The sequence below is a fragment of the Microtus pennsylvanicus genome, chromosome 10, assembly GCF_037038515.1.
Source record: "Microtus pennsylvanicus isolate mMicPen1 chromosome 10, mMicPen1.hap1, whole genome shotgun sequence".
Taxonomy (NCBI): domain Eukaryota; kingdom Metazoa; phylum Chordata; class Mammalia; order Rodentia; family Cricetidae; genus Microtus; species Microtus pennsylvanicus.
In genome coordinates, this window is record NC_134588.1 from 16,645,355 (window position 1) to 16,717,232 (window position 71,878).

The 71,878-nt window shown below is 45.4% G+C and overlaps 2 protein-coding genes across 2 annotated transcripts in view; both read right to left on the reverse strand.

Moving 5' to 3' along the window:
• Positions 1-3,103: 3,103 nt before the first annotated feature.
• LOC142858481 (5-hydroxytryptamine receptor 5B) lies at positions 3,104-30,718 on the reverse strand. The gene is made up of 2 exons (XM_075987758.1): positions 29,723-30,718; positions 3,104-4,213 (listed from the first exon to the last, which is right to left on the reverse strand). Exons 1-2 carry the CDS (start codon positions 30,497-30,499, stop codon positions 3,878-3,880), a joined length of 1,113 nt encoding a protein of 370 aa, XP_075843873.1. The 5' UTR covers positions 30,500-30,718; the 3' UTR covers positions 3,104-3,877.
• A 30,629-nt stretch (positions 30,719-61,347) lies between these two features.
• Positions 61,348-71,878, reverse strand: part of Ddx18 (DEAD-box helicase 18) — a 14,760-nt gene continuing 4,229 nt past the window's right edge. The window contains exons 4-13 of the mRNA XM_075987759.1: positions 70,402-70,537; positions 70,046-70,146; positions 69,640-69,954; positions 68,548-68,687; positions 67,537-67,698; positions 66,097-66,249; positions 65,084-65,197; positions 63,594-63,650; positions 63,225-63,402; positions 61,348-62,265 (exon numbers count right to left, since the gene is read on the reverse strand). Of these exons, the coding sequence (XP_075843874.1) occupies positions 62,123-62,265; positions 63,225-63,402; positions 63,594-63,650; positions 65,084-65,197; positions 66,097-66,249; positions 67,537-67,698; positions 68,548-68,687; positions 69,640-69,954; positions 70,046-70,146; positions 70,402-70,537 (1,499 nt within the window). The 3' untranslated portion in view covers positions 61,348-62,122. The remainder of the gene's footprint in view (positions 62,266-63,224; positions 63,403-63,593; positions 63,651-65,083; positions 65,198-66,096; positions 66,250-67,536; positions 67,699-68,547; positions 68,688-69,639; positions 69,955-70,045; positions 70,147-70,401; positions 70,538-71,878) is intronic.

Genomic DNA, 71,878 nt, shown 5'->3' on the forward strand with positions numbered 1-71,878 from the left:
TGTGTGTGTGTGTGTGCGTGCGCGCATAGAGTCATGCTGTAAGTTCTGTTACCCTAGAGAACCCTGGCCAATACAGACAGCTAGACTCATTTGCTTGGGTCTTAGGCACTGGACCACATGAAGGACTGGCTGTGTCTGCTGGAAGAGCTTTGGGGACTGGGGAAGCTGGTTCTGCTCTTGTGTGTATGTTTACCAGGGATGGGAATGAGCTGAAACTGCTCTCGGGTTGCTGTGTCTCGTGAGAATCACATTATAACCTGCCTGTTGACACTTGTAGTACAAAAGATAGGGACAGTACCTCTGAACAGTTCCAGCAGCCAGGCCTAGATCACCTGGAACCTTCTGTGGGTGCTCTGCTTGTTGGTTTTTATTGTCCAACTAGGCACAAACCTAGAGTCATCTGGGAAGAGGGAACCTCAAATGAAGAATTGTCTCAAACTGGCTTGTGCCCATATCAATAAGAGATGGTATCAATGAATCTGGAAGGTCCCCGCCAACTGTGGGCAGCACCATCCCTAGGCAAGTGGCCCTCATCCATATATAAAACTAGCTGAACACATGCCAGAGAGGAACCAGTAGGCAATGTTCCTCCTCTGTGGTTTCTGCTTCAGTTCCTGCTCTGCCTCCCCTCACTAAAATTAAGTGTGTTACCTGGAAGTATAAGTAGAAATAAACTCTTTGTTCCCCAAGTTACCTTTGTTCTGTGTCTTTGTCACAGCAATAGAAGGCAAACTAGAAGAGCAGCTGACTGTCCAACTCTGGGGCATTAGTTCTTCCTCTTGTAGCTGTGATTGGATAGCCGACAAAAGCAGCTTCAGGAAGGAAAGGTTTGTTTTGGCCCACAGTTCCAAGGGACACAGTCCATCGTGGTGGGGATGCATGGTGATAGGAACTTCAGAAGTGTCTCGTCACATTGTACCCACCGTCAGGAAGCACAGGAATAATGCTTGTGATCAGCTGGCACATTCGGTCTGAGATCCCAGTCCGTGATGCTATCAATTCTCATGGATGCCCGCCTCTGATGACCTAGTCTAGAAACTGCCTCACATAAAATTCCTAGAGTTTTATTCCATGGAGATTCTAAATCCCGTCAAGCTGACAATCAACATCTCACTGGGTGTCACTTGAGCATATAAAAGATCTCAAAGCCTGCTTCCACAGTGACACACTTCCTCCAGCAAGGCCACACCTCTTAATAGTGCCACTCCCTTAGGGGGCCATTTTCTTTCAAACCACCACAAACTTCCCATATAGTTGAGGATGACTTGAACTTCTGATCTGCCTGCCTCCATCTAAGTGGGATCAGCAGGCATGTTCCACTAAACTTGTTTTATGTGGTGGTGAATATCAAACCCAGGACCTCATGTTGATAGAAAAGCACTCTCCCAACTGAGCTACATTCCCAGTCCCCACTCTTTATTATTCTTGGACTTACTTCCGTGTTTACATTAACATCTTCTGTTCATCTTGGTGTGTGTGATGTGTGTGGAAGAGCAGGTGAGCATTTGTCATAGAGTAGGTAGAGGTCAGAGGTCATCCTTGGGTGCTAATCTTCACCTTTAGTCTTGTTGGGGGCAAAGACTCTTGCTCACTGCCCCATAACCCAGGCTAGTTGACCTGAAAGCTTCCCCGTCTCTGCCCCCAGTCGCCACAGGAACCCTGGGATTACAGAGGCATACTTTCAGGAATCCCCATCTCTGCCCCAGTCATCATATGAACCCTGGGATTACAGATGCACACTTCCAGGGATTCCCATCCCTGCCCTCCAGTAACCATAGGAAGTCTAGTATAACAGATGCACACTTCTGTGTTCAGCTTCATCTGGGTTCTGGCAAGTCGGACTCATATCCTTGGATTTCACAGTAAGCACTTTGCCTCATGAGCCATTTTCCCAGCTCTGTTTTTCTTACCTCCTAGTGTGCACTTTTCTGTCCCCACTTTGGGCTCCTGCCCATGGGGCATCAGCAGACTTAATGTGAGTTTTGGGGGCTTCGGCTTGTTCACTCTCTTGCCCTCTCTTGAGAACTCACCCTGCTCATTCCAGGGAGCCTAAGAAGACAACCAAAGCTGGAAAGGCCCACACAGACCACAGGTGTGTGGCATCTCAGCAAGGTGATAAAGGTTTGTTCTATGGGCCACTCAGGTTTTTGTAGCTGCACAGCTCACTATGACCCTTAGTGTCTTTCAGCCAAAAGGATTTGTATGATATAGAGGCTTTGTGGTGTGGATTGTAAGTACACAGTGAGCCTCGCACTCTCAATCTTGGAGTAGGCACCATAAATCAATTGATAATGGGCCAAGAAAGAAACACCTTAGAAGTATTTTTATTGCTTATACACACAGACACACACAAACCACAAACATGCACACATGCACACCCATGCATGCACAGGAACACACACAGACACACACATCCTCACTCATGCACACACGGGCACACAGGCACACACATACACACACACATGTATGTGTGTCTGCAAGCATACATGCATCAGTAGCTTCTAACAGCTGTCCTTCCCTGTGATAGAGGAGACGTCACAGCAGGCCATGTGAGGAGCTACAAGAAGACCTGCTGTGTGGATCATACCCAGAAATGCCCATTTAACTAGTCTAAAGAGTTTCTAAAAAATAAGCTGGAGAGATGACTCAGCAGTTAAAAGCACTTGTTGCTCTTGAAGAGGAAGAGTTTGCTTTCCAGTATCCCTGTGGGGCAACTTAGAACTGCCTATAACTCCAGCTCCAGGGATTCCGACACCCTCTTCTGGTCACTGCAGACACCAACATGTACACACACACACACACACACACACACACACATACACATCAGTAAAAATAAAAATAAATCTTAAAAAAATCAAAACTTTGAAGAGTTATGTGGGTACCCAGCAGTATCTCATATGGACTAATTAAAAAACCAATAATAGCTGGGCATGATAAGATGCACACCTTTAATCTCAGCCCTCAGGAAGCAGAGGCAGGTGAATCTCTGTTAGTTAGAGGCCAGCCTGGCATACATAGTGAGTTCTAGCCCAGTCAGGACTATATAGGAGACCCTGTCTGAAATTAATAACAACAGACACAAAACAGAAAAACCACTGAGACACCGCAATACTAGACCAGTCTGAATCGGTCTGTGTGAATTAAAGAACACTTTTTCTATCTTTAAATTATAGGTATTATTTATTTTGTGTGCACGGGGGGAGAGGGCTGCTGGCACATATGTGCAGGTCGGGGACAACTTGCAGTAGTTGGCTTTCTCTCTTCCCTGAGACTATGTGGGTCTCAAGGCTCAAAAGCAGGTCCCCAGGCTTGGTGGCAGGAGCCTTTATCCACTGAGCTATCTTGAAGACACCTGCATGGAACACTTTTTAACAAGGCTTCAGGTGAGGTTCATATGTTCCCAAGCTAAGAATCATCGCCTTGCGGAGGTGTGCATGAAGCTGATAAGGGCAAACTCCTCTGGTGGAAAGAGGAAAGCAGAAGCTATGTCAAGGAGACAATCTCAGGAAAGCCCTGAGAGGCCCTCACAGAAGAGCAAAAAATTAAATAAAACAAAAGCATATCAACTTTGTCACATGTCAAATCTATTGAATTTCCAGTACTACCTAAAGTATAACCTGTAAGGGTTTGGTGGGGTTTCTGCCTAGTGCCGATGTGTACCACAATCCACTAGTAATGTCTGTCGTGTCTTTCTGTAGAAGGCATGGGTGTGTTGCCAAACAGTTGCGTCCTTCCTGAGAACCATTCCATATTCCAGGCCCAATGGTATGACTTTTGAAGTGTCGTTAGTGTGCAGTGGAGAGAATGCCTGCGGTGAAACAGGAATCACAAACCCCCTTGCTCTTCCCTGGCCTTCCCTTATGTCCCCCAGCCATTCCTATCTCTGCTTAGTGAAGAGGCTCTTGAAGGCATTGTTGTAGTTCTTATTAAAGGCTGTGTAAATCAAGGGGTTGAAGAAGGAATTGGAGTATCCAAGCCACAGGAATATGCTTTTCCAGATGGGTGGCAGGCTACAGGCACAGAGTGGGCTAATGAGCTCCGTCAGGAAGAAAGGAATCCAACACAGCACAAACACGCCAATCAAGATCCCCACCATCATGGCTGCCCGCTTCTCCTTCTGCTCCCGCCACGAGTCTCCGCTCATCTGGAAGGTCACTGTGGCTCTGCAGCGTGCTGTGAACACCATCTCAGCCTCCTGAGGTGCCTCCTTCGCCTTGGAACAAAGGAAATATGGAATCAAAACAACAGAACAAGGGGAAACAATGAACAGAAGAAAAGCCAGCTATTCTCAGTTCTGTCAGAGAAGTGAGGTCACGAGGCTCAGGTTTTATTTGTTTAAATTGTTAAACCTTTTAAAGGGCAATTTTTGTTTTTTATCAAAATGGGTGAGAACCTCCACACATGGTTTATTTTATTATCTCTGCCCCTTAGAGCAGCCGACTGTATGCCCTAATTTCATTTCTACTGCTTTGATAAAATACCCTGATGAAAACAACTTAGAGGACGAAGGACTTATTTCAGTCTTATTTCTGGGTTCCAGTCCATCATAGTGGGGAAATCAAGACAACAAAAACTCAGAGCTGGTCACATCATATCCACACTCAAGAGCAGAGAGAAATGAATGAATACCTGACTGCTACTGTTTAGCCACCATCTCTTACCCAGCCCAGGACTCAAACTTAGTGGATGGTGCTGTCTAAAGTGGGCTGGGTCTTCCAATGTCATTTAATGGAATAAAGACAATCACCCACAGAAATGCCCAATGGTCATCCCTCATTGAAATTCCCTTCCCAAGTGGTTGCAAATTGACATTTTAACTCTCTCTCTCTCTCCTTCTCTCTCACACACACAGACACACATACACATATATATGTGTGTGTATATATACATATATAGGTACATTTATATTACATTATATTTATTACGTATGTAGGTTTATTATTGGGCTCTCCATGTTTTTCCATGTTCCACTGATCTACTGTGTTTATATGCTCTTTTGCTAACAGAACATACTCTTGATTACTAAAACTTTACAGTGCTTTTCTGTTGTTGTTTTTGTTTCTTTTGTTTTGTTTTGGTTTGGTTTGTTTTTGTGAGACAGGGTTTCCTCTGTGTAACCTTGGCTGTCCTGGAACTTGCTCTGTAGATCATGACAGCTTCAAACTCATGCCTGCCTCTATTTCCTAAGTAGTGGGATTAAAGGCGTGTGCCACCACTGCCTGACTGTAGTACTTTTTTTTTAAAAAAATTGTTTTTATTTATATATATAATGTGTCTTGTGTGACTATGTATGTGTCAGACCCGTGGTTGGGACTGGGCAAGCTCATCTGCCCCTCCAAGCCCACTTGCCTCCCTGTGAAGCAGGCTGCTGAGACTGCTCTGCACTGAGGATCCAAGGAAGATGAGCACTGGATACAACATCCGTGCCCAGAATACCCCCCGCTACAGGCATTCACCCATCCATATTCATGCTGGAGACTGGGACTGGAATTGGAGCCACCAGTGAAGCAGACACAACCCTGGTCCTTACAGAGTCTGCTCTGGAGAGACAGTCTGTCCACATTAGCATTGTAATGTATTGTATAATTACGATGGGAAGTTGATTCTTATAAGTCATGTAATAATTCTGCTTTGCCTAGATTAAAAAACAAACTCTAAATGGCTCTGTATCGTAAATTAGTTATTAGACTGGGGAGATGACTCAGCGAGTACTCACTTTGCCACACAAGTGTAAGGACCAGATTTCAGATTCCCAGCACCCATGTAAATGCTGGCCAGGCATGACAGATCACCTGTAATTGCAGCAAAGGAAATGGAGACAGCAAATCCCTTGAGCAAGCTGGCTAGCGAGACTGGCTCAACCTGGCATGGTGAGAGATCCTGCCTTACTAACCCTAAGATAAAGTAGAGAGCAATCAAGCAAGACACCCAGCACCCATCTCTGGCTTCCAAATTCACAAGCACACATATGCCTGTGCACTCACACTTGAAAACTAGCATTACACACCCACATACAGACATCATAATAATTAGCTACCTTTTCTGCACATTCTCTCTCTCTCTCTCTCTCTCTCTCTCTCTCTCTCTCTCTTTCTCTCTCTCTCACACACGTGCGCGCACACACACACACACGAGAGAGAGAGAGAGAGAGAGAGAGAGAGAGAGAGAGAGAGAGAGAGAGAGAGACGGAGGGAGGGAAGGAGGGAGGGAGGGAGGGAGGGAGGGGGCTTCTTCTGTTTACCCTTAGGTTACTAGTCCTAAAAGAATGTGCCTATGATCCTCTGAACTCACTCACTCATGGCTCCTTTTATTGCAATTTGGATGGCATCTGAATCTGAGAGGAAGGACCTACCTCTTCTTAGTGCAGAAACTACCTATCATCAGCACCTGCTCCCTGGAACTAGCCACTTAACCAATGACTTAGTGTTACAATGAAATGGTTTGCATCTGCCTCTCTTTTGCTTCTTGGAAGATGCCAAGCAATAACTGTTTCTAGCTCTTGTCCAGGATCCAGCTGGAAGCAAGCATCAGGACCACGGCAGGAATAAGTGTACTGGACTCCATTCTCAGCACATCTGCTTGCCCACCCCTTCTCACTTGGAGTACTCTGCTAAAAATACGCACTAGGAAGGGTTCCTGGTGGCCTAGCTTTACAGTCAAAATTCTATTCACATCTACATTCAGATTCTGTCTCCTGCTTCATCCGCCTAAGGTCCCTACCTGTTTTTCTGGGAAAATCACTATATCAGTCTAGACACAGATGCATGGAAATCTGGACAAAAAAAAAAGCTTTTTCCTCTGGCATTGTACATCCGAGCACCCAGCATCTTCTCCACCTGTCACCTGAGGAGAGACTATGAAGGGTAAATAATTGAGCAGTAAAACAGTCTGGGGGGTTAGTGGGATAATTCACTTAGTACGGTTCTTGTCTTGTGAGTGAGAGAAGCTGATTTCAAGCCCCCAAATCCATGTCTTAAAGAAAGAGGAAGGAAGGAAGGAAGGAAGGAAGGAAGGAAGGAAGGAAGGAAGGAAGGAAGGAAGGAAGGAAGGAAGGACCAAGAATGATGGATTGTACTTAGAACTTCAGTGACATGGAGGAGACAGGCGTATCCAAAGAAACCTTGTTTCAAAAAAGTGGGAAGGTCCCTGAAAAACACCCTACAACACTCCCACACATGAGTGTCTCTCCCATGAGGTTGCTGCAAGTGTATTCTAAAAAGGTAGCAGAGAACCACCCCATCTATAAATGAGCGATTCCAACTTTTCCATTGTCCAGATCAGAGGACAGGGGACAAAATTACAAACAAGACCAAAACAAAAATCAAGGCACTGGAGGAGACAACTAGGGCATTGTGTTGCACCAAGCAGCATCAGGTACCACAGAAGGTCTAAGGAATAAACAGTTATGTCAGGAAGTCATTCCAGTAATTCATAGTCATCTTACGGAGAGGGAAACAGGATCCACAGAGTCCAAGCAGAAGAAAGAGAACGTTCTTTCCCCTTCCCCTCCCACTCAGGAAGTGCTCATTAGTGGGCACTGTCCCAGCCATCTTCCTACCCATCTAAAGAACCTCCCAGTCACTCGAGTCTTTCCACTGAAGAATAGAAAGTGTAAGAAATGAATGGAGTACTACATAGCAGAAAAAAATGACATCTTGAAATTCGCAGGCAAATGGATGGAGCTAGAAAACATCATATTGAGTGAGGTAACTCAGACCCGAAAGACAATTACCATATTACTCACTTATAAGTGGTTTTTAAACATAAAGTAAAGAAAACCAGCCTGCAAATCACAATCATAGAGAGCCTAGACAACAATGAGGACCCTAAGAGAGACATACATGGATCTAATCTACATGGGAAGTAGAAAAAGACAAGATCTCCTGAGTAAATTCGGAGCATGGGAACAATGAGAGAGGGCTGAAGAAGAGGAGAGAAGCAGGGAGGGGAGCAGAGAAAAATGTAGAGCTCAATAAAATCAATTTTTTTAAAAAAAGAAATGAATGGACAAGTTGATTTGAAGAGATCCTGAGGGAATCAAAGTAGAAAAGGCGATCTACTGATTAAATCATTCATTTGAAATAGACTAGCTCCACCAAGGAAGCAGTAAGCTGAGTCCACCCATGCACTATCAAAATGTGTGCTCAGAAGCTCTGTGTTTACGGCTGTCCGGCCTAAGAATGACACCACACACAAAGAGGGACACTGAAAGGGAAAAAACTGCCAGCAGCAACCTCTAAGGAAATAAAAAACTTTGGTTTGTATCTCAGTGGTAAAGTCTGGATAGCATACAGGAGGCGCTGCCTTCAGTGGTCAATACTGAAAGAAGAGAGGAAAGGGAGGGAGGGAGGGAGGGAGGGAGGGAGGGAGGGAGGGAGGAAGGGAGGGAGGGAGGGGAGGGACTATGAGTCAATTATACATAATAACTCATTTTCCCGTTTCATATGATGTCCGTTAGGAAATAGAAAGACAAAGCAGGCCATGGTGGTGGAAACAGGTGGATCCCTAGAGTACTCCGTGTACACCAAGGCAGTGAGAGACCCTGTCTGAAAAAAGTGGACCCCAAGATAAACAACTGAGGCTACCTTCTGACTTTCATCCACAAGCACACCCACACATGCTCATCATGTATACTGGGAAGTGGAAAGATGCTGGGGAGAGCACTAGCCTCTTGAACCAACTGCCACTAACTCATCCTCACATCAATCTTGTCTGGTCTTTACAGGACCAGAAGCTCTGCTGCAAAAACCAGAAATCCAATATGTCTGCAAATCTAAAGCTTCTTAAACATTAGCATGAAACCACCAGCAGGAAGTTTCATTCCTGACCTCCAGGAGGGGTCATCACCGACGTGCAGGCAGGCTGAAAATGAATCGTGAAATGACCTTCCAGCTACATCTTGCATTTTGAATGGGTTTCAGCCTGGAGCTAGCCAAATAGGCTAGACTGGCCAGTCAGTAGGTTCCAGGGATTCACCCATCTACTCCTCCCTATCTCTGGGATTATATGAGTGTGCACAGCTACTCTTAGCCATTTGTCATGATTCTGGGGGTCCAACACAGGTCCTATACTCCAAATGACTGGGTCATCTCTCTAACCTCTGGAGTAACTATTTCTAGCCGAAGATGCCAGGCCAAGACTTGAAACACCCAAGGGCTTAGTCTGCTCTGCAACAGTCAAATGCCAAGTTTGAAAAACTGCATCTCCAACCCACAGCAGCCTCCACACACCCACTACCATCCTCCACCACATCTGTGACCATCCGAGCCTTGTCCCTGCGAGGGAAGTGTCTGAGTTTCCAGTTGGAGAGCTCAGTTCCCTAGGCCCTTGCCCTGGGAGGAACATCCCCACCCAACAAGCCCGGGAGACCCCAAACAGCTTCCACACACCAACTACCATCCTCCACCACATCTGTGACCACAGGAGCCTTGGCTCAAATTGCCCCTGGACAAAGCCTTGGCCCAGACTGCCCCTGCAGAGGAGCCTTGGTCCAGACTGCCCCTGCAGAGGAGCCTTGGTCCAAACTGCCCCTGGAGAGGAGCCTTTGTCCAGACTGCCCCTGGAGAGAGCCTTGGTCCAGACTGCCCCTGCAGAGGAGCCTTGGTCCAGACTGCCCCTGGAGAGGAGCCTTGGTCCAGACTGCCCCTGGAGAGGAGCCTTGGTCCAGACTGCCCCTGGAGAGAGCCTTGGTCCAGACTGCCCCTGGAGAGGAGCCCCAGACCTTTATCAGCATCCAATAGAGGCACAGACCCCACCTGCACCCACTGGGGAAAAGATGGGCAGGCAGCTGTGTAATAGCACAGTCAACAACAAAAAGACCAATATGGCACCACCAGAACCTAGTAATCCTACAGCAGGAAGACCTGAACATCATAACCCAGAAGAGGCAGAAAAAAAAAATCCTTCAATGTAACTTTATGGAGCTGAAAGAGAGAAAAAGACCCTTAAAGAGAAAATAAAAAATTCCTTTAAAGAAATGGAGGAAAAGATAAAAAATTGTAAGAAATCAATAAATCTCTTAAAGAAAACCAAGAAAAACAATCAATCAGGTGAAGCAAACAGCTCAAACAGTTCAAGATTTGAAAATTGAAATAGAGGCAATAAAGAAAACACAAACCAAGGGAATTCTGGAAATGGAAAATCTGAGTAAACAAACAGGAACTACAGATGCAAGCATAGCCAACAGGTTGCAAGAAGTGGAAGAGAGAATCACAGGAGCTGAAGATTCGATAGAAGAATTAGATTTACTGGTCAAAGAAAACATTAAATCCAACAACTCCTTAACACAAAACTTCCAAGAAATCTGGGATAGCGTGAAAAGACCAAACCTAAGAATAATAGGAATAGAAAGAGAAGAACTCCAGCTCAAAGGCACAGAAAATCTATGCAACAAAATCATAGAAGAAAACTCCCAACCTAAAGATGGATGTGCCTGTGAAGGTACAAGAAATTTACAGAACACCAAATAGACTGGACCGGAAAAGAAAGTCCCCTTGACATATAACAATCAAAACACTAAACATGCAGAATGAAGAAAGAATATTAAGAGCTGCTAAGGAAAAAGACCAAGTAATATATAAAGGTAGACCCATCAGAATTACATCTAACTTCTCAATGGAAACTCTGAAAACAAGAAGTCCTGGACAGGTATGGTGCTGACACTAAGAAATCACAGACACAAACCCAGACTACTATACCCAGAAAACCTTTCAATCATCATAAATGGAGAAAACAAGATATTCCAAGACAAAACCAAAACCAAATTTAAACACTACCTATATACAAATTCAGTCTTACAGAAAGTAATAGAAGGAAAACTCCAACCCAAGGAAGTTAGCTGCACCAACGAAAACACAGGCAACAAGTAACCTCACACCTCATACTAGCAAACCCCAAAGAAGGGAAACTCACAAACACTACCACTGAAAACTAACAGGAGTAAAAAATTAGTGGTTGGCACGCGGCGGAGACCTGTTAGTCGCGAAGAATTAGAAACTGTTATCAAAAATCTCCCTTCCAAAAAAAGCCCAGGACCAGATGGTTTCAATACAGAATTCTACCAGAACTTCCAAGAAGAGCTAATACCTATACTCCTCAATGTATTCCACAATATAGAAACAGAAGGGTCATTACCAAATTCCTTTTATGAAGCTACAGTTACCCTGATACCAAAACCACACAAAGGCCCAACCAAAACAGAGAATTACAGGCCAATCTCACTCATGAACATCGACGCAAAAATTCTCAATAAAATACTCCAAGTCCAAATGGATTAAAGACCTCAATATCAGTCTGAACACACTGAACCTGATAGAAGAGAAAGTGGGAAGTACTCTACAACACATGGGCACAGGAGACCACTTCCTACGTATAACCCCAGCAGCATAGACATTAAGGGCCTCATTGAATAAATGGGACCTCCTGAGACTGAGAAGCTTCTGTAAAGCAAAGGACACTGTCACTAAGACAAAAAGGCAACCCACTGACTGGGAGAAGATCTTCACCAACCCCGCAACTGACAAAGGTCTGATCTCCAAAATATATAAAGAAGTCAAGAACTAGACCGTAAAAGGCTGATCAACCCAATTTTAAAATATGGCACTAAGCTGAACAGAGAATTCTTAACAGAAGAAGTTCAAATGGCCAAAAGACACTTAAGGTCATGCTCAACCTCCTTAGCGATCAGGGAAATGCAAATCAAGACAACTTTAAGATACCATCTTACACCTGTCAGAATGGCTAAAATAAAAAACACCAAGGATAGCCTTTGCTGGAGAGGTTGTGGAGAAAGGGGTACACTCATCCATTGCTAGTGGGAATGCAACCACTTTGGAAAGCAGTGTGGCGGTTTCTCAGGAAATTCAGGATCAACCTACCCCTGGACCCAGCAATACCACTCTTGGGAATATACCCAAGAGATGCCCTAACATACAACAAAAGTATATGCTCAACTATGTTCATAGCAGCATTGTTTGTAATAGCCAGAACCTGGAAACAACCTAGATGCTCTTCAATGGAAGAATGGATGAAGAAAGTATTGAATATATACATATTAGAGTACTACTCAGCAGTAAAAAACAATGACTTCTTGAATTTTGCATACAAATGGACGGAAATAGAAAACACTATCCTGAGTGAGGTAACCCAGACCCAAAAAGATGAACATGGGATGTACTCACTCATTATTGGTTTCTAGCCATAAATAAGAGTCACGGAGTCTACAATTGGTGAACCTAAAGAAGCTAAATAGGAAGGTGAACCCAAGGAAAAACATATAGGCATCCTCCTGAATATTAACCTTCATCAGGCGATGAAAGGAGACAGAGACAGAGACCCACATTGGAGCACCGGACTGAAATCAATCTCAAGGTCCAAATCAGGAGCAGAAGGAGAGAGAGCACGAGCAAGGAACTCAGGACTGCAAAGGGTGCACCCACACACTGAGACAATGGGGATGTTCTATCGGAAGCTCACCAAGGCCAGCTGGCCTGGGTCTGAAAAAGCATGGGATAAAACCGGACTCGCTGAACATAGAGAACAAAGAGGACTACTGAGAACTCAAGAACAATGGCAATGGTTTTTGATCCTACTGCACTTACTGGCTTTGTGGGAGCCTAGGCAGTTTGGATGTTCACCTTACTAGACCTGGATGGAGGTGGGTGGTCCTTGGACTTCTCACAGGGCAGGGAACCCTGATTGCTCTTCAGACTGACGAGGGAGAGGGACTTGATTGGGGGAGGGGGAGGGAAATGGGAGGCGGTGGCAGGGAGGAGGCAGAAATCTTTAATAAATAAATAAAATAAAAAATTAGTGGTTATTATTATCTCTTAATATCAAAGGACTCAATTCACCTATAAAAAGATACAGGTTAACAAGATGAATAAAAAAATCCAGGATCCATCCTTCTGCTGCAAACAAGAAACACACCTCAATCTCAAAAACAAGCATTATCTCAGAGTAAAGGGTTGGGAAAAGATTTTTCCATTCAAATGGACCTAAGAAACAAGTAAGTGTTGCTAACCTAATATCTAACAAAATAGATTTCAAACTAAAGTCAATCAAAAAAATGGAGAAGGATACTTCATACTCATCACAGGAAAAATCCATCAAGACGAAGTCTCAATTCTGAACATATATGCCCCAAGTACAAGAGCACCCACATATGTAAGAGAAACATAAAGCTTAAATCACACATCACATCCCACACACTAATAGTGGGAGAATTCAACACCTCAATCTCACCAATGAACAGGTCTGCCAGACAGAAACTTAACAGAGAAATAAGAGAACTAACAGATGCCATGACTCAAATGAACTTAATAGACATCTACAAGACATTTCACCCAAACACAAAAGAATATGCCTTCCTCTCAGCACCTCATGGAACTTTCTTTAAAACTGACCACATACTCAGTCACAAAGCAAACCTCAGCAGATAAAAAAAAAATGGAATAACTCCCTGTATCTTATCGGATCGCCATAGCTTAAAGTTAGAATTCAACAAAAACACTAATTGCAGAAAGCCTGCAAACTAGTGGAAATTGAACAATGCTCAACTGAATCACCCCTGAGTCAAGGAAGAAATAAAGAAATTAAAAACTTCCTAGAATTTAATGAAAATGAATACACAACATACCCAAACTTATGGGACACATTGAAAGCATGCTAAGAGGAAAGTTGATAGCAGTAAGAGCCTACATAAAGAACATGAAGAAATCTCACACTAGCCACTTAACAGCACACTTGAAAGCTCAAGAACAAAAAGAAGCAAACTCACCGAGAAGGAATAGACTCCAGGAAATAATCAAAGTGAGGACTGAAAGCAATAAAATGGAAACAAAGAAAGCAATTAAAGAATCAGTAAGACAAAGAGTTGGTTCTTTGAGGAAAAAATCAACAAAATAGACAAACTCTTATCCAAGCTAACCAAAAAGCAGAGAGGAAATATGCAAATTAACAAAATTAGAATGAAAAAGAGGACATAAAAACAGACAAAGGAAATCCAGAGAATCATCAGGTCATACTTCAAAAACCTGTACTCCACAAAGCTGGAAAATTTAAGGGAAATGGACAATTTTCTGGATAGGTACTGAAAGACCCTACAGACCCCCTCCTCAAAACCCGCAGCTAGCATGCTCCCGGGGGAACGTCCTGTTTGTTTTAAACAAATCTCCGGATCAGCAGCCAGCCTGCTCCCGTAAGAACATCCCAGGTGCCTGAGAGAGCAGGAGATAGAGATAGGAAGACTGCAAGGCAAGATGTCAATAAGATAGGATGTCAACAAAGCAGGTTAGTTATAAGATAGGAACAGGATGACTGTTGCCAGGCATCCATGCTGAGAGAGGAAACCTTTCGTGCCCCCCGCCGCATTCCGATAACCACGCTTTTGCTTCTGTAAACTTGCTTTTTGCTCTTCCCTATAAAAAGCCCATCCTCCAGTTGGCAGGTGCGCAAGTCCTCCGAAAGACTTGCTGCCCGCAGGTACCTGTGTTTACTCAATAAACCTCTTGCTAATTGCATCCTGTGGCCTGGTCTCGGAGTGTCCTGGTTCTGGGGTCTTCATCAGAGAGGAAAGGTCCTCTCTGAGGGTCTTTCATTTGGTGCGTTGGCCGGGAATTGAAGACTTCCACCCAGGAGCTACCGACCCACCACCGGGAGGTAAGCTGCCCAGCACCGATTCGTTAGTCTGTGTCTGTGTCATTTGTGTTCTTTGTTAAACTCTGTACGCTCAGATCTGAGTGCTCTGAATCTGGCGAGGTAGAAAGGAACTGACGAGTTCGGACTTTCCCTCGCAGCCTTTTGGAAGACGTTCCAGGGGCGTCTGGAGCCTTCGGGGCTCAACCCGTGTCGGAAAGATACGTGGATCTGGTTGGAGAAGGGAGGTCTGGACTCCCATTGTCTCCGTCTGAAATTCGGCATTACGCCGAATCCGTGCCGGCGCATCTGTATTGTCTGTGTATTTTTGTGCTTAATATGTTCTTTGTTTTGTATATCTGTTTGTACTCGAGTCTAAATCTGGTACCATGGGGCAGTAAATAACCACTTCTTTGACCCCAACTCTATGAAAATCCAAAAGGAATGCTGACAGTCTGCCCCTCCTTTACTTCTCTAGGCTGTGCCTTGCTGAGGCTGTGCTGCTGAACTGCCCTGCTTGCTATTGCAAGGGAGGAGGGAGCAGGGCTGTGATCTCCTGCGGCACAGCCTGGAGCCAGGCCTAGGTGGGCAACCAGCCTCTGAGCAAACTTCTCAGCAGGACGCAGGGCAGGGCATGGCAGCAACCCTGGCCCAAGTCAGAGAAGGGGGCAGCTGTGGGCACCCCCTGAAATCCCTGTGCTGAGAGTGACGTCCTCTCTTGCTGACCTGAAGTCCACCAGCACCGCAGGGGAGGACTGGGGGAGGAGGGCTGCCTTAGACAGTCCAAGGTGTTCCCTCCCCCTACAGCCAGTGCAAAGGTCTTCACAGCTGCTACTGGCAGTGTGAGGGCTAAAGAGGAACTGAGTTGAGGCTTCCAGACGGTGGACCAATCCTGACCTCACAAGTTCCCTGGAGGGAATTCCTCCTGGGGCCTCTGGAATCCCATTCAGAGAAAAGCTGCTAGATTGCCGTGAGTACTGAGGTGGGGTATGGGAAGCTTGTGCTATACAACTAGGAGCTCACTATGGACAGAGCTGAGACTGAAGCCAGGTCCTGGGAGGATCCCCAGTGGGGTTCCCTGTGGAGAAGGCTTGTTTTCCCTGGAAAATAAGGTGCTAGAGATTGAATGGCAGCCCCCATCTGCAAATGCCATGTAAAACCTTGTGCCAAAGATCTGTGGCCCTTGCCCAGGGGAAGTAGCTGGTGCTAACGCCAGGGTCACAGAACTAAGGCCTCTTGTGGAGACACATGCCAGCCAGTTGGGTCCAAGCTGGTGCTAATTCCTCCCCACAGGACCCAGTAAGCCTGGGAACCTACAGTAGACTATTTCTCTGGGGTCGGATACCCTATTAAAAAGCAAAGGTCCCCTAAAGAACCTGGACCTTTCCATTTTGGCAGTAGGGCAAGAGATTGCAAGAAAATATCCCTGTGGCTGTTGGTAAATGGTGAATGTGGATTCAGGAGTGGCAGGTAATGGAGTAAGCTGACATTAAAAGGGCCTACCAGCCCTGATAACATCTGTCTTCTGGGGATGCTCTATACCAGTCATCATGTGCTGCATCCAGGTAAAAGCCTCTGGTTTAAAAATTGGGAAAATTAAATTAAGTCACTTTAAAATAATATGCTTATAAAAAAAAACTACAGATTGTTGGTTTCTATATTTCTTACTATGCAGTGTGTCCAGAGGAAAGTAAATTCCCAGCTCTGTTTAGATGGATGCAGGACTATACTGTCTTCAAGAACTATTGCTGTAAAAGGCCTGGCACAGGGCCAGGGCCATATGAACAGCCCAGCTGAGCTTCTAAGCCAGCCCATGTTTAGATCTGAATTTAACACTTGTCTGCTCACAATGCTTGTGATAAGGTGGGGGCCCCGAGTTGCCCCACAAGGCAAAGATCTGCTAAAGCCTCTCACCCCACTACGATGGCAAAGGGGGTGTTACTGAATGATGAGGTTGAGTTAAAATGGCCCTTTTGACTCTTTATAATGTTTATGGCTATTTAAAAAAAAACATGGCAAAGATTCTCATTTATTATTAATATAAAAAAGGTGCATTTTGGGTTGTTTTCAGATTCTGTCAATGATAATATAAAGGATGTCGCTAAGTTTTTAAGGTAATATGTTATCTAATTCTGAAAATCCACCATGCTAATGTTCAAAGTAGCTGTAAGCATAAATTGTCAAATGATATTTTTAATCTTGGTCAGTTTTACAGGAATAAGATAAAATCTCAGAATTGTTTAATTTGCATTTCCCTGATGATTAAGGATGTTATATATAAGCAAATTTTAAATATCTTTCAGTCATTTCAAGTTCATTTGTTGAGAATTTACAATTTTGGTCTGTGACATAATTGTACTGAAATATTTGTTTTTATGAGGATTAAGTTCCTAAGTTCCTTATATGTCTCATGATACCCCCCCATTCTACAGGTTGATATTACATTCCGTTGATTATATCCTTTGCTATACAAAAAGCGTCTCAGTTTTAAAAATCTTATTTATTGATTGTTTCTCTCAATGTCTATGCCACTGAGGCTGTGTTTGAAAATGAATTTTAAACTTTTTTTCCTTCTATAAAAAGTTCAATATTGTTGGTTTTATGTTAAGGTCTTTAATTTGTTTGGATTTCAGTTTTGTGCATAGAGATAAATATGGATCTATCTTCATTCTTCTACATGATAATGTCTAATTAATTCTTAAAGGGAGAAACTGACAGTCAAAATGCTGGGCTCATGGCAAATCTCAGGGGGGGGCTGCAAGGCACCCCACTAATTCGGCCAAGGTAAGAGAGGTTCTCCAGGGGCCAGTTAAAATCTATGCTCCTTAAATGATTAATAAAAGTTTACAGGCATTTTACCCAACCTCTGAAGGTCAGCAGACAGCAGTAGCCATGGCCTACATAGGACAGGCAACATCAGATATAAGAAAAAGTTACAGCAAGTAGATAGGTCACAAGATTATACCTAGTAAAATTTGGAGAGACCAAAAAAAAAAATGTTAAACGAGGGACAGAGAAAGGGAAGCGAAAGAGAGAGAGGCGGGAAGCAAAAGAAAGATAGGACTCAGACAGATTAGGAGCCTGGGCAACAGAAGATCAAAGACAAATGAAGAGGAACACTGGAACTGAGTAAAGAATACAAACTGGACACCTTACGAACTAGAAATTTGGGAAAAAGACAAATAAATGACTCGTTCCTCCCTGGTCACTTCTGAATGTATGACCAAAGCCTTTTGTTGACCAAACGAGGGACTTTTGCTTTCGCTGCTGTTTTCAGTTCTGCAGGAGACGCAGGCTGCTTGTCTGCCTCTGCCTCTACCACGCCCTCCTCACCAGGATGACCACCTCTCCCTGCCATCACCGCTGAAGAAATCCTCACCTCCTAGCAACTGCCTTGGTGCTGTGCTTGCTCTAAAGCCTGCATGAGCCCTGACTGCTCACTTTACAGTCTTGCTCCCCTCACCCATGTCAGACTGTGATACGGCAGTCACCATGCTACCACAGGTGCCCTCCTGTGCCAGACTACTGCTCCTGTGCTGGGCTGACGTCAATGGACTAAGGATCCTACCAGCATCTGCATAAAGGACAGGCGAATGGCAAAATGGCAGGCTAAGCTGTGCCAGGCAGAGCCGAAAATGAGGGCGAAGCTTGCCAGGGGCACAAGGCTGGCGGTCCGAGCTAAGCAGGTACACAAGACTGAAGGTAAGCGGAAGGCGGGGGCAACATTGGTGGACAGGAAGCAAATGATCTGGGCCAGTAACCTCCCTTCAGGGATGGCGGCCTGACCAGAACGCTGAACTTGTGGCTTTGATACAAGCTCTACAAATAGAAGAGGGAACGTCTATACTAACAGCAGGTATGCTTTTGCCCTCACCTATATACACAAAGCAATATACAGACAAAAAGGACTGTTGACATCTGCTGAAATTTTGAGCCTCCAGGAGGCCACACATTTGCCAAAGAAGACAGCCATCATACATTGACCAAGATTGAGATATCCAATGTAATGGCTAAGAAGATCATAAAAAAAATCATCCTAAGGTTTGGGATGCCCAAGATAATCATGTCCCATAATAGACCTGCCTTTGTTGCCCAGGTAAGTTAGGGTGTGGCCAAGACATTGGGTATCTACTGGAACTTAAGCTTACCAACCCCAAAGCTCATGGTCAGATAGATAGGATAAATAAGATTCTAAAAGAACAAATTGACATAATTGGCCCTGGAGACCAGCAAAAATGACTGGACAGACCTCCCTCCCTTCTGTCCTGTCCTGGGTTCAAAACACCCCGGCAATCGCTGCCACTAGTTCTGTTGCCTGGCTAGTTAGCTGCTGCTCATGTATCCGTTGACAGTGGCTGACCCTGGTGATGAAATCCTGAGCTCAAGCCTTGCACAGGGCAGGCACATCCGCTATAAGGTGGGCTTACATCACCTTTAAGGCTCTTCTTTCCTAGAGTCAGAAACCCACAGGGCTCTGCTCATTTTTTTTAGGGTCTTTTGAAGCACAATATCAGACAGCAGAAACAAAAGGCAATTCTGTTCTGTTCCTCCACTGTGTGTCTGGGACCTATTGACAGGAATTATTTTTACAGTTTGAGATTTTTCCGGATCAGACCGTTTTGTGCAGATAACTTCAGAGAAAAAGCAAACACACCTAAAGCTTCCTTACCTCTTGATAGGTTTTGTTTTTCTACAGGAAAATCTTGTTTTAATCTGTGGGGTTATGAAATGATATGGCTTTCAAAAGATAAACAGATATGGTTTAATATATGATAAAATAGATATCAATGGGATGTTAAAACTTTTTTTTAATGCTGTACTTACAAATGTAAAGCCTGAGTAAGTCAGTCTCAAAAAGATATTTATGTCCTCATTCGCTGTCCTCTGGCTTTAGGGCTTTTTGTTTTGTTTTAAACATTTGTCATTCTGTATTGCATTTTCTCTCATTGTTTGTTAAAGTTCTCACAATGGACACAACCCTGTACATTTGGATAAAGCTGATGCTACAGGATGCAATGGAAACCTGTAGATGCCATGTGGTGCCAGCTGGACCGAAACTGACTTCTCCGGCACATTCTCTGGAGTTGAGGAACAACACTCCCGGTGTCTACAGCAAAAGAGATTTGTATTCATAATACTGAACTTGCCTCTTATGAGAAGGCATCCATGTGTTTCTTAGGGCTGAGTTAAGCTCTTTGTAGTCAATAGACTATTATTGCCACAGTGTTGGGTGCTATTCTCGGGTCTACAGTGGTTCACAATGTCTACCATGTAGTTACTTTCAAGCCTCATTCAGATAATTTTGTTAAGAGCTATGCACACCGTAGAGATGTTCTACTATCTTCTCCCAATACTGCTCTGTAAAGTATAAGTTATTTTGTCCCATCAGTTGTACTAGTTTTCATATGGCTATTGTCTGAGCAAATCTTTCAGAGGTGGTGCTCCATAACAGGAGGGGCCTGGACCTGTTGCTTTTAAAGAAAGGGAGTCTTTGTGCTACACTCAGGGGAAAATGTTACTTTTATGCTGACCGTACTGGATTGGTTAGAAGATCCATGACCAAGCTTAGAGAGAGGTTAAGACAGAGACAAAGCTGTTCGAATCACAACAAGGATGGTTCGACGGATGGGTTAATAAGTCTCCCTGGTTTACAACTCTATTGTCTTCTTTGATGGGTCCCTTGATTATCCTCCTTCTGCTACTCCTGTTTGGGCCTTGCATCTTAAACCGCCTGGTCCAGTTTATAAAAGATAGGCTGTCAGTCATTCAGGCCCTAGTACTGACCCATCAGTATCACATGTTACCACAACAAGATACCGAGGTTCTGTAATTGCTTTGAGTAAAAGATTTAACTCATTAACAAAAGAAAAAGGGGGAAATGAAAGACCCTACAGACCCCCTCCTCAAAACCCGCAGCTAGCATGCTCCCGGGGGAACGTCCTGTTTGTTTTAAACAAATCTCCGGATCAGCAGCCAGCCTGCTCCCGTAAGAACATCCCAGGTGCCTGAGAGAGCAGGAGATAGAGATAGGAAGACTGCAAGGCAAGATGTCAATAAGATAGGATGTCAACAAAGCAGGTTAGTTATAAGATAGGAACAGGATGACTGTTGCCAGGCATCCATGCTGAGAGAGGAAACCTTTCGTGCCCCCCGCCGCATTCCGATAACCACGCTTTTGCTTCTGTAAACTTGCTTTTTGCTCTTCCCTATAAAAAGCCCATCCTCCAGTTGGCAGGTGCGCAAGTCCTCCGAAAGACTTGCTGCCCGCAGGTACCTGTGTTTACTCAATAAACCTCTTGCTAATTGCATCCTGTGGCCTGGTCTCGGAGTGTCCTGGTTCTGGGGTCTTCATCAGAGAGGAAAGGTCCTCTCTGAGGGTCTTTCAGGTACCACATACAAAAATTAAATCAAGAACAGAAACAACTCAAGTAGAAGTATAACACCTAAGGAAATAGAAGTGTCATCAAAAGTCTCCCAACCAAAATATTTCCCGGATAAGATGGTTTCAATGAAGCCTTCTCCTGCAATTTCAAAGAAGTGCTAATACCAATACTTCTCAAATCATTTCACACAATAGAAACAGAAGGGACATTGGCAAACTCTTTTAATGAGGCAACAGTACCCAAACCACACAAAGACATAACTAAGAAAGACCAATCTCCCTCATGAACATCGATGCAAAACTACTCGATACAATACTGGCAAACCAAATCCAAGAACACATCAAATAAATAAATAAATAAATCATCTGCCATGATCAAGGTGGCTTCATCCCAGAGATGCAGGGATGATTCAACATAGGAAAATCCATCAATGTAATCTACCATATAAATAAACTGAAAGAAAAAACCATATGACCATCTAATTAGATGCTGAAAAAGCATTCAACACCCCTTCGTGATAAAGGTCTTGGAGAGATCAGGGATGCAAGGAACATATCTAAACCTAATATAAGCAATATACAGCAAGCTTGCAGTCAACATCAAGTTGAATGGAGAGAAACTCAAAGTGATACCACTAAAATCAGGAACAAGACAAGGCTGTCCACTCTCTTCCTATTTATTCAACATAGTACTCCAAGTTCTAGCTAGAACAATAAGACAACAAAAGGAGATCAAGGGGATACAAATTGGAAAGGAAAAAGTCAAATTCTTGCTATTTGCAGATGATATGATAGTATACATAAGGAACACCAAAAAATTGACAAGGGAACTATGTGGTGCACTAAATAGAAGACTGCAAATAGATCCATATCTATCCCTATGCACAAAACATAATAAGTCCAATTGGAACAAAGACCTCAACATAAATCACACTGAACCTCACTGAATAGAAAGTGGGAAGTAGCTTTGAATGCATGGGCCCAGAAGACTAGTCCAAGAGAGGGAGGACCAACAATATGAGTAAAGGGATCAAGACTATGATGGTGATACCCACAGAAACAGCTGACCTGACCTAGTGAGAGCTCACTGACTCTGGACTGATCGTGGCGAAACCTGCATAGGACCAAACTAGGCCCACTGAATGTGGGGGACAGTTGTGAGGCTTGGGAAGTCTGTGGGGCCACTGGCAGTGTGGCTAGGATTTATCTGGTGTCTTGGAGCCCACTCTCCTTGGAGGGATACCTTGCTCAGCCTAGATAAAGGGGGAAGTGCCTTGGTCTTGCCTCGAAGTGAAGTGTCAGACTTTATTGACTCCCTATGGGAAGCCTTACCCTTTCTGAGGAGTGGATGGGGGTGGGGTGGGAGGAAGGGGGGAGTGGGTACAGGGATAGCTATACAAAATGATAAAAGGTTGTATTAAAAAGCTTAATAAAAATGCATCTCCAAACATCACCCAACCATAAACAGAGGATGCTTATCATGTCTGACAACTCAGAACAGGAAATTTTCTCTGCTGCCTCTCATGTGTAGAAAAAAAGCTGTGCAAATCAGGACATTCTCTTGTGAAAATAAAAGCACTTTTCTCTCCCTATTTCCCCTTATCCCCATCCCACCCCACCCCCAAGTTCCCAATTTTTGCCCAGCAATCTTGTCTACTTCCAATATCCAGGAGGATAACTATATGTTTTTCCATCCATTTGCATGCAAAATTCAAGATGCCATTGTTTTTTACCGCTGAGTAGTACTCTAATATGTATATATTCCACACTTTCTTCATCCATTCTTCCATTGAGGGGCATCTAGGTTGTTTCCAGGTTCTGGCTATTACAAATAATGCTGCTATGAACATAGTTGAACAAGTGCTTTTGTAATATGATAGGGCATCTCTTGGGTATATTCCCAAGAGTGGTATTGCTGGGTCCAGGGGTAGGAAAGAAGTGAGAAAGGAAGGATGGGAAGAGTGTGGGGAAAATGGGACAGTTGAGATGGAGGAAGGGTGGATATGGGAGCAGGGAAGTATATCTTTTAATTAAGGGAGCCATTTTAGGGTTGGCAAGAGACTTGACTCTAGAGAGGCTCCCAGGTATCCAGGGAGATGTCCCCAGCTAGTTCCTTGGGCAGCTGAGGAGAGGGAACCTGAAATGGCCCTATCCTATAACCATACTGATGAATATCTTGCATATCACCATAGAACCTTCATCTGGCGATGGATGGAGATAGAGACAGAGACCCACATTGAAGCACCGGACTTAGCTCTCAAGGTCCAAATGAGGAGCAGAAGGAGGGAGAACATGAGCAAGGAAGTCAGGACCGCGAGGGGTACACCCACCCACTGAGACAGAGGGGCTGATCTATTGGGAGCTCACCAAGGCCAGCTGGACTGGGAATGAAAAAGCATGGGATAAAACCGGACTCTCTGAACATGGCGGACAATGAGGGCTGATGAGAAGCCAAGAACAATGGCACTGCTCTTCGGACTGGAGAGGGAGGGGGAGAAGAAAGGGGGGAGGAGAGGAGGAAGGGAGGGGGAGGGAAATGGGAGGCGGGAAGGAGGCGGAATTTTTTTCAATAAATAAATATATATATATATATATATATATATATATATATATATATAATAAAAAATAAGGTAACTGGAAAAAAAAGAAAATAAAAGCAGAACACAGTTGGTTTGATACAAATAAGCCATCCCGTCATGCAGCAAAGTTCCCAAGAAATATACAGGTTGGCCAAATCCTCTTTTGGTTGTTTGTTTTTTTAATTATTTAAAGATTTATTTATTTATTGTGTATATAGTGTTCTGCCTGCGTGCCAGAAGAGGACACCAGATCTCATTATAGACACTTATGAGCCACCACGTGGTTGCTGGGTTTGAACTCTGGACACCTGAAAGAACAGCCAGTGCTTTTAACCTCTGAGCCATCTCTCCAGCCCTCTAACTCTTGGGTAAGGTACACTTGTCATGATTCTTATGTTTAGGTGGATTTTGTTTTGTTGCTGAGAATTTGGCTGCTCTGTAAGGGCTGAGGATGCACTGGGATTAACGCTCAGAAAGGGAAAATGTAAGCAAGTATATTAATTGAGGGTTGGTTGCGTTTATGTTTTCAGCTTTAATTTCATCTGGTTCTGTACTAGGGAAGGTAGTTTGGTCAGAAAGGTACTGGGATACTGTGGATCCTGGTTTAGTTTCTGTTGTTGTGAGAAAAACACCCTGAAACCACCCCCTCCAAAATGACCTCAGAGAGAAAGCCAGGTATGTGTCTTCTCATTTGAGATTCCAGTCCATCACGGTGCATAAGTGACGGTGACAGGAGTCTGAGGTAATCAGTCACATCATACCCAGAGTCCTGAGCAGAGAGAGAAATGCATGCTTGCTTGCTTGCTCTCCTCCTTACATGGTACAGGACTCCCTATCTAGGGAATGGAGCCAGCAAATGTGGGTGGGTCTTTCCACATCAACTGACTTAAGATAATCCCTCAGAGACATGGTCACTGGCCAACCTGATCTAGACCATTTCTCAATTAAGACTTTCTTGCTCATTCATCATGACCAAGTTGGCTTCATCCCAGAGATGCAGGGATGGTTCAACATATGAAAATCTGTCAATGTAATCCACCATATAAACAAACTGAAAAATAAAAACCACATGATCATCGTATTAGATGCCGAAAAAGCTTTTGACAAAATACAACATCCCTTCATGATAAAGGTTTTGGGAGAGCAGGGGTCCAAGGGAAAGACCTAAACATATTAAAGGCAATATACAGCAAGCCAACAGCCAATATCAAACTAAATGAAGAGAAACTCCCAGCGATTCCACTGAAATCAGGAACAAAACAAGGTTGTCCACTCTCTCCATATCTATTCAATATAGTTCTTGAGGTCTTAGCTAGAGAAATAAGACAACAAAAGAAGATCAAGAGGATTCAAATCAGAAAAGAAGAATTCAAATTCTCGCTGTTTGCTGATATGATAGTTTACATAAGCGATCCCAAAAATTCTACCAAGGAACTTCTACAACTCATAAACACTTTAAGGAATGTAGCAGGATACAAGATTAACTCTAAAAAAAAAGTAGCCCTTGTGTAAACAGATGATAAAAAGAGCTGGAGAAGAAATCAGAGAATCAACACCCTTCACAATAGCCACAAATAGCATAAAATATCTTGGAGTAACTCTAACCAAACAAATGGAAGACTTGTATAACAAGAACTTTAAATGTTTGAAGAAAGAAATTGAAGAAGACACCAGAAAGTGGAAAGATCTCTCATGCTCTTGGGTCGGCAGAATTAACATAGTAAAAATGGCAATCTTACCAAAAGCAATCTACAGATTCAATGCAATGCCCATCAAAATCCCAGTAAAATTCTTCACAGACCTCGAAAGAATGGTACTCAACTTCATATGGAAAAGCAAAAAACCCAGGATAGCCAAAACAATCCTGTACAATAAAAGAACTTCTGGAGGCATCACAATTCCTGACTTCAAACTCTACTACAGAGCTACAGTACTGAAAACAGCCTGGTATTGCCATAAGAACAGACAAGAGGACCAATGGAACCGAATAGAAGACCCAGATATTAATGCACACACCTTCAAACACCTGTCTTTTGACAAAAAAAGCAAAAAATATCAAATGGAAAAAAGAAAGCATATTTAACAAGTGGTGCTGGCATAACTGGATATCAACATGTAGAAGAATGAAAATAGACCCGAGTCTATCACCATGCATAAAACTCAAGTCCAATGGATTAAAGATCCTAACATAAAGCCAGCCACACTGAACCTTAGAGAAGAGAAAGTGGGAAGTACACTTGATCACATTGACACAGGAGACCACTTCCTAAATATCCCCAGCAGCACAGGCACTGAGAGAAACAATTAATAAATGGGACCTCCTAAAGCTGAAAAGCTTCTATAAAGCAAAGGACATGGTCAACAAGACAAAACGACAGCCTACAGAATGGGAAAAGATCTTCTGATCTCCAAAATATACAAAGAACGCAAGAAATTGGTCACCAACTGGCCAGAGAGATGGCTCAGCAGTTAAGAGCACTGTTCATTGCCCGATTGTCCTGAAATCCAAAGGTCTGGCCTTCGATTCCTGCTAAACACAAGGTGGCTTGCCACCATCCATCCTGAGCTCTGGCGCCCTCTTGTGGAAAAAATAAAATAAAAAGAAATTGGTCACCAAAAGAACACACAATCCAACAACAACAACAACAAAAAACAACAGATGAGCCACCATGTGGTTGCTGGGAATTGAACTCAGGACCTCTGGAAGAGCAGTCAGTGCTCTTAACCTCTGAGCCATCAAAAAAAAAAAAAACAACAGATGAATCTAAAATGGCTGAAAGACCCTTAAGAAAATGCTCAACATCCTTAGTTATCAGAGAAATGCAAATCAAAACAACTCTGAGATTCCATCTTACACCTGTAAGAATGGCCAAGATCAAAAACATTGATGACAACTTATGCTGGTTGTGGGGAAAAGGGAACACTCCTGCATTGCTGGTGGGAATGCAAGCTGGTACAGCCCCATTGGATGTCAGTGTGGTGATTTCTCAGAAAATTAGGAAACTACCTTCCTCATGACCCAGCAATACCACTTTTGAGTATATATCCAAGGAATCCTCAAACGTGCCACAAGGACATGTGCTCAACTATGTTCATAGCAGCATTGTTTGTCATAGCCAGAACCTGGAAACAACCTAAATGCCCCTCGACCGAAGAATGGGTAAGGAAAATGTGGTACATTTACACAATGGAGTACTACACAGCAGAAAAAAATAATGACAGTTTAAATTTTGCAGGAGAATGGGTGGATCTAGAAAACATTATTTTGAGTGAGGTAACCCAGACACAGAAAGACAATTTTCACATGTACTCACTCATAGGTGGTTTTTAAACATAAAACAAAGAAAGCCAGCCTACAGACCACAATCCCAGTGAACTTAGACAGCAATGAGGACACTAAGAGAGACTTACATAGATCTAACCTACACAGGAAGTAGAAAAACACAAGATCTCCTGAGTAAATTGGGATCATGGGGACCTTGGGGGAGGGTTGAAGGGGGAAGGGAGAGGCAAGGAGTGGAGCAGAGGGAGCTCAATATAAATCAATTAAAAAAATGGCTAAGAAATAAAAAACTACTTTCTTGCCATGTTATTCTAGGTTATATCAAAGTTGACAGTTAAAAATTAACCATCAGCGCACACCTTTAATCACAGCTCTTGGGAGGCAGAGTCAGGCAGCTCTCTGTGAGTTCAAGGCCATCCTGGTCTGCAGAGAGAGTTCCAGGACAGTCATGGCTGGATAGAGAGAACCTGTCTCAAAATGAATGAAAAAGAAAAGAAGGAGGTTGGGGGAGGAAGGTAAGAAGGACAAGTTAATCATTTTGCGGCATTAAATATTTTTCTAGTTTTTCTGACCAGATATCTCACAAGAAACAACTTAAGGAGGAAAGGTTTTATTTTTGCATACAGTTCTCAGACACAGTCTGTCACGGTGGGGAAGCCGTGGTATCAAGAGTAGGAGGTATCTGGTCACACTGCATTCTCAATCAGGAAGCAGAACATAGGAGGGAAGTAGGGCTGGGCTATCAGTGCTCATTTTAGGTGAGCCATTTCTTCTAGGGAGGCTGTGCCTCTTAAAGAACTCACACCCTTCCCCAGCTGGAAGCAGGCACGCAAACACATGAGCCTGTGGGGGACACATCACATTCTCACCATGACAGAGATGTGCTGTGTATTGTAGCAGTCAAGACCCAGAGCAGAGGGCGCTTTCCCCGGGCCCTCCCACTACAGAGTCACTCAGCACAATTCTGGCCCTGTCCCCTGGAGCTCTTTCTCCTCATCAGAGGCTGCCTCTGATTGGCCAGTCAGCTGTCCTGTCACCTCTTCACATCACCTGCCTAAATGGGCTGCCTCTGAGTGGACAGCAAGGGCTGGGGATGGTGCCCAGTGGTAGTGTCCTTGCCTGTCTTGTATAAGCGCCCGTGTTTGATTGCCGACAATGCAACCAAACCAAACCAAAATAAATCGAGCAATAAAAACTGTTTCTTCTGCCAAAACAAAGAGCAAAATCAGGCTTGGCGGGCTTTTCAGGCATCCAGTCCACTGTGATTTTCCCAGGTGAATAACTAGATTGCTGCAGCTATTAAAAGTCAGCCCTCGCCCTGCAATCAGACGGAGAAACTATAATCACCCCAGGCGTTTCCGAGGTACCTTTCAAAGAACATCATTAATTCTGAATAAAGCTCTCCCAACATTTTCCAATTATAGACTTGACCTTCCTGTTTTGTGTTTAAAAAAAAATTTCTCTGCCATTTAATTAAAACAAAAAAGAATCTGCTTTTAAAAATGCATGCACTTGTCTGGTAGCTTAATATCTGGGCTGACTTTGTAAAAGTAAAACCAACTACAGCAGCCTTTCCTATCTCGGGCTCTCTTTAATTTTGACACCTTTTCTGGTTCACACATTGTATTTGTGTGTATGTATATATGGGGATGTGTGTGTGTGTGTGTGTGTGTGTGTGTGTGTGTGTGTGTGTATAATCCAGAGTTCTGTGACATTAGGTGTTTTCTCAATTTTTCTCCATAATATTTTTTTTGAGACAGGGTCTCTCTTTGAACCTGCAGCTCCACTGTTGCAGTTAAACTGTCAGATGGTGGAGACGCCCTTTCTTCTGCAAGTTCTGCCACCCTCCATGAGTCAGGGCTATGTAGATTTTTTTCATTCTTCAGTCAATGGGATCCTCACTAGGGGCTTTATACAGTAGGACCTAAGGCTGGGGATGTGGCTCAGTAGGTAGAATGCTTGCCCAAAATGGACAAGCTGCGGGCTTCATTCCCAGAACTATATAAACCAAGCATGGTGATGCTTGCCTCTAATTCTGGCTTTTGGAAAGTGAGGGGAGAAAGATCAGAAGTTCAAGGCAAGCCTCAGCTACTCAGAAAGTTCCAGATCATCTTGCAATACCTGAGCCCTGCCTTCAAAAATTAAACTATATCAAAAGTAATTACTGGGGCTGGAGAGATGGCTCAGCGGTTAAGAGCATTGCCTGCTCTTCCAAAGGTCCTGAGTTCAATTCCCAGCAACCGCATGGTGGCTCACAAGCATCTGTAATAAGGTCTGGTGCCCTCTTCGGGCCTGCAGGCATACACACAGATAGACTATTGTATACATAACAAATAAATAAATATTTTTTAAAAAGTAATAACTAACTTATTTAAAGATGAAAAAAAGGGAGGCACGAGGGTATTAAGCAATGAATGTGTGGAACTGAAACTGCAACCCAGTTTCTCTCTCCCAAATCTCCAGTGGACACACTGGGGTTGGTATAACAAGGGAGAGTGGCAATGGACCTTTTCTTTTAAACACACACACACACACACACACACACACACACACACACACACACACACACTACTTCTGAGGTTTGGAGGTTCCAGCACTAGTCCTGAAGTGCAAAGAAACCATTTTCACAGGTGCATACCCCGCAGGTGGTTCGCTAGAAGCGGAAGCGATAAGTCACCCCATGTGCTCTTGGAAAGAGCAGATGGCCATCTCCTCCCGCGTTCCAGATGCGACAGTTTTTCCTCTTATTCTCCGATATCCAAGCTCTGTCCCACTCTTCCCTTTCTCTAAATTCCATTCTTCCCAGGGTCCCCTACCCCCAAATCCGCAGTCAGCCCCTCTCACCTGCTTGGTGGCAGGCAAAGGCACCACAGCCCTCCGTCTACGTCCAAAGCGAAACTTGGCGGCTTTGTAAATCTTCCAGTAGACGAAGAGCACCACCGCCAGAGGCAGGTAGAAGGCTCCACAGGTGGAGAAGACAGCATAGGAGGGCTCCTGGCTCACCTGGCAACGCTGTAGCCGAGCATCATAGGCTTCTCCCCAGCCAAAGAGCAGCGGTGCGAGCGCGATGAGCGCAGACAGTGCCCAGGTGATCCCGATCATGAGGGCTGAAGCGCGGCGCCGGGTGCGCAGCGTGTACTGTAGGTGACGCGTGATGGTCCAGTAGCGGTCCAGGGCGATGGCCGCCACGTTCCAGATGCTGGCTGTGCAGCATAACACGTCGAAGGAGATCCACACGTGGCACAGACTCCTGCCCAGCTGCCAGCGTCGCCCAGCTGACAACTCGCTTACTAGGCTCAGTGGCATCACCAGGGCTGCCACAAGCACGTCCGAGACCGCTGTCGAGGCCACCAAGTTATGTGGCACGCGGTGGAAGGTGCGGACACGCAGGATGGTCACCAGAACTAGCAGGTTCCATAAGAAAGTGGCAGCGATAAGCAACACCAATAGAGTCACCACGAGCACGGTGAAGATGGAAAAGGGTGGCTCACGGCCTGGCAAGATGAGTCCACCTGGGGTGTACCCCACGTCCCTGTCGGAATTTGGGCTCTCACTGCAGCTCTCCAGTCCCTGGGTAAAGGCGATGCCAGAGGTGGCACCTGAGAGGTTAGAGACTTCCATTGTTCAGGGACTTGGTTCTTGGGCAGATGTGCGCGTGATTGCATGGACCGTGGATAGGTAGTGAAATAGGAGGGGCACTTCGTGCTTCGCAATGCAGAGAAGTCTGAATCGCGCCACCCTAGTCCTTTTTCCAAACTGCACCCTCCCTTTGGCGCTTCTTTTGGTGGCTTCCGTGGACCCTCTTGTCCAGTTGAGAAAAAAAAAAATGAGTCTGATCCTTTAGGTCTGCTTTGCCAAGCGTAGCAATCTCTCCGGTTCCATTTGTGATCTTCAGGGTAGTTGGCTGCTGAGGGCTGGAGACGGATGTCTGAGAGCAGGGATGGCTTAGAGAGACCTCCCCTGCTTAAGGGTTGGAACCCAGGGGCCCCCAGTGTGCGCTGAAGTGGGCGGAGCAGGTTTGGAGCCGCCACCAATAGGAGCTGAAGCTGTAGCCTGTCCCAGCTGTCTCCTGCTGTGGCGTGTGGAGAGAATCCTAGCAGCAGTCCCCTCCACCTCCGGGAAGGTTTCTAACAATCCTATCCTGATTCTGTAGCCACCACTTCCGCACATCCCTCCTGCGGGCTTGGTGGCTCGGTTAGACACTAAGACATTGGAGTCCCAGCCAAAGGCATTGTGGTTTTCTGGAGCCTCGATTCTACCCGTATGCGGAGCAAAGGTCCCAAATATTGGAGTGTGTGAAAATCCTGAGCTCAACTCCATCCAGACCACGGCTTGGCGCCTAGCTCATACTTGAGCACTGGAGTTCATCGCCGGTCCCCCCCCCGCCCCCCCCCCCACAAGCTTTGAGCAGAAAGCGCCAGACTGAAGCTGTTTGGCAGAGATCTGGAAGAGGGACAGTTTCCAGCCCACTTGCCAAACCCCTAACTTCCGGTGTTTCACTGCCTTCGGTTCCTAATAGTTCTCCTACCCTCTTCCAAGTTCAAGGTTTTGTTGCTGAAACTCTAATTTTGTCTTGTGGTGCTGGAAATGAACTCAGGGAGATTGCTCACGACAGGCAAGCACCCGGCAGCTACTCTACTCTTGGGGGAAGCAAAAACAAAAACAAAAACAAAAACCAGACAAGCAAACAAGCAAACAAAAATCACATAGGTGAAATTCTCTTCACTCTCCACCAACATCTACTTCCCATTTCCATACTTTAAATTATTTTTACATTTTAAAATTTGTGTGTGAGGTGTGTGTGTCTGTGTGTGTGTGTGTGTGTGTGTGTGTGTGAGAGAGAGAGAGAGAGAGAGAGAGAGAGAGAGAGAGAGAGAGAGAGAGAGAGAGAATCATGAGATCAGAGAACAACTAAAGGAAGTCAGTTATCCCAGGGATGGAACTCATATTTGTGGAATTCAGATATTCAGACTTGGTGCCAAGAGTTTTTATCCAATGAGTTGTCTTTCCAGATCCAATCTCGAATTTTAAAAAGTGTATCAAGGGTGTTGGTGGTGCAGGCCTTTTGTCCCAGCACTTGGACGGCAGAGGCAAGCAGATGGATCTCTATGAGTTTGAGGCCAGCCAGGTCTACACACCCCGCTCCAAAACAGCCAGAATTACAGAAAAACACTGCCTCAGAATAAATTAATAGTGTGTTACTGAGCTGTTAGGGACAGAGGCGGCCAAGCTGGATGTTGGGAAGAATCAGTTGGCTTTGCAAGTTGTTAATGAATTCCCAGAAAGGCCTCCCAAGGCTAAAACAGGTAAATGGGTCTGCCTCCAGCTACTTTTTGTAATATGAGTTAAGGCAGCTCTCTTTCTGTCTCTGTCTGTCTGTCTCTCTGTTTGTGTGTGTGTGTGTGTGTGTGTGTCTATGTGCTAATGGTCCCAGGCTAGTGTCAGCAAGTTCTCCACTCACTCTTCCACCTTATTCACTGAGGCAGATCTTTTATAATATGGCTACTTGCTGTTGCCAGCTTTCTCGGGGAATCACCAGCTCTGCTCTGCCGTCTAAGGCTGGATTATAGGTCACCACACCCTACCTGCCTTTATATGAGCTCTGGGGAACCCAAATTCCAGTCCTCACACATGTGTGGCAAATGCTTTAATTGCTGAGGCATCTCCCCAGCCCCAGTAAAAAAATGGGCTTTCTTCTGTAATTCTTCCAGCAACGTCATCCTGGCCGCAGGGCAATCTTGTCCTGCAGGTACATGATCCAAAGATTTCGTGTCAGGGCACATAACAGTTATCCTGGGTCCCAAACATCCTATGGCTTCAGGGTGGACACTGGGTGATTCTGAGGAAACTAGTGGAATGAAAATAATCCTTTAAGAGAAGTGTTATTGCAATGATATCCCGCAGCTTACTGAGCAGAGAACGAGCGTGTTAAAAAGGTAGAAAGATTCCCCTGACACCAGATTCGCGGCCTGCTTTCATTCTCAGTCTTTGCTCCTCTCTCCACATGCATTTTTCATGCCCCAAATCAATTTTTTATTTTGCTCATTCCCATTAACATTTTTCATGTTGCTATATATTCTTTTTGTAGTTTTTTTTTTAATGTTATACCATTTATCACCTGGAAGACTTTGAGAAACTGAGGCGCTCTGAGAGACAGCCTTCTTATCTTAAAAACTGGGGATAATTGGGGCTGCAGAGACAACTCAGTGGCTAAGAGCACTTGCTGTTCTTGTGCAGGGTCTGAGTTCAGGTCCCGTCAGCCATGTAAAACAGCTTACAACCATTGGGAACTCCAGCTCCGCTGGACCCTCTACACAGCCTCTGCAGCTACCTGCACATAGGTGTACACACCACACACACACACACACACACACACACACACACCACACACACACACACACACACCACACACACACACACACACCACACACACACCACACTCACACACACACCACACACACACACACCACACACACACACACACACACCACACACACACCACACTCACACACACACACACACACACACACACCCCTCTTAAAATAGTTTAAGTAAGCCTTGCAGTGGTGACACATGCTTTTAATTCCAGGACCTGGGAGGCAGAAGCAGGTGGATCTCTATGAGGTCAAGGCCAGCCTGGTCTATAGAGCGAGTGCCAGGACAGGTTCTGAAGCTACACAGAGAAACCCTGTCCCGAAAAATTAAAATTAATTAATTAATTAATTAATATATAGTTTGAGTGGAGATTATCATATTTCGTGTAAGATTGTTATGAAAACAAAGTTAGATAAAGCCAGCAGCAGGGGATGTCATGCATTCAGTGAATGAGGACAATTTCTGCTCTTACTCCATGTCCAGACTTCATAATCAATTCTTTTCTGACCTTTAGCGTGATCATGATTTTATGTAGATTTTTATCTGTCAGATATTTGCAATGACAAAACATTTTATTTCACATGCTTTTTAGTTGACTTTACCACTGTATTAGTTGCCTACCAAAGTCCTAGCTGCTTCTTGTTCTTACTGTAACAAATACCTGCTAAAGAGCAGCAGCGGAAGGAAGGGAAGGTTTATACTGACTTACAGTGAAGGTGCGGTCCATCGTAGCACCATAGGCATGTGGCAGGAGAATGACGCAGCCAGTCAGAGACTGATGGATGCTGTGCTCGGCTCTCTCTTTTTGATTCAGTACAGGATCCCAGCCAATCAAATGGTACAGCCCACATCCACAGTGGTTTGATTCATCTGTAAAGTCATGGGCATACCCAGAGATTCCATTCCTAGATGGGAAAATAGAGATTTGTCAGCTTGCTGTGACTGAATGGTGACCTTACCCCCTGCACCCCATATGGATTAAATCCATTCCCAGAGCCCACATGGTGGAAGGAGAGACTCCCAAAAGCTGTCTCAGACGTCCACCTGTGTGCCATCACACACACACACACACACACACTCACAGACACACACATAGGTATGTATATACATATATAAATGTAAAATTTTTAGAGAGATAGAGTGTTTTGATTACAAAAAACAAAGATCTAAGATGCATTTTTTAAGTGTAAGGAATTTTGGTTTACAATTGGAAATATAGTTTCCAACAATTTCCAAAATAGCCCTAAACATACTTTCACCATTTTGAGCTATGTATTTATGTGAAGCAGTGTTCTCAACACCGACAATTATCAGATAAAATGTTGATCAACTCTGAGGAGCACTGAAGATGCTCTACATCCCGCAGGATCAAATGTCCAGCTAAGAATGTCTTTTTCATAAAAGAAAACAAGAGCATCTACCTCGTGAGCATGCAGATTTGTTGATGTCTTTAGTGAGCAGCAAAATTCGATGTATAGGAAGGAATTGTTTTAAAGTAATCTCTTTATGATTTACTAACAGTATATGTCTGACTTGTATGCCTATTCTCCGTTCCGATATGCCTGGGGTGGGGCAAACATTCGCAGGTAAGGATGGCTCACACGTGAAGGAGCTGGGAGGGCCCTGCCTTGAAGGAAGGAGGTGGCTTCTCCCACAGATCAAAAGGCTCCCATCTACCACCGAGGTGGGAAATGTCAGGCTCACACTTCTCTCCTGAGACACACTTTATTGCCTGCATGGCCACTGTGGGACGTTCCTGTCGCCCGCATACCACAGGACACACACCAATTTCTAGTCTTGTTTCATTTCTGTTGCTATAATTAAAAGATCCTTACAAAGAGCAACTTAGAGGAGAAGGGGGTTAGCTGAGCTCACAATTCCTGGTGACAGTCCAGTGTTACAGGGAAGCCAAATCATTGGACGTTGAGGCAGCTAGCTAGTCGGAGCACACCATAAACAAGAGCCGAGAGAAGTGAATGCACGCATGCTCGCTTGCCTGCTCACGTCTGTGCTCAGCTCAGTCGCTCCACTCTTAGAAAGTTCAAGACCCTCTGTCTAGGGAATAGGACCACCCACAGAGGTCTGGGTCTTTTACATCAATGAACTGAATTAAGACACCAGGAACTGGCACAAATAGCATGAAGTTTCAGTTCAGAGTAATCAAGTCTTCATCTCTGACCCAGAAGTCTCACGTGCTCAGCTACCATACCAGAAACAGGAAGGTTGAGATGTGTTTCTTGCAAACAGCAGAATGTTGGATCCTGTTTTCGTATCCAATCTTTTAGCCTGTGCCTTTTTATAGGTGAATTGAGCCCATTAATATTAAGTGATATTAATGACCAGTGGTTGTTTACTCCGGTTATTCTTATTGCTTTTGGTAGTAGAGATTGTGTGTCTCCCTTCTTTGAGATGTGCTGGTGAAGGGTCACTAGATGCCTGGGTTATTGTAGGCAGTGTTGGCAGTGTTGGATTCCTTGGGTTGAGATTTTCCTTCTATTACTTTCTGTAGGGCTGGATTTGTGGCTACGTATTGTTTAAATTTATTCTTATCCTGGAATGTCTTGTTTTCTCCATTGATAATGAACGATAGCTTGGCTGGGTATAGTAGTTTGGGTTTGCATCCATGGTCTCTTAGCTTCTGCAGTACATCTATCCAGGACCTTCTGGCTTTCATAGTTTCCATAGAGAAGTCAGGTGTAAGTCTGATCGGTTTACCTTTATAAGTTACTTGCCCTTTTTCCTTTGCAACTCTTAATATTCTTTCTTTAACCTGTATATTTTGTGTTTTGATTATTATATGGCGAGGAGATGTTTTTTCTTTGATCCAGTCTGTTTGGTGTTCTGTATGCTTCTTGAATATTTAAATGAATATCTTTCTTTAGGTTGGGAAAGTTTTCTTCCATAATTTTGTTGAATATATTTTCTGGGCCTTTGAGCTGTGACTCTTCTCCTTCTTCTATTCCTATTATTCTTAAGTTTGGTTTTTTTATTGTGTCCCATATTTCCTGAATGTTTTGTGTTGAGAATTTGTTGGCTTTGCTGTTTTCTTTGATCTGTTCGTTTATTTTCTCTATGGTGTCCTCAGCATCTGAGATTCTTTCTTCTATCTCTTGTATTCTATTGATTATGCTTGTTTCTGTAGACTCTGCTCGTAACAACTGAAAAATAATCACCCCATAAAAAGTCAACCAGTGGCTCTGGAGTAGTAAATCTGTAGGAAAGTGGAGGAAGCAATTTAAAACAGGAACTTAGGATGGAATCCATGGTTTGTAGAGTTCAAGTACAGAATTTTAAGGCAATACTAAGCCATGAAAACCTTGGGAGCCATATTCCTTTCTTTTCCTCATATCTGGGTTTTGTTATGCTTCCTTCCTTCACATAGTTAATTACCTATGAACTCTACCTGCCAGCAAAGCACTCTAGTGAATATGATTTTTTCTTTTCTACAATCATTAAAAGAGTTTATAATTTTATTGGCATCTAAATTTAAAATACTGATGTAAATGTTTTCCTGTATGTTACTCTTAAATTGATGTATTTAATACTTTTAGACTGATTAAAAACATAACTGAAAAGTCACTATGGGGTACAGGCAGGAGTGGAGGACATAAATAAAATTAGGCCAAGTGAGTCTTTTTTGTTCAGGACTGGCTTCAAGTGTACTCTGAGAAATTCCAAAGTTCTTTAGAGTGCCCTTGGTAAACCTCCTTCCATGTAATTCACAGTGAAATAAAATTACATTAGGAGAAAGTAGAGTGTTCAATAAATAAAGTATGTCTGTATTTAGTTAAAATATCCATTTTGCACACTAATTTTTATTTATCTGTATTACATTTGGTGATTAATTCAGTTACAAATTTAAGGACTAAAAGTAACTATGGAAAACAATTTAGTCTAATGGATTCTTTATGGACACAAATTTGAATAGCAATAGTAATGCTCAGGGCATCATGCTACTGACATTCATACAAGCTTGGCTGTCATCTTCATGGTGGTTAATACTGATTATTAGGGGCTGAATCTAGGCTCAGTAAAGAGAAGAACTCTGGACATGTATAGGAAGGGGTCTCTAGGGTGGATTTATCTAGGGGGGAAGATCCACCATAAATGTGGGCAACACTCATCTATGGCCTGGAGTCCAAGACTGAATAAAACAGCTACTTCAATTTCCTAAAAAAAGAAAAGAAAAAAAAAGAAACAGGGAGGGATGCTGCTTAGCCTACAGCCAGGTGGCATCTCCAGGGCTAAGTAAGGCTTGACAGGCATTGAGCAGTCAAGATACTGAGTTTTAGCCTTACAATTCAGCTTTTCTCCTTTGAGGATTATTTCTTGGCTGTATTTTCTTTCAAATTTGATAACTGATTTAAAACGTAGGAACAGTGTGATTATTCCTTTTCCATGTTTCTCTATCATACCTGAGAGATATGCAATGGATTGACTGTTCCTTTAACTCTGGTTTTTGAAGGCAGAGATAAAGACAAAAGGAAAAGAATAAAAAAAGGGGGGGGGGGAGACATTTGAAACCTTGCCAAAATCAATTTATCATTATAAAATGTTTATTTGCTGTCCAATAATATATTTCAACAATCTAAACTTTAGTTCTTTCAAGGCTAAAGGGGCTGCATTTTTTCGCTAATACATTATCATCTATGTATTCCTATCTTTGATAGAAATTATCCACTTTAAAAAAAACTTCAGTTGGGGTGTGTGTGTGTGTGTGTGTGCGCGCGCACACACACACACACACACGCACTCTATGGCACATTTGGAGTTCAGAAGACAACTTTTAGAGGTTTGTTCTCTTCTTTCAACAAGTGTGACCTGGAGATTCAGCTCGGGTTGTCAGGCTTCTATGGCAAGTTCTTTTACCAGCTGAGCCATCCTGAGGGCCCAGAAATTATCCCCTTTAGAGGACTCTTGGTATTTATTTGATTATATAACAGTTAAATGCTTAGCTAGCTTCCTTTTACATCCTTGACTGCCTTGCTAAGGAATGGGACTACCCACAGTGTGTGGAGCTGGAACCCACTGTGTCCACTAACAATAAGACAATATCCCACACACACACTTGGTCTATTTGACCAATTTGGTCTACGAAATTCCTCAACTGAAGCTCTCCTCTCTGGTGATTTCCACGGTGGATCAAGTTGGCAGTTAAACTAACTTGGACAAGTATGTTCCATCTGCCAGAGGCCAGAAATAGTTACAGAATAACCATGTTGCAGCAACATGTATTAAACAGTTTAGAAACATTAACAAAGGCTGTTGCTTTCTGGGAAGGGGAGAGCAGGCCAATTGGGGAAAGGCTGCTTCTGATTGGATATTAAATATGGGAATTTCACTGAGAAACTGAAGGGAGTGGAGGTAAGAGCCAGGCCTGGCAGGAGGAAGGTAGACAAAGCAGGCAACAGAAGACTTACAGAATAAAGTCAAACCATTTGTGAGGACCAACAGGCAGCACCTGGCCGAGACCAGATGGTAGTTCCTTCCTCCCTGATCTGGCGGTAGGCTGTTTACTCTACCTTATCAGTGTTTGGTTTTAGAGAAAATTTAAAGCATGGAGGTATCTAAAAAGAAAAAGATTTAAAAACATGGCCAGAGAGGGGCTCAGATGATAAAGGTGCTTGCTGCTGAGCCTCACGACCGGAGTTACATTCCTGAGCCCCACACGGGAGAAAGAGAGACTGCAAGTTGTCCTCTGACCTCCGCACGGCACTGCGGCACCTACATCGCCCTCTAAAACATGCATAAAGGAATATATACAATAACATTTTATTTCAGTAATTAAAAAAACAGATCTTCTCTATGACCCAACTCTACCACTTCTGAGTCCTCAAAGGACTCTGTGTCCTACTACAGGGATGCAGGTTGTAATTATTCAGCCATGGATAAGGCTGCGCTTGCGGGTTTCTTCTCACTCGCGTCAGATCATTTCACACGTGCATCCGTGTTTATTGCTGCATTGTTCTTAATGGTAGGGAAATGGACCCAGCCTAGATGGCTTGTATTGGCTATTTGTTGTTATCGTTGCTGTGATAAAGCATCATGACCAAAAGCAACGTAAGGAACAGTCTTATTTTAGTTCTATAGGATTAGACGTCCATAATGGTGGGGAAGGCAGGGTGGCAGGAGCAGGAAGCTAGAGATCACATCTCAACCGCACACTGGAAGCAGAGACAGCAAACTAGAAACAGTGTCAAGCAATAAACCTTCAGCACCTACCTTCAGTGATGAACTTCCTCCGTCAAGCCTGCATCTACTGAAGATTCCATAGCTTTCCAAACAGCATCGCCAACTGGGGAAGAGTTTAACTCCCCGAGTCTATGGCGGACATTTCACATTCAGACCACTAGAGTATCTGCCAATGGATACACAACAGACTTTTATTCAGTTGTGAAGAAAAATGAAATTATGGAATTTGCAGGAAAATGGGTGACTTTGGGAAGTATTATGTCAAGTGAGATGACTGGCTATGAAAGACAAACATGGCATGTTCTCTCTCATGCATGGGTCTTAACTTTCAATATTTGTATGTATGTATGTGAGAAAGTGACTGTAGGCTTGGGGACTAGACAGAAGACCACAGGGGGGGGTGAGAACAGAAAGAAGGAAACAGCTGGAAAGAGGGTTCTAAGAATGGGAGGGTGAGAGTCACGGGGCCACTGAGGAAGTGGAAAAGGAAAACAAAGACAAACTTTGTTTGGAAATACCATAACGAAACCTAATACTCTGTTTTGTTGTTTTATTTTTAAACTTTATTTTTATTTATGTGTGTGCATACTTGTATGTGTGTGCATCAACATACATATGTAGGTGCCTGTAGAAGCCAGAAAATGGTGTTGGGTGGCCTGGAGCTGGAGTTACAGGCATCTGTGAGCTACTAGACAAAGGTTCTGGCAACTGAACTCTGGTCCTCTGCAATAAGTGGCAAATGTTCATAATCACCGAGCATCTCTGCAGCCCTAAAACCTGACACTTTCTACACTACTAAAAATTAATGCAAAGGGTGACAAAGAAAATGTTCAGAGAACGTGTCTACCGCTTTTATTCAGCTGGGCCTTTCGTCTCCAGACCTCCCATGTCGCCTGTGATGATCTTTCATGCCGTTATTAAAAAGCATTCATTGTTTGATGTTCTTGCTCTTGTGTGCTCTTCCAGATAATTTTTAATATTATTTTATCATGCCCATTTCCTGTTTCATCAGCTCCTAGATATTAACTACCTAAAGAAACTGCTCCTGAGCTGCACTTCAGCCCCGAGCCCAGCCCTCCCGGAACCCTGGACTCTACCCGGACTTGGACTCAGAAGCCAGCGCACAGCAGGAGCTGGTTTCTGCCTCTCCACTAGATGGTATGTAGTGGATATGCCAGGGCTCTCCACGAGGCTGCCCACGGGAGACCTGGCTGACACCAAGCAAACCAGAAAGAGGGCATAAGGGAGGGAGGGACGGAGAGAGGGAGGGACAGAGGGAGAGAGAGAGAGAGAGGTGTGGGGAGGAAGGAAGCGATGTAACACCAGCTCACTAAGACAGACTGTTTTGGGTGTTGCAGGGCATCGGGGAAGGCATGTCATCTTAAGGAGTGAGGAAAATGTATCAGTGTGTAGGAGGACAAAAGAAGTAAATAACCAGAAAGAGCGAGGGCAGGAGAGCTGGGGATGCAGCTCGGTTAAAGAGTACTTGCCAAGCATGCGCAAAGCCCTGGGTTCTGTTTCCAGCATCACATAACCTGGGCATGGTGGCAAACCCTGTAGTCCCAGCACTCAGGAGGCAGAGGCAGAGTTCAAGGTCATCCTTAGCTACATAGTTAGTTCCAAGCTTTACTGAGCTTCATGAGATGCTGCCTTAGGAATGAGGGGAGAAAGATATAGAAAGAATATAGAATTGTTATTAATTTCCTATTTTTTGTAACATTTATAGTGAAAAGCGCTACTTGGCAGGGCTGAGAATCACTCCTGTGATACAATGACTCAGTATTGCCCCAGGATGCACTGAGACTCACACAAGCACATCAGTGACCTGGAGCAGAAGCTAACAGGCGGATTTCTGACCCTGCTCTGCTAGCTCTGGACTGGGGCCCAGGACACTCTACTTCTAACAAGCACCGAGAAGCTGCTGCTGGTCGGAAACACATCATGACGACCATTTTAGAGTAGCCTTCAGAGGGGTTCCCTTTCTACTTTCATTGCATGACTTTATATACCCGCAGTGGGTGACGCTGCCAAGTCCTCCCTGTCAGTCTCTACTCTATATAAAACACTGTGAGACAGTTTATAAAACACCACAGTAAGTATTCGGTGTCATTCACTGTGCTAAGTGCTCCGTGGAGGTCATGCAAATTAACCCATGTAAATCATTTAATTTTCACAGCCTTACGTGATAGATACCTACGTCTTTTCAGAAGTTACCTTATATTAAATGTCTTCTTTAACAGCTTCAGACATATAGTCCATTCCAACCACTTTCACCCCCAGCTAGTCCCCCTGCCCCCACCTGACAAGTCTCTCTTCCAGATTCACGTTGTTTAACTGCTTCTGTGACACATTGTGTTTACTGGGGGCTGTCTCTGTGCTCATGGGTTCAGGTCTGTATGATGAAGCCTGGTGATCTCCGTGGTGCCTATACAACTAATGGCTGCCCCTCTCCAAAAACACATCAGTAGGTAATAGTTCAGCAGAGAGAAGTAGTAACCCTGAGACCCCCTCCCATGGATGATTGACAGGCCCCGTACAGTGCAGACTCATTGTAGGCAGTCTCCACAGGCTGTGCCAGGCCCAGAGGACAGCCATTCACAGCCCTTTTCCCTCTCTCTCAGCTTTCACAGTCTCAATGTCTTGTTTAGAGCCCAGCGCTCAGAGGTCACTTAAGAACAGTCACTGGCCTCTGTATTCACTGCCACACTCCCATCAGAAACGAAGAATTTTGCCTTAGTCCCTCGTCACCTAGACAGCACTCAAGACCCCAGGGAAGTACATTTCCTGAAATCAAAATTATTAAATCCACCATGACATCTGGAAGGAAGCGTCAAATAAAAGAGGATGAAATGAAGGCATCGCATGAGATCTTCCCATTCTCATCCTTGTTCCAGTAGGCTCCCAGGCTCCGCTCCCAGGCTCCACTCCCAGGTCCTGTTCCTAGACTCCTGAGTCCCCACCTGTGTCTTTCAGATAGTCATCTCCCTTCATAACTCTCGCTTTGGCCGCATTAAGGTTTCAAAATATACATGGAAACTAGTCAAAAAATATGTCTACAAAAAAACTGCACGTGTTGATTATTGTACCATTACCTGTGATTACTTAAAACTTAAAGACTGGGGTTGGCGAGTTGGTCCAGTGGTTAAGTGCTCTGACTGTTCTTCTAGAGGATCTGGGTTCAATTCCCAGCACCCACATGGCAGCTCACAACTGTCTGTAACTCCAGGTCCAGGGGATCTGATGTCAATGCATATAAAATAAAATTAAATAAAAAAATTTTTAAAAAACTTGAAGACTACTTCCCCAAAATATACCTGAAAGTATTTTGAATTCCCCAGTAGTGGGTTTCTCCAATGATGCAGTAAGTCACATCAGGCCATATTAAAAGTCCAGGTTTAATGAGCAACGCAACTCCTGGGTGATTCTCAGAGGAGGGTGGAAGCAGGAGAGAAATCACACCTAGGTGCCAGGTCTTAGATAGCCTGGAGGCATGGTCTTGGGAAGTAGCTGACTGGCTTTCTAAGAAGGACAGGCTTTGGAATGGGGGAGTGAACTGGAGTGTCTCTTAAAGAGACAAGCCCTGCCCACTCCCCTCCCCTTTCTCCGTGGCAAGTGGATCTTCCTTCCTCTTCCAAGAGCTCTTTTTCTTTTCCTTCAGAGAGAGGGTAGCTTCTCCTCTCTTTCCCCCACCCCCTCTCTGTTTCTCTTTCTTTGTCTGCCTCTCTTTCCTTGTCTCCCTTCTCCCTCCCTCCCTCTCTCCTTTCCCTTTCCCCTCCATAACCCACTAAATATACACCCACTTTCTCTGCATGGCATGCCTATCTATCTCTGTCTCTCATTGACCTTGTAGCTCCCTGCCTGGAACCCACTGCCTCTTGTGGCCTGCTGCCTGCTTCCACCCCTGGGGTACCCACAGAGTTTTATTTTTACCATTACAGAGATTCCCAACAATATCTTGTGGTTTACCTTAGCTAGGCACCTCCATTATGTACACTGGAAATAAAATGATTTATCTTTATATTCTCTCTCTCTCTCTCTCTCTCTCTCTCTCTCTCTCTCTCTCTCTCTCTCTCTCTCTGTGTGTGTGTGTGTGTGTGTCACAGAGCCCATGTGGAGATCAGAAGACAACTTTCTACCATGTGGTCCCAAAAATTGAATTCAGGTCATCAGGGTTGATGGCAAGTGCCCAAAACCATTGAGCCATTTCATCAGCCCCTAAATGTGCTTTGTTTCTTCTGTCCATAGACATTTGCCATAGTTTCATATGCTTTTATGCAACTATTTTAAACATATTTTTTCCGTTAAGTTTTCTACTGAAACTTAACAGTTCAAAGCATACGCTCCTCCTCTTTGGATGAAAGACTGTTATTGATGCTCATCCACCTGGAAGCCTTTGCTCTAGCTGAGGAAACATTTCCCAGTGTGGTTCAGGGTCCCAGCCTCCTCAGTGCTGTGGTTTTGACTTAGTTGAAAGGTAGGAGGAAATCATTCATCCAGATAAGCACCAGGCCCACCTCCAGCCCACTAACACTGTAACGTTAGTGATCAGATGGAGAGAGCAAACGTTCAGGAAACACTGAAGCATAATTGCCACTTATTTTTCCTACTGCGTGGGTGTTCAAGCTAATTTGTTTGCAGGAATGCGGGGAGAGATAGTGCCTTAGAGTAACTGTTCCTCCTCCTCTTGTCTCCCAGTTTTAATTAGCAGAACAGCTCCTTCCCCTCCGTCCCTCCAGCTGCCTGGTTTTATATATCCAAAAGTCATTTTTTAAATTTTCATGCATTCAAAGGTAGCTTTTAAACACGCCTCTCCCTCACCAAGAGCAACAATCACCAAGAACTATGGTTTTCCTGAACCAACAATGGTAATAAAGAGCAACAACTTGCTGCAAGAACCCAGGTCAGTCAGGTTAATGACACAGGACACTCATGTTCTCCCCACACCCTGCTCCCAGCTCCCATCCCCAATATCATCATCTTCTTCTTCTTCTTCTTCTTCTTCTTCTTCTTCTTCTTCTTCTTCTTCTTCTTCTTCTTCTTCTTCTTCTTCTTCTTCTTCTTCTTTTTCTCCTCCTCCTCCTCCTCCTCCTCCTCCTCCTCCTCCTCCTCCTCCTCTTCCTCCTCCTCCTCCTTCTCCTTCTTCTTTTGGTTTTCAAGACAGGGTTTCTCTGTGACTTTTGGAGCCTGGAACTAGCACTTGTAGACCAGGCTGGCCTCAAACTCACAGAGATCTGCCTGCCTCTGCCTCCCAAGTGCTGGGATTAAAGGCATGCGCCACCACTGCCCAGCAGCAATTGATTCTAAACAAAACTTTCAACAAGGAAAAAAATGACTTAAGACACAGGGAAGCTCATGAAAATCCAGGAAGTCAACAACTTCACAGCACCAAGGAAGTCCCTAAAATCAGCTAGATTCACTATGCTCCTTCCTTCCCAAGCATATGTGAGCAGTGCGGAGGGGGCAGGGCTCTGTAAATGTCACAGCCAGATCTGTGTGAGACAAGAAGGAAATTTGGTTCAGTAGGACTCATAGCCAAGGTTGCTGCAAACTCCTAGAATCTGACACTGGCAGTTTATTTTAAGTACTGTACAACTTGGGAAAAAAAGTTTCCTTATGCAACACAATCCCATGTGCACAAGAATGCAACACAATTACATCAAAACTCTTCTCAAAGCACGTGTTACTTCTTCCATGGAGATGGGTTCTAGAGATAGGCTGCATGTGTTAACTTAAGGACTTAGGGGAGGGTGTGATATGGTCCAGTCATACAGATAGCACGGGCATCATCTAGACTGTTAGCCACCTCCTGTCCTGGCTGTGGGAGTTTGAGGGGAGCCAGGTGTGGCCTGGCCCTACAGATAGTGCAAGGGTTACCTAGGCTGTTAGGGACCTTTATTCCCAACCCTTTGGGTGAGAAAAAGGTTATACATCCTTTTCTTTGAAAGGCAACCTGCATGTTTAACATTTCTGGTTTCTGCAGTGCTATCTTTGAGCACAAAGGCCTTTGTGCTCCCAACAAGCAGTGAGCACTGCCGAGAAACACAAGAAGCTTAGTCCAACTTAGCTGCCTGGAAGAGGCAGGGACCAGCTGAACTCCCAGGAAGAGGATCAGACAAACTGTCTTACCTAGAAAAGACACTTCCCAGCCTGTTGAGCTGTCTGTAAATTCTGCATTGAGCATCAGATTCCCAGCTTTCATGAGCTGTCACTCTTGCTGGAGTGGACTTTTGGTAATACAGCTAGCTATCTTTGAATCAATTTTGCTTCTGTTAGTAACCCCAATAAAACTCATTGGTACAAACACTGATAGGGCTTGACACTGGTGATGCCATGTTATCTCGGTCCACCAACTAGTTGGTAACAAGATGGATGGGCTTTGACTCTTCTGATGGGCACACCCATCATCTTCTGAATTCCCAGGTTTGCACCAGACTGCATAGACAGCATGTTCCGGTGCCTATATTTGGAAACTGTTTAGGCTGCAGCCAATCAGGGCCTGACAAGCCCACTGCAAGTTTGCTCCTATCCTACCTGCTAACACTCACCTCTGTGACTCTCCCCGGGGCTGTACTTTCTGGCCATCCTGAGTGAAGCCTGGTAGATATAATGAAAGCCTGTCAGGAGCTGGAGAGATGGCGCAGAGGTTAAGAGCATTGCCTGCTCTTCCAAAGGTCTTGAGTTCAATTCCCAGCAACCACATGGTGGCTCAAAACCATCTGTAATGGGGTCTGGTGCCCTCTTCTGGCCTGCAGGCAGACACACAGACAGAATATTGTATACATAATAAATAAATAAATATTTTTTAAAAAAAGAAAGAAAGCCTGTCATCACCTGGTTAGTTCCTCCTGGTGTAGTTTCTGTCATGTATCAAGATGGACTTTGTGCCGGGCGGTGGTGGCGCACGCCTTTAATCCCAGCACTGGGGAGGCAGAGGTAGGCGGATCTCTGGAAAGTTCAAGGTCAGCCTGGTCTACAAGAGCTAGTTCCGGGACAGACACCAAAGCTACAGAGAAACCCTGTCTTGAAAAACCAAAAAAGAAAAAAAAAGATGGACTTTGTGATGTCCTTACTTTGGTCTCGTGTTGGTTCCATGTCTGTAGCTCTTTGTTCATGCTTCCCTAAGAATAGTGTCACACACATACACACATATACATACACACACACACCAGAATGGACTAGAAGACTATGTTTATCTTAGTCTGCACTGCATTTTAAGCAGCTCACAGGGGGTCAAGTTAGGAAAAAAGGCTGGGATGAAGCCTGGAAATGTTCTCCGTTCCCCTTGCAGCTGATTCACATCCTGAACCCTCAGTTCATGAGGAAGCACCAGAGAATCTAGCCTCACATCCTTCAAGGGAACCCATAGCTCTGGAAAGCCAACAGACTCAATTTTAGCTTCACAGAATCAAGCAAGAAAGACAGATAACAGAATGAATCAAAGAACTTAAAGGCTCATAATTTGAAAATGGCCATCCTGAAACGCACCACTGAAAGCTGTGTTGCCAAGGAAACCGGGGCTCTCTCTTTTAAGTTTGGTTTGGTTAGTAAAAGAATTTAGAAATGGACTTAGAAGGAAGTTAAGAACAATCTCCTTAGAGATGTAAAACTTAAGAGAAAACAACAGAGCAGACAAACTGTGAGCCTTGGCAGCCTCTGGAAGAAGGGAGATGAAGGGGGAAAGAGAGAAGGCCATGCCATTTGTAAACAGCTGCATGGTGGACAAGCGGCTGCATGGTGGACAAGCGGCTGCATGGTGGACAAGCGGCTGCATGGTGGACAAGCGGCTGCATGGTGGACAAGCGGCTGAGTGGTGGACAAGCGGCTGCATGGTGGACAAGCGGCTCCATGGTGGACAAGCGGCTCCATGGTGGACAAGCGGCTGCGTGGTGGACAAGCGGCTCCATGGTGGACAAGCGGCTGCGTGGTGGACAAGCGGCTGAGTGGTGGACAAGCGGCTGCATGGTGGACAAGCGGCTCCATGGTGGACAAGCGGCTGCGTGGTGGACAAGCGGCTGCATGGTGGACAAGCGGCTCCATGGTGGACAAGCGGCTGCGTGGTGGACAAGCGGCTGCATGGTGGACAAGCGGCTCCATGGTGGACAAGCGGCTCCATGGTGGACAAGCGGCTGCATGGTGGACAAGCGGCTGCATGGTGGACAAGCGGCTGCATGGTGGACAAGCGGCTGCATGGTGGACAAGCGGCTCCATGGTGGACAAGAGGCTGCGTGGTGGACAAGCGGCTGCATGGTGGACAAGCGGCTGCGTGGTGGACAAGCGGCTCCATGGTGGACAAGAGGCTGCGTGGTGGACAAGCGGCTGCATGGTGGACAAGCGGCTGCATGGTGGACAAGCGGCTGCATGGTGGACAAGCGGCTCCATGGTGGACAAGCGGCTGCGTGGTGGACAAGCGGCTCCATGGTGGACAAGCGGCTGCGTGGTGGACAAGCGGCTGCATGGTGGACAAGCGGCTCCATGGTGGACAAGCGGCTCCATGGTGGACAAGCGGCTGCATGGTGGACAAGCGGCTGCATGGTGGACAAGCGGCTGCATGGTGGACAAGCGGCTGCATGGTGGACAAGAGGCTGCGTGGTGGACAAGCGGCTGCATGGTGGACAAGCGGCTGCGTGGTGGACAAGCGGCTCCATGGTGGACAAGAGGCTGCGTGGTGGACAAGCGGCTGCATGGTGGACAAGCGGCTGCATGGTGGACAAGCGGCTGCATGGTGGACAAGCGGCTGCATGGTGGACAAGCGGCTCCATGGTGGACAAGCGGCTGCATGGTGGACAAGCGGCTGCATGGTGGACAAGCGGCTGCGTGGTGGACAAGCGGCTGCATGGTGGACAAGCGGCTCCATGGTGGACAAGAGGCTGCGTGGTGGACAAGCGGCTGCATGGTGGACAAGCGGCTGCGTGGTGGACAAGCGGCTGCGTGGTGGACAAGCGGCTGCGTGGTGGACAAGCGGCTGCGTGGTGGACAAGCGGCTCCATGGTGGACAAGCGGCTGCATGGTGGACAAGCGGCTGAGTGGTGGACAAGAGGCTCCATGGTGGACAAGCGGCTCCATGGTGGACAAGCGGCTCCATGGTGGACAAGCGGCTCCATGGTGGACAAGCGGCTGCATGGTGGACAAGCGGCTGCGTGGTGGACAAGCGGCTCCATGGTGGACAAGAGGCTGCGTGGTGGACAAGCGGCTGCATGGTGGACAAGCGGCTGCGTGGTGGACAAGCGGCTGCGTGGTGGACAAGCGGCTGCGTGGTGGACAAGCGGCTGCATGGTGGACAAGCGGCTCCATGGTGGACAAGCGGCTGCATGGTGAAAAGGCAGACAGAGAGGGCTCTGGGGAAAGAGTGGGGAAGCCACAAGGACCAGGAAAGCGTGCCCCAGCTTGGCCAGTGTCTGAAGGAGGGATAGGAAAAGGGAAAGGGATGCTTTTGTGAGTAGTTCAGAAGCGTGTGCAGGCTCATGTGCAGATTATACAACAGCAACTCTGTGAGTAACTACATGGTCCAGAGCATCAGTTGTCAACTTAGCACATCTTAGAACCACCTGAGTAACTGTCTCTGTCAGGTTGGTCTGTGGACATGTCTGGATTGTCTTAATTGATGTACTATCAATTGGGCTATCTAAAAAAGCTAGCTAAACCTAAGTCAGAGAGCAGGCCAGCGAATGAACAGACAAACATCAGAGTGTTCGCTCACGACAACAGAATGAAGTATGAGCAGCATCTTATCAAGAGGCTGGTTAGTCCTCCCATCTCTTTACGTCTTCTCAGGTTGAATCAGCTTTACTGGATACCGGACTCCTGGCCAGGTGACTGACAGTCCCAGTTAGCTCACCTCTTAAGGAAGGAGACAACAGTGTGATGTTCTAATCAAGGAGCAGATCAGAATGCCATGTCTGCACCTAAGCCCAGAGGTGCTCCAAGCAAGAGGACCAATAAAGAGAGGCTAGGCTGATGTTTACTTTTCTAGAGTGATCAGGGAAACAGAAGGTGCGTCCAACGCTGACCAGGAGGGAAGAGTTCATCCTCCATGGCCTCTAAAGCTTTTCATCAGCACCATAGTTAGGAAGATCTGGGGATGTTTAGGAGGTTGAGTTTTGTGAGAGGAAAAGTTACTAAAGGTGGACTCTGAGGGCTTACAGCCTAGGCCTGCTTCCTGTGTGCAGACAGAACGAGTACTCTGTTTCCTGTCAGGAGCACTCTGTTTCCTGTCTTGAGGGCTTACAGCCTAGGCCTGCTTCCTGTGTGCAGACAGAACGAGCACTCTGTTTCCTGTCAGGAGCACTCTGTTTCCTGTCAGGAGCACTCTGTTTCCTGTCAGGAGCACTCTGCTTCCTGTCAGGAGCACTCTGTTTCCTGTCAGGAGCACTCTGCTTCCTGTCAGGAGCACTCTGTTTCCTGTCAGGAGCACTCTGCTTCCTGTCAGGAGCACTCTGTTTCCTGTCAGGAGCACTCTGTTTCCTGTCAGGAGCACTCTGCTTCCTGTCAGGAGCACTCTGTTTCCTGTCTGGAGCACTCTACTTCCTGTCAGGAGCACTTTGTTTCCTGTCAGGAGCATTTTGTTTCCTGTCAGGTCAAACCTATGCTCCCGCTGCCATACCTCCTTCTCCAGGATGGATTGTGTCTTCTCTAGAACTGTGAGCCAAAATAAGCCCTTTCTTCCCTGAGCTGCTTTGGTCAAGGTATTCTAACACATCTCCAGGTGAGTAACCAATACAGACACTCACCTCCTTTGATAGGGAGCTTGTTTCACTATGCTCCCAAGTAGACCCCAGAAAGAGAGGTAGGGGAGGAAAGGGAAAAGGAGAAGAGGGGAGGATAGGGGAGGGGAAGGAAGAGAAGGGGAGGAGAGGAGGGAAAGGGAGGGGAGGGGAGGGGAGCGAAGGGAGGGGAGGGGAAGGGAGGGGAAGGAAGAGAATGGGAAGAGAAGGGAGGGTAGGGAGGGGAGGGTAGGGAGGGGAGGGGAGGGGAAGGAAGAGAAGGGGAGGGGAGGGGAGGGAAGGGAGGGGAGGGGAAGGAAGGTTAAGTGGGAGGTAGCTCAGTCAGTAAAGTTCTTGCCCTGCAAGCAGGAATGGCTGAGTTAGACCCAAGAATTCATGTACAAGAGTGCAGTGTCTTAGCTGCTTTTCCTTAGCTGTGATAAAATACCCACGCAAAAACAACTTAGAGAGTTCCTTCTGGTTCACAATCAGGGTTACAGTCCACTGTGGTGAGGAAGGAACGGCAGCAGGAACTAGAGACAGCTGGTTACGCTGCATCCAGTCAGGAAGCAGAGAGTGGGGGACACTTGTGTTCAGCTTGCGTCCTCCTTTTAGTGCAATCCAGGATGCCAGCCAGGGGAATGGTATCACCCACAGTGGGAAGAAGTTCCCATCTCAACCTGATCATTTACCCTACAGCTCCATCTCCCAGGTGATTCCAGAACCCAGCAAATCGACAATGTAGCTAACACACTGCTTATGATTGGCACATGGTTGTTACCCCAAGGCTGCGGAGACAGGTGGTTTCCTGGGCTTGCTAGCTCTAGACCTCCAGTCTACCTAGTCACATTGGGGAGTTCCAGGCTAGTGAGAGAGCCTGCTTCAACAAAGTGGATAATGCTTACAGAATGACAGCTAAAGTTGCCCTCTCACCTCCATGTGTACACCACCACATACATGAATATATGTAGACAAAGAGAGAAATGAAGGACTCTCTGCTCTCTTCCCCCTTCTTGTCCTGCTTTCTTTTTAGGTCGCCAGTGTTGACACCAATGTTCTCTTAAAGGATTGATGAATTTCTTGCCCTGGCAGCTGGAAAGCTGTAATAACCTCCATCCATGCCCCTTCTTGAACTGCAAAACCTTCTAAAAATGGCCCATCTGTTGTAACATAGGCCATAAAGCCTAGATCTTTCACTCCAACTTAAGATGAGTCCGTACGTCATTCCACTGGAGAGCACCCTCAAACTTCCGCTGAAAGGGTGTCCATGGAGGCATATAAAGAAACAGTAATAGCCAGCTGTAATGAATAATATAAACTTCTCCCTTGGCTTGAATTTCCCTTCACTCCCACAAGAAACCAGGAAATTAATTAATCTCAACATGTGTGGTCTAGGAGACCTGACTTGCAATAGTCAAGATGAGTTGGATGCAGAAGAAGCGATTTCATGGACAAAAGGAGTCTGGGATTGGAGAGCTGGCTGAGTGGTTAAGACTACTTGCTCTTGCAAACTGGATTGGTTCCTAGCACCCATGTTGGACAGTTCACACTCACCTGCATCTCTAGCTCCAGGGGATCCACTGCCTTCTTCTGACCTCTTTAGGCATCCATATACACATAAACACAGGTACACACATAAATGCAAATAAACACAAAATTTTAAGTCTTAACAAAAATGTACATTAACAGGATGATGCAGCACAAGTCAGTGACTAATGATGTGTCATGATTTTCCATTCAAATATCACATGCACAGAAAGACACATGAGACATGAGCATACATCAAGGCAAAGCCACATGAGCAAGAAGCAAAACAAAGATGAGGGTTCCACAGTCTTATGTCCATTGGAAAAGTAGGTCTCAGATAACCTGAAGAGCTTCTGCTGCTCCACAGAGATGGCTCACAGTTAAGAGTTCTTTGTGCTCTTGCAAAGGATTTGAGGTCAGGTCAGTTCTGAACACCAATGTTGGGTGCTTCACGAATATCTGTAACTCCAGCTCCAGGGGATCCAATGCTCTCTTCTGACCTCTATGGTATCCACACACATGTGCAATTACACACTTGCTGGAACATGGTTCAAGAATGGAATCGTGAGAATTCTGAGGGCTTGTGAGAAAATTCCCAAAAAAAAAAAAAAAGAGTCTTGTGACCTCAGTTTCTTCAAAAACACAGAATTGTTCTTACAATGTGCTCTTGTGTCCACTCCCAGGAGTATCGGATGGGAGTGTGCTTCCTTTATATTATTCATTACAACTGGCTATTATTGCTTGTTTATATGCCTCCATGGAAAAATACGGTTTGTTTTGGCCACATGTGGCTTACCTTATCCTTATCCTTGCAACTGAACAGTTTACTCATGTGACTCTTAACACTTAGAGTATAAACTGTCTGACATTCTGAATAAAGTTGGCTATTGCATGAGACTTTAGTCCACCTCATTTTTAGGCCCCACTCTTTCAGATTTATATTGCTAACCACAGACAGACAGACAGACACACAGATACACATATAAAGAAATAAATTAAACTTCATAAAAAAACAAAAAATATTTTTCTCCATGACTTTTCAATAACTCTGTGTAGACTTTTATTTATTTATTTATTGGTCTGGGGTGGGTATTCAAGATTCAAAGCATGACAGATGACAATCACAACTAGACCAATGGTGAAAGAAGAGAGCCTGGACTCTGGGAGAACCACGGGGACAGTAGAGAAGTGCTGTGATGGAATTTCACAATTAAATCACCAAATACTTCAATCGTGTTGGTTTGGAAACAAGGAGGGTGGGGTGTAGCAGGAGTTAGGGTTTGAGGCTATGGCATTGATCACAGTGCGGTCACCGAGTGCCTCCAGGAAGGTGTTGCTGTTCTAAGTGTGTCCAATTCCTTCTATGTTGCTCTCAAATCATCCCACCTCCATATTTGGGGGAGAATGAACTAATCATTGTAAAGAGGCCAGACTTTTGGTCCTGACTAGTTTTAATTGTAATCTGGAAGCAGCCTAGAACCAACCACCTGGAGGAAGACTCTTGCTGAGGAATTATCCAGATCACATTAGCTTGCAAGAATGTCTGTGGGGGGCTGGAGAGATGGCTCAGCAGTTAAGAGCACTGCCTGCTCTTCCAGAGGTCCTGAGTTCAATTCCCAGCAACCACATGGTGGCTCACAACCATTTGTAATGGGGTCTGGTGCCCTCTTCTGGCCTGCAGGCAGACACACAAGACAGAATATTGTATACATAATAAATAAATATTTTTTTTAAAAAAAGGAATGTCTGTGGGGAGATTGTTTTGTAAATTGATGTAGGAATACACAGACCATTGGTGGTACCACTGTCTAGGCAGCAAGTCCCGAACAATGTAAGAGAAGAAAAGCTCGCTGAGAGCAGGCAAGCAAGGACACACTATTCTTTCTGTGCTCCAGACTGTGGATATGATATGAGCAGCTTGCTTGAGTTCCTGCTTTGACTTCCCTGTGATGATGAGCTACAGAAACATAGAACTGTGAGCCAAATGAACCCTTTCCTCCCCTAAGCTTTTTGTCAGGGTATTTATCCCAGCAACGTGAAACACTACTCTGCGAAGAGGTACTTTGTGGCTCAAAATGGTGACAAGCTGCCTGGCAGGGACAACTTAAGGGAGGGAGGACTTACTTCAGCGTGTGCTGTCAGAGAACGGTGCAGGATACCAAGGCAGCTGGAAGGTGTGGTGAAGAACTCCTCACATCACGGTGACCAGGAAGTAGAGGGAGAAGACAGGAAGGGGCTGTGACTAATCAACATGCCTGTGGCTTCTTCAGAATGGGCTCTCACTAGGTAGCCCAGGATAGCCTCAACTACAGGCCACAGATTCATCTGTTTCTATGTCTGAATTATGTTCCAGTCTGGCTTCCATCAACCTCTCAGGAGTCCTGCAGAATGTCCCTGTAAAACATCCTGTTGTGTTCTGGTTTGTAAGCACTTCCCCCGCAGTTTGCATTAATCAGCTGAGCAGCGTGGATGGGGGTTTGGAGGTGGGTGGTGGACACTTGAGGATGGAGTGGAGTTTCCCACAGTGAGTTTTATTTGAGCTGGTGACACCAGTACTTCCTGGTAGCCCCGAGACCCATCCATCTTATATCTGTAGTCTTAGGTTCTGCTCAATGAGTAGATTTTTTAAAATTTATTATTGATATTTTCTCCTAGGCACCTTCAAAAGTGCAGTTTAGTTCACCTATTGCTCGATCATGTTACCATGGTAGCTTACTCTGCTGTATCGGAGTATCTGAAAACAGATACCGAGAGTTGAAAAAAAAGAAACTGGAGTAAAACTGAGTACTCCAAACTCCAAAATCACCAAAAGGCATTTGAAAGAAGAATGTTTTCATCCCAGGCCAGTGAGATGGCTCAGCTGGTAAAGTTTGGCCTCTGGAACCCACATAAAAGTAGAAAAAGAGAATAGAGCCTTTTGATTTCACGCGTGTGCCTTGGCACACAACATGCATACACGCAACTATAATAAATCAATAAAAAATTAAAAAACAAGCCATGCCGTCATGGCACACACCTTTAATCCCAGAACTTGGGAGGCAGAGTCAGGCGGATCTCAGGCTCCAAAGCTACAGAAAAACCCTGTCTCAAAACCGCCCCCCCCCAAAAAAAATTAAAAATAGTATTCTCATTTCAAAGGACTAAGAAAAATTTGAGGGGATGGAAATGCTAATTATTTTTATTCAATCATTATATAATGTAGACAAGTATAAATAGCAAACACAGGGACTGGGCAGATAGCTAAGTGGATAGGAGCTTTTGCTGCGTACACATGAGGACCTGAGTTCAAATACATGGTAGCACTCATACACAAAGTCAAACATGGCAGGATGTGCCTATAACGCCCCAGTGGAAGATTACTGGGGCTTATTGGCTACCAGCCCAACTTCAATTCTAGTGAGATTGTAAGACTTTAAGACAATCCTGAAGCCATTTTTGACAATTCTGAATCCTCTCAGCCTCTGTGCCATAGTGCTTCCCCTCCTCCCCTGGGAACCAAGGACCTAACAGCTACACTCGCACGTACTCAGTTCCTGAACAATTACCCATATACGTATGTTTTGTTTAGGTCCCCTGGGAAATGGGGTCAAAATGACCTCTTACTTCATCTGATCTGGCAACAGCTCTCCAGTCAATTATTGGTAATAGCCCTTTCAAATAAGCCAATCAGAATAGTCAAAGAACAACCCCCCTTGCTTCTGTGGCCCCTTTAAAAGTAGACTGTACCAGCTATTCGCGGTCTCTCGGCTTCCCGAATGCTGAGGGACCTTGTCATGACAGAATTAATAAAATCCTCATGCTTTTGCATCGGCTGTGGTGTATGAGATGGTCTCTGGGGGTGACTCCTTCTCGGTGTTTGGATTCTAGAGTCCAACAAGATACCCTGCTCAAGGCAATAAGACAGAGACAGCCAACTAACACCAACTAGGACTGACAACCTACATTCAGTCCCTGGGACCCACATGGTAGGACAGAAGTGACTCCCTCTAGTTGTCCCCTGCCCTCCACATGCATGTGATGGTACATGCACACATGAACATACACAAGAATATCCATGTAGTAACCTCAGTGGGAGGGGTGCAGACAAGGAGATTCCAGAGCTCTCTGGCCAGCCAGTCCGTCAGATCGCTCATATCAAGGTCCAGTGAAAGACCCTGTCTCAAAAAGTAATACGTGGTGTGACAGAGGACACCTGCTATCAACCTGTCCACTCTAGTCTCTACACACTCACGCACACAGACTCATGTACCCTCACATATAAACGCGCACACGCACACACACACACGCACACCACACACTCCATCCTACCCAACAGTCAGAAGAGCTAGGCTTCCAGTGGTGCTGAAGAGCGCCTGTTTCCTTCCTTGTTCCAGTTCTAGCGCACACACGGCGTGGCCTGTTTCCATCACCTGTTCAAAGTCAGATTCTTCAGATTTCTCTGGTACCACATCTTGAGTTCTGATCTTGAATATATACATATATATATATTTGCAAGTGTGGGGAGTGCACCTGTGTAGAGGTCAGAGAACAGCTTGTGGGAGCTGGTTCTCTCCTTTCACAATGGTTGGATCAGGGATCAAATTCTGGTGGTCAGGCTTGGCAGCAAGTGTCTTTATCCAGACATCTGGTTGACCCCTTACTCTGATCTTTAGCCTCATAAAAATATTGAAATTGCAGTGTGTTCATGTGAACAGTCAAAGATTATCATCTAATATCAAAACCATTATTTGGTTTTGGAACTCACTATATAGATGAGGCTGGTCTTGAACTCCTGACCCCCCTCCTCCCAGACTCTCAATTACATGCTATGAAAATGAGGTCAAGGGCATTGGTGTTGTGGCATCTGCTGTCAGCAGCTCTATGCAGCATCAAGCTTGAGGCTAATCTTTGCTCCCCGACATAGCCCTACATCTGCACTCTGGTGCTCGTGGCTTCTCCTGCCTGTGTCTTTGGATACAGTCATCATTCTTCTCTGGGAAGAACAGAGGACAAAAGGCCACCTCAGCCAGCCTTAGTCAGGAGTGGAAGAGTTTCAGCTCCGGTGCATCTCAGGTTTGCTTGAATGCTTGCAGAAGGCAAGGCACAGGAAGGGTTTTGCTCAGGAAAACCAGGTATGGCGCATGCCTGCAATCCCAGTGCTCCTGAGTGATGCGGTAAGATCAGAGAAGCTCAAGGCCATAGTTAGCTCAGAGCCTGGTCAGCACAGGGTCAGATCCATCTCCCCAGAGCTCTGAGCAGGAGAGGGCCTGAAAATATGTCACTCAGGTGTTCTGCTTTGTGCCTCCCCACAAAAACAAATAAAAAAATCCACTGCCCCAGGCCCAAGTAGCCTCTGCCAACTCAGGTCCTGTCAAAGTAGCTGTCCTCTTTGGTTTGGGCATATCTGAGGCCCTCTGCTGCAACATGGGGGGATCAGGGAAAACTAATAGTATTGAAAGACTCCTTTAAGAATTATGTGTGCAGGGCAGGAGAGATGGCTCAGCGGTTAAGAGCACTGACTCTTCTTCCAGAGGTCCTGAGTTCAATTCCTAGCAACCACATGGTGGCTTACAACCATCTATAATGAAATCTGGTGCCCTTTTCTAGGGTGCAGGCAGAATACTGTATATGTAATAAATAATCTTTTTTTTTTAAAAAAAGAAATCATGTGTGCACATGAGTGTGCAATGTGCCACAACACACTTGAATTCAGAGAGTAATTTGTAGGAGTTAGGTCTCTCCTTCCACCCTGTGGGTCCTGGGTATCAAATTCCAGTCATCAGGATTGGCTGCAAGTGTCCGTATCTGCTGAGTCATCCTGATCTTACTAGCCCCCAAGGCTCCTTGTAGCAGCTTCTTGGCATAAAGCATCCTAAAGTCTACTTGATGGAGAGGTGTGAGGAGCAGGACCTTTTCTGTTTGCTGATTTTGGCAGCTTTGGTTTCTGTAAGCTCATGGCTTGACCATGCATGTAATCCCTGGGCTATCATCCTTCCTCCCTTCTTATGGATGAAAAAACCACCCAGAGAGGGGGAGTCACTTCCTCATGTCTCACTGTAAGCTGCTCCAAGATGCAGCAAGCTGCTGTCTTGGGAGCTCTCATGTTCTCTGCTCTGTCCTTCTCCAGATGATTGATAATCTCCACAGAGGCAGAGCGATGACAAAATTTCCACTCCCTAATACCTTTGAAGCTTAAGATCCAGGCAGGCTCTTCCAGGCCGAGCTTACCTCATGTGTTTCCTTTGATGTGTACATGGCCTCGATGTTCCAAAGGCCAGCTGCTTGAAACTAACTCCTTTCCCTGAGCTCAGGCATTGTGGCCAGAAAGCAGGGATGCAGAGCAGCCGGACCAACTCACAAATAGCAGACAGAAAGCAAATCCTAAGAGCTGCATCTTTGGGTTCTTTGAATACAAAGCCAGAGTGATTAAAAAGGGACCTGGGGTTGGGGATGTGGTGCAGTGGGTAGAGTGCTTGCCTAGCGCGCATTAATTCACCAATACTACAGTAATCCCAGCCTTCCAGGAGGCAGGGAGATCAGAAGTTCAAGGTCATCCACAATCAGTTTGGTGTCAGCCTGGACAGAGAACCTGCCTAAAAGTTTAATAAAAATAAGAGAACTGGAAAAAAAATATTCTTAGTTTTGAGATTCTCAGGAGGCCCAGACTGGCCTCAAACTTGCTATGTAGCAGATGTCCCTGAAGTTTTGGTCCTGGGATTACAGATGTGGCCCACCTTGTTTGACAAACTATACTGAATGGCTGTAGAGAACCAGCTTGGAAAATACTTAGGAACCAGAGTGGGTAGGTATGTCTGCTGCCAATGTGATGTCAAGTACAGCTACTGCCTGGCTGTCCAGTGGGAACCAGCTGTTCCCAAAGCCACAGCCTTAGCACCGGAAGTGGTTATCCTGTTTCTGCTCTTCAATCTGTCTGATTCAGCGTGGGCAGGTGTATCTGGCTGTTTCAGACCAGGTCTCAGGAAAGTAAATGGCTTTCTTGATGGAGTTGACTAGTTACTTTCCTCACTGGTTCCTACCAGGTATTTGGTAAGAACAACTAAAGAAAGGAAGGGCTTACTGTAGCTTACAAAGGGCACAGTCCACCGCGGTGGAGAAGGCACGCAGGAGTGGCATGAAGCGGCTGGTCAAAGCATCTGTGTCAGGGGCTGGAGGTGCAAACACTGATGCACCGCAGGGCGGCAGTCTACAGAGTGGTGTTGTCAAGTGGGCCTTCCCTCCTTAGTTACGCCTTTCTGGAAACATCCACAGTGTTTTCACAGTGAACCTAAATCCTACCAAGTTGACTGTCATTATTAGCCACCACAGGTGACCTCAGCAGTCCTCCAGGACTTGAACAGTATGGTTTGCAAACAGGAAGTCTAGATGCTGCATACAAACTCAAAACCAAAAACCTTCCTTCCCATCACAGGCATGGATGCTGAATCAAGGGGATGACTTCCTTCCAAAAGGCGCACGGCCAAGGAAAATGTTTTATCTCCTGTGTGGGTACCAGCCACAGACTGAATGGGGCACAAATGAGTAATTCCAGGGCTGCCCATAGCTGCTTCTTCCCACACAAGGCTGTCAAACAAAGGTACAGCTGCTTCCCTCTGGCAAGCGAGCATCTGCCTCCTGAGGACAATTATTTGTGGATGACTACACATATTACACCATTTACTGTGCTGGTCTTTCAACTGAGCAAGATCACAGCAGAGTGCCAGGTACTCATGGCCATGAGCACACAGGAGGCAGAGGTGAGATGCAGGTGTGAGGCAGGAGGCAGAGGTGAGATGCAGGTGTGAGGCAGGAGGCAGAGGTGTAGACACAGGTGTGAGGTAGGAGGCAGAGGTGAGATGCAGATGTGAGGCAGGAGGCAGAGGTGTAGACGCAGGTGTGAGGCAGGAGGCAGAGGTGAGATGCAGGTGTGAGGCAGGAGGCAGAGGTGTAGACACAGGTGTGAGGTAGGAGGCAGAGGTGAGATGCAGATGTGAGGCAGGAGGCAGAGGTGTAGATGCAGGTGTGAGGCAGGAGGCAGAGGTGAGATGCAGGTGTGAGGCAGGAGGCAGAGGTGTAGACGCAGGTAGGAGGCAGAGGTGAGATGCAGATGTGAGGCAGGAGGCAGAGGTGAGATGCAGATGTGAGGCAGGAGGCAAAGGTGTAGACGCAGGTGTGAGGCAGGAGGCAGAGGTGAGATGCAGATGTGAGGCAGGAGGCAAAGGTGTAGACGCAGGTGTGAGGCAGGAGGCAGAGGTGTAGACGCAGGTAGGAGGCAGAGGTGAGATGCAGATGTGAGGCAGGAGGCAGAGGTGTAGATGCAGGTGTGAGGCAGGAGGCAGAGGTGAGATGCAGATGTGAGGCAGGAGGCAGAGGTGTAGATGCAGGTGTGAGGCAGGAGGCAGAGGTGAGATGCAGGTGTGAGGCAGGAGGCAGAGGTGAGATGCAGATGTGAGGCAGGAGGCAGAGGTGTAGATGCAGGTGTGAGGCAGGAGGCAAAGGTGTAGACACAGGTGTGAGGCAGGAGGCAGAGGTGAGATGCAGATGTGAGGCCAGCTCAGTCTATATAGCAAGCAGCAGGCAGAGTTACACAATGAGACTGTCAAAAAACACGGATGGTCAGGGCAGACAAGGTTCATCTAGATACTTACATATGGGGATTCAAGACTTTACAAACCCAACTAGACGAGAAGCACTCAGCAGGTTTCCTGCCCCACCAGTGGTCAGCTAAACAACCCCCCGGGGGTGAGAAAGACAATCTCAGTGTCTTGTCTTCAGGGAATGAAGAAGACAACTGTACTTACACACACAGGCATGTATACACACAATTAAATAAAAATTTAAGAAAGGCTCATGAAGACACAATTATTAAGTGCCAGGCGTTAGAAACTTAAGAAGCTAAGTAACCAGAATTTAGTGGCATCTGGCAACTTCAAATTTCAAAGGACAATAAAATACAGCTTTGTAGTTAAAGGCCACCCAGAACACTCTAGAGGGCAAGGACTCAGATCTGACTGAACCACTGTTCAACAGACTTTTGTTTATGGGGCTCTCGGGAAGTCAGCTCTGACCTAATGCCAAGTACCATTCAGGATAATGTTTCAGAGTGCTGGTGGGTTGGGTTCGTCCACTGCACTGAGCTGGAGGAAGTTCACCCCAAGGTGTGCTGTCAAGAAGCTAAATGAGCATTACTATTCTGTTTTCTCACTTTCGTGTGTATAACAGACGTCTGAGGCTAATAATCACTCCACATAGAGACAGGCTCTTCTTTCACACCCAGATTCATTGATAACGCCACAGGTGGGCGGCTATGTCTACCAGGCACCTGTGTGCCAGGGATCTCTACTAGTGTGGCAAGCACTTTACCTCTGTTGCTTTAAATATTTGGGGCTACAATAGGGCCCCAAATACCTATGTGTAGTCCCCGTCAGCTGGAATAGACTTTCAAAAAGGGCTCCACAGCAGTCATCTCTGGTGGACCTCAGTCATCCAAGGATTCACCTGTCTTTACCTCTCATCTTGCTTTAGGAATGCTGGAACTGTTTAGGCCCTACTACGACTGTATTTTAAGTCGTTTCTGGGGATTTGAACTCAGATTATTCATCTTCACAGCCCAATTATGTGTTCGGGGGGGGGGGGGATAGCAACCAAAACAAAAGCCAACCAATAAAATCCCACTGTTAAAAAGTCAGGAATAGCTGGTGGTTATTAAAGCACACGCCTTTAATTCCAGTACTCCGGGGAGGCAGAGATAGGCAGATTTCTGAGAGTTAAAGGCCAGCCTGGCCTAAAGAGTGAGTTCCAAGATGGGCTCCACAGTTACGGAGAAGCCCTGTCTTGAAAAACAAAGTCAGGAATATACAACAGAAGCGGTACTACTTTATGTCCACGTTCCTATGTGCACATGTAGAGGCCAGAAGTTACCTATAGCTTCCTCAGTTGCGTTCCACCTTCGCTGCTGAGACAGGGTCTCTCTCTGAACATGGAATGGTACTTGGCTATACCAGCTGGCCAGGAAGCTCCAGGACCTGCCTGTCTCTGGCTCCAAAGCATTCGAGTTACATGCGCTGCCATGCTCAGCACTTTTCATGGATGTTGAACTCAGGATCTGTGCAGCAGCACTTGATTACCCACCGAGTCATCTCAGCTGCAGTGGCACCACTAAGGATGTGCACTAATTACTCCCAATAGTCTTTGCCCTTACATACATGTGGCATTTTCAGGGGCTCCAGGTTATTGCTAACGTTCAAGAAATAAAAATCCAGCCTATTTTGTCCATCACTGTGTCCCTCCTTATACCAAAAAGGAAAGCTATAAAAGACGTTAAAACAATGACACGATTTTTTATGGGAGTATTTAAAAATAAAAATTATCTTTCATAGTAAAGACAAAAAAATCCTAAAGGTGATTTTAAAAAGTTCCTTCTTAAAGAGAAACGGGGAAATTAGGGCAAAGTCCAGGTAGAAAGCCATTCCTGTCAGTGAGAAAACTGCCTGCGGTCCGCTGTCTTCTTGCTGATGTGTTTAAAGATCTTGGACTTCTCCACTTTCTTTGTTTTCTGGTAGCCAAATCCACCGCCACCTCCTCTCTTTTTAAGCTTGCCATCATGGCTGCTCACGTCTACAGATGAATGTTAAGGAGGCGAAGCAATAAAGAGGACTCCAAGCTGCATCAGAGAAAACCTCAACACGGCCAGCACTACCCCTGTGCCACTCTCTGCTTGACAAATGGAGACGTGGGACCTGAGGCCGGGCAATGAACATGCATGAGACCAGGAGCGAGAGAGAGCTCGTACACAAAAATGAACAGGAATGACTTTAACCAATCTGTCCCGGATTTCCCTCACGAGTTACTGCAGCATAATTAAAAGCAGTCTTCCTCGTATTGAATAGCCAACACACACACACACACACACACACACACACACACACACACACACACACACACACACACACACACACACACACACACACACACGATTGCAATGGAACCGCCTGGGAGGTTCCTTTGCTCTTTACCTGGAGCAAGGCTTAGGTCTGTTTTGTGGCTAGCCTTGCCATTTCCTTATAGATAAATAACCTTCTGATGGCCGTATGAGGCCAGGAACCTTGAAAGCTCTTACCCAACTCTCTCTAGTTGCTTCCTACTTCTGCTTCTACACCGAAGCCACAACTAACTACCTGCCTCTCACTGACAGTGGTACCCCCACTGCCCTGCTCAATATCATTCTGTGTGTTATGGATGTAGTGCGCTACAACCTTTGGAGATGTTTGGTTCTCCCCTTCCACCATGGGTCCTGCGGGTCAAACTTGGGTTGCTAGGCTTGCTGGGAAAATGCTTATATCCACTGAGCCATCCTTAGTTCTTTAGAGATTTAAATCCTGAGCTACCTTAGCCTGGTATTTCCCAGCCCAGTGACAAGTCCTTGCCAAACCCTTCTGTGCTACTGCAGACAGACACAGGCTAGGATGAACATCAGAGCCTTTGGCTGGCAGCCATTCCAACTCACTGCTAAGACCCAACACCCAGCTAAGGCCTGTAATTGCAATAAATTGTAATAAATAACGAAGAAAGGATACTCAGATCAACGAAGGGAGGAACCTTAAAGCCAAAGGACAGAGCCACCTGAGGCAAGTTTAAGTTGTTCACATCGAAGATCTGCTTGAGAGAGTGGGAGTCGTAGGCTCGTATGTAGGACTTGTATGCTTCCTGCGCGGACTTATGGAGAAAATAGTTCTTTTCGATCAGCTTTTCCAGCTAAAACAAAGAAAAAGGGCAGATTTCAACTATTAGAACAATTATCCTACAAAACCACTAGTCTTTGAACTCTGGGGAAACCAGGTAGAAAGGAACCTGCAAGTGGGAGGGAGGCTGGGGGAGTGACTGTGAACTCCATAAGGCAGCACTGACAGGCGACCTCTCCCTCAGAAGACACACAAAGAGCATACCTGAGACTGAATATCAGAAACTTTAGACCAGGAAAAGTCGAACTGATTCAGTGGAACCTAGAGAAACAAAGTTCAGGTGTTAGTAAGAGGAAACTCAGGTTTAGCTGCATAAAAGGTTGTAAGTGTCCCATCAGTAGCCACAGCAAGGGGGCAGCGCTGGAGATTCCCGGGCTCATGGAACCCCAGGACAGGGACTGTGTGATCTGCTGCTTGCTGCCTCTTGTCATTAGGTGTTCCATCTCTGGCCTGCTGAGTTGACATGAATACGCCATGGGAGCCTGCATTTCTTCCTCTTCAAAAGCTGATAAGAGGAAATGAGCAGAGGCAGGGGCCACTAAAGCTCTACCCCTAAGATTTCCAGGACTGTGACATTCAGGGTGATAAATGACTACTTTCCCCCTTTTTCCTAATAGGGTTTTACTATGTAGTCCTGGCTGGTCTTGAACTTGCTGAGACCCTCCTGCCTCTGCTTCTTGACTGCTGGGATTACAGTTATGTAATCCATACCAGGGATAACTACTTTTTTTCCCCCTCTATACCAGGAGAGGGTCCTTAATACCGTTCTGCCTTGTGCCTGAGGCTTGTGATACCAAGCCTGGTGACTCTAGCTCCCCAAGGATTCATCAATTATTACCTCTTACTTAACTAGGAAAGCACAGAAACTGTGTTTGTGCTATGGACTGGGGAAGAAAACAGGTCTGTAAGAACCTCCTGCCTTCCCCTCAAAGAGCTTGCCTGCAGGTAAGTAATGGAGCATTGGGTGCTGGGAGCACAGAGGGTTGGAGACAGACAATTCACTGAAATCAGTGTCCTGTGGAGATCCAGAAGGAACAGCAAGGAGAGTGCAAAGGCCTCAGGGCAATTTCAGAAACTGTGCCTTATTACAGGAAGGGTAAATGCACATGGTAAGACTGTGCTAGGAGGGTGTCATGGTGCCAGTCAGGGACAAGCTGGCCCGCATGTACCCACTAGACCTATCAAGAAGGAGGCCAATGCAGTCTGGATGCATTCTGTTCTGGCAGGCTGAGATAAGGGCAGACAGGTGAGCTGGGGATTGAGCAGATGGTGACTGGAATATATGCAAAGCACTTTCCCAAAATGGCAGAGAGGAGCAGAGCCAGGGCAGTGTCAGCCCCGAAGGGAGCAGTAGAAGGCTGAGTTGAGGGCTGAAGCAGGAGCTGCGCAGGGAGGCTGGTGCACAAGGGCACAGATCTGCACAGCAGACTGCAGGGATACTAGGGGAGCGGGCAGGGTTGACCAGGGCTGCAGAGAACTGGAAAAAAGAACTCCAACAGTGCTGGGGATTGAGCCCGTTCCTCCTGTCAATGCCTCCTGTGCCAGGAGCACATGCCATCTCACCTAGTGACTCTGTACCTGTTATGACAACACCTCCTCAACTTCAGTCAACACCTACAGAGATGGCACCTGGGGAGAGTCCTCACAGTGGGAGTTTCCTCCCAACTCAGGGTTTCCCAAACAAACGCCTTTACCTTGGATTGCTTCAAGTAACGAAGGAAACCCAACTCTTCAGGGCGCAGGATGAGCAGGGCATGCCCTCTTCCGTTCAGGCCCCGAGCCGTTCTACCCACACGATGAATGTATTCCTGTAGTGAGGCAGAAAAGCTGGGTTATGAGTTCACATTCAGCATTTAGACTCCATCCTGTGATCAACGGAAGCATGCCAGCACACCTGCATGCCAATCACAGGACAGGGCAGGGCCAACTTCATCCTCACCACACCCACCACACACTGGGCCAGCATTCCCTCTGCAGATATCACCCCTTAGCAGGGACAGACACGAACACAAGATAAGCTGCACACATCAGCCATATTAACACCGTATAAAGGAAGCCCCACAAGCCAGATACTACCTAGTAAGATAAACTATAAGGTATAGTTCATCTTCAGAGTAGCTTTCTATGAAAATTATGTTTCAATGCTAGTCAACAATTTATTATAACTCATTGCTTCTTCAAAGCACCCTTTTCACGTGTGGTGTATGCACCTATGTGTAGAAGTCAGAGTGTAGACCAAGATACTCTCCACCTTCTTGTTTTGAGGCAGTATCTCTCAACCTGGAACTTGCTGTTTCAGTTAGGTTGCTGCACAAGCCCTGGGAACCCATTTGTCTCCATCCTCCTGTCACTGCTGGGGTTACAGATGTACTGTACCCTGCCTGGTCTTTACACGGGTACCCATTGTACTACAGACATTACTGACCTTTACTTATCTACTTCCTTACATAATTGCTATTTCCTTCTGAAACCAGCTGGACACACCAGTCCAAGGATCTTGTGTTCCTAACTTAAAAGTCACAGATACCCCTTAAACCTCTTTGCACATATACCCCTAAGGTCCCTGACACTTATTAACACCAGTAATACTCTACAGCGGACCAAGCAGCTGCTCTGTACAGGTAAGCGTCATGGATGTGAAATGACATGTCTCCCTGAGCAGCAAGTGCACTCCTACACATAGACCCATTCTGAAGACACACGTTACCTTGGGGTCATCGGGAGGGTCATACTGAACAATCCAGTCGACTTCAGGGATGTCCAGCCCTCTGGCTGCCACATCTGTGCACAGCAGTATCCCTGAATCTGCATTGCAGAATTGGAAGAACGTGGTTGTTCGCTTATTTTGCTTTTGCCTTCCCTAGATTCAAAAGCAACAAGAGCACAAAACCCATTCAAGTTGTTTGTGAGAGTTCAATGTAAAACCAGCCAACTGTGGAGCTGCTACCACACTTTAGCACAAGCTTACTCGGGCCCAAGCCCTATGACTCCAACTGTATCCCAAGCCTGTGAAAGGGATGGTGTCTCTTGTGTGACAGTCCAGGCAGGGAGATATCTTTGTCATTTCTAGAGTTTTGGAAGTTGCTTACTTCTTATTTACTTAGGTAATATTATATCCTTCCGGAGTCTTTGATGGAGTTGAAGAATAGATAGTTACAGTTTTCCTTTGTTATGATAAAAGATAAAATAGATATAAATATTGTAACTGTAATTCTTGCTTGATAACTGTTTTGTTACATGTAATTTTACTATGTTAAAGTGAAAGCCTTTCTTTTTTGTTTAAACAGAAAAAGAGGAAATGGTGTAGGAATGTCTTCTTTCTATGTGTTGCTTTCATTAGTTGAATAAAGAAAACTGCCTTGGCCTTTTGATAGGGCAGCCCTTAAGTGGGTGGAATAGACAGAACAGAATTCTGGGAGGAAAAAGGCAGTGTGGCAGACGCCATGGCTCTCCTCTCCGAGATGGATGTTGGTTAGACTCATGCTGGTAAGCCACAGTCAAACGGCGATATACATTAATGGAGATGGGTTAAACAAATATGTGAGAGTTAGCCAATAAGAGGTTAGAACTAATGGGCCAGGCAGTGTTTAAATTAATATAATTTCCGTGTGGTTATTTTGGGGGTTAAGCTAGCCAGGAGTCAGGTGGGATGCAGCCTGCTCTCCTTACAACACTTACTCCTTTTTAAGTACTTTCTTTTTCAGATTTTATTAGCCCGTACTTACCTGTGTTTAGTTATAACCTTCGGTGCCAACTTCCACACTCCAAGCACACTGACCCATCACCCTCCCCCATCCCCTCCCACCCCTTCAGATTCTTTCCTCTTCTAACTAACGCCCTTCTGCTTTCACGTCTGTGTGATCCAGGGAGCTTACAAGAGCACAGGTGAGGGTCACTTGCAGGAAAGTGAGCACCCAACCAGTGCTACCCCACTAAAGAAATGTCACTCAAACCACCATTAGCTTCCTAAAGAGCCTCAGAGAGGGGCAGAGCCTTGTGAGGCCCTCCCACCGTCCAGTCTTCTTCAAGTAATAGCAGCTGCTTTCAGACCGTTGTCCCCTCCCTACCTGATCCTCCATCCCAAAGTGCACAGAATGTCATACAAAGGCTTACCCCATTTCTCAACAAGCTCCCTGCCACCACTTACATGGATGGCCAAGACAGGCAGGTCGATGTAGTTCAGTAGCTCGTAGTGGTACTTCACAGACATACACGACGAAAAGAAGACCATCACTTTCTTCTTCCGGTTCTTCTTAAGAAATGTGAAGAGCAGAAGGAACCTCTTCTCAGAGGGACACACAACATATCCCTGAATAGGGGCAGTGAAGAGATTACTCACAAGGCATTTTAGCTTCATTAAGTAACAAAATGTGTCTGAATACAGCAATATACCGCCAGGCCTTTCTGCCACATTTAAAGACTACACCAACTCCAGTTATATGGAACTATTTACTTATCAAGGCTTTACCTTGGAGTTCCAAAGACAGCTCAGCAGGTGAAAGGCTGAGGACCAACAGCCATCCATGTAAGAGCGCTGGGTAATTGTGTAGTCCCAATGCTCAGGAGATGGGATTAGTGCGTCAAGCTGGCTACCTAGATTAGTTAAGTCTGCAAGCTCAGGGGTCAAATTAGATTCCCCTCAATAGTCAAATGGTGAGTGATCATGAAGACACCTGACTTCATAGGCATTCACTCTCAAACATACACTTCCTAAACTTGTCTCCATTAACTCAGACCTGGCACCTCTTTTCTACCTTGCACAGCGATGCACTCGCTCCTCCAAGTTAGCTTCCTCTCTACCACCCAACTTCCCTGGCACCTTATAGGGAGCATTTTTTTCATTTTTTTATTGTTTTTAATGAGCTATACATATTTTCCCATTATGCAGATTACTAAAAACAAGTTCTAGTTGCATTGCAATCAGCAGCAACTGATGCTTCTTCCCACAAAAGCAGCATCAATAGATGCTGGCTTCCCCTGACTTCACAGTACTTTATAATCAACTCAGAGACAGCACACCCATGTCTGTTGCTTTGACTTTTGTTTGTCAATCCACTTGCTCTGTTCATCACTCTGAACAAGCACCAGGGCACACGAAGACCATACAGGGCTTTACTTATTTACTCTGTAATATGTATAAGCTATTTATTAACAGTACCTGCTCAAGTCCATCCACTGTGGCAACCTCTTTATCATCATCAACACCCACATACAATGGCTCTTTTTTCAGAGAAATTCTTGCCAAGTCTTCAACTTTTCGAGTTTGTGTGGCAGAAAAGAGCATGGTTTGCCTGCGTACTGAAACAACACAAAAATAATCCAAACCTTCCAAAGAATTTCATAATCACTTCATGATCACACTTTAAGCAGAATTTCCTGAAAGGGGATACGTTATTGGTATGGACTCCCCAGATATCATCTATAAACATAGTAACTTAGGTGAGATGAACAAATCCAATCCATCCTAAGCAAATTAAACCAAGGAATGGGTAGTTAGGGCTTCCCAGTCACCATCAATACCGTCGTGAAGTTATTCATGAGAAAAGGAGCTATATAACGCAACTTGTAGTCAATGCTTACGGAAATGCCAACAGCTGCGAACAGCACACACACCTGCCAACAGCTGAAATGAGCAGACATGCTGCACTCACACAGCAGCATCACCGCGCATCTACAAGATGCTGGACGGGAAAAGAGGAGCACACACTGCCGCTCACTATAGCTTCAAGATTTGGAAAATGTGGGCTCCTGTACAGGGACCGAGAAAGCTGCTCAACAGCAGAAAGAGAACTTATTTGTGTGGGTGGGGCTAGGGGACTGCAGTGGCCATGAACTCTTGAGGTGGAGGACACGTCCACCATTGTGCTGGCAGTTATGATTCTCAAGGGCTACACATGTTAGAATATCAAAAATTACAGACTTTAATTTAAATGGTTTACTTATTATTTTTAAATTATGTGTCTGTGCCATATGGAGATAAGAGCGGATGACAGCAGAGGAGGGACTCAGCCAAAAAGCTCAACCCTTACAAGGAATCTTTACATTAAAACTATTGAACTAGCATTTTTGCTTATGAAATGGTAATGTGTTGTAAGAAGATGCATTTCAAATTTTTCTGAAGATGACAGGCATAAACTGCTCACGTAGCCACAGGAAAATTCTGGTTATTAAAACAATATTTTCCCTACAAGATCTCCAACCACATACCTCTGACTACCCTGTGAGTCCCATGCAGATGCCACCTACTTACCTGGCAAAAGTTTAATAATTTGCTTTAATTCCTCTTCAAATCCGACATCCAAGATACGATCAGCCTCATCAATAACGAGACACTGAAGGTTCTTGTACATAAACCCTGGAGTATTCTGCATGTGGTCTAGAAGCCGGCCGGGGGTGGCCACGACAATGTTGATGCCGTTGGTGAGCTTCTGCGCTTCAGCAGACCTGTTGCTGCCACCCATGATCAGCCCGTACGTGTGAACATGGTGCGTCATCAGTTCCTTAAGAACACCAAAGGTCTGCATGGCCAGTTCTCTGGTAGGAGAGAGAATCAGGACTCCTGTTCCTGGAAGGCAAAAGGTGACAGAAGGCCATCGCCACAGGTTCTTACAAGGCGTACCTCCGACTAATTACAGCACAAAGAGACAGACACTTACCATTCCTGGGCATAAACTTTAACTTCACAATGAGCTCGATCACAGGGATGAGGAAAGCCAGAGTTTTGCCACTGCCGGTTTTAGCAGCTGCTAGAAGATCCCTTAATATTGTGGAAGAGAAGGACGTTCATTCGACTCATGCAGATGCATACTGAACACCCACCACAAGCTATGAGCAGGTTCTAGGCACTGTGTGAGGATTCCAAAACACAGTTCCCTGTTTAGCCATCTCGGCCTTTAACATAAGCCAGGCACGAATACATAGAGGGAACAATCAGTGGAACACACACGTTTCCTTTACCACCGCACAGTCTTAAGAACAGACAGGAATGCCCCAGTATCAATGTCAGCCATACCTGCCTTCCAGAAGTGGCCTGATACTTTTATGTTGGATCTCAGTCATGCGCTTGAAGCCCATTTCCTCTATAGCCTTCAGAGTGTTTTCATTGACGAGGTTAGACAAGGAAGCAAACGAAGTGTCCTCAAAAGCCCCTATATGGAAGATTGTTCACTGTCAGCAAGCTGGTCTGTTCAAAGTGAGTGCTGGCATGACTGCCTAAAACCATGCCAATTCTTAGAAGAGCGTCTCACAGTATGAGGAGATTAAGGTTCAATCACTGCTAGCAGGTACTAATGAGAAAATAGTCCACAGAGAAATCAACATGTAAACATTGGGGCTGGAGAGATGCTCAGTGCTTAAGAGTACTTGCTGCTATTGCATAGGACCTGGGCGAGGCTCAGCGCCCACATGGTGGCTCTTAACCATCCAGAATTCCAGTACCAGGGGTAAAATGACTTTTAACCTTCACAGGCACCAGGCATACACAGTGCACATACATAAATGCTGGGAAAGTACACAGACATTTAAAAAGTATAAAAATTAAGTATAATAAAAACTGAAGCCTAAAGCCAACCAAAAAAGTAAACAACCTGATTCTAGCAAGAGTCCTAAGAAAGCACAGCACCCCGTGGCTCTTTAGTAGTTAGAGCACCAGAGCACTCCCATGGCCTGGACATTCAGCCATGTCCCTGATCAACTGTGGCTTCTCGGCTTGGCAGTAATGATGGTCCTTACTTGTGACTGATGGTCAACTCCCAGGCTTTCTTCCTTCCAGTTCTGGGAAAACACACCCATAACTAAATCTTTTTTCTTTTTTTGGTTTTTCAAGACAGGGTTTCTTTGTAGCTTTGAAGCCTGTCCTGGAACTAGCTCTTGTAGACACCAGGCTGGCATCAAACTCACAAGAGATCTGCCCGCCTCTGCCTCCCGAGTGCTGGGATTAAAAACGTGTGCCACCACTGCCCAGTCCCAAATCTTTATTTGCATTTTCAGTGTGGCATCTGATAAAGCAATAGGTTTATACTAGTTTTATAAAATAGGCTTTGTTTTATGATTTTGCCCAACTAGAGGCCAAATAAGAGTTCTGAGCCGGGCGGTGGTGGCGCACGCCTTTAATCCCAGCACTCGGGAGGCAGAGGCAGGCGGATCTCTGTGAGTTCAAGGCCAGCCTGGTCTACAGAGCTAGTTCCAGGACAGGCTCCAAAGCCACAGAGAAACCCTGTCTCGAAAAACCAAAAAGAGTTCTGAGCATAAGACTCCTAGCACTGGGGAATACGGAGCCTGAACTAGCCACCTCCTGTAACCAGGCAAGGTTTCCAGTGTAGGTAATGTGACAATCCCAGTCCACAAACAAATCCTTCGACCTACAATTTGTTCTGCCTATAATATGAGTTGAGGTAATAAAGGTGGCCAGAGAACTCTCTTTAGGTGCATGGGAAATTCTGGACCTTGCGTATGCCGGGCAAGTGGCTGTCCTATGTATCTTGATGCTG

Coding starts and splice junctions, on each gene's coding strand:
- LOC142858481 (XM_075987758.1), bottom strand. CDS start 30,499: ATGGAAGTCTCTAACCTCTCAGGTGCCACCTCTGGCATCGCCTTTACC. Junction 4,214..29,722: donor CTTTGCCTGCCACCAAGCAG/GTGAGAGGGGCT, acceptor CTTTGTTCCAAG/GCGAAGGAGGCACCTCAGGA.